This window comes from Hoplias malabaricus, chromosome 4 (genome assembly GCF_029633855.1).
Source record: "Hoplias malabaricus isolate fHopMal1 chromosome 4, fHopMal1.hap1, whole genome shotgun sequence".
NCBI classification, from domain to species: domain Eukaryota; kingdom Metazoa; phylum Chordata; class Actinopteri; order Characiformes; family Erythrinidae; genus Hoplias; species Hoplias malabaricus.
This window is the reverse complement of record NC_089803.1, coordinates 52,472,677-52,536,065: the sequence shown is the minus strand read 5'-3', so window position 1 is coordinate 52,536,065 and position 63,389 is coordinate 52,472,677. Positions and strand designations below refer to the sequence as shown.

Here is a 63,389-nt window from a genome sequence, read left to right as displayed (position 1 = left end):
GATCGCTGCGCAGTAAGATTCAGTCTGGTCCTAATTTAGCATCATTAAGAATCTAATAATGAACACTCACTGAGGCTCACAGTATATTATTAACATATTACAGTCTACAATACAATATTAATACTGTACTACAATAAAATATTGATCATTTCAGTCGGCTCCAAGTTGTTTATAATGTAATAATATTTCCCATAAAATCATGTGTCTATATGTGGAGAAGATATGTGGCTTTTATTTATTCATTCATTCATTTATTTATTTATTGATGTATTTATTTATTTATTTACAGTTGTAAAGAGTTTGGGAATCTGAACGCTTGCTTTGCCATCATTTTGGGATTGGGAAATTCAGCGGTGCGTCGACTCAGTCAGACGTGGGAGGTGAGGTTTTACCCGACACATTCAGTGTGTGTTAATTAAAGTCAGTTAGTGTTTAATGCAGAAGCCAAAGAGTAGCTATTTCTGCCTTTCAATGTACTCCACTTCTTTCTTTAAGTGAGTTCTGACAATTCTTGATAAAGTCGTATGGAAATGTAAAGCTGTATTTTTATCAAAAGCTGCCATTTTGAGCAAAGTGTGTCATATAGAGGAACAAATGCCATACTTCTTTCACCTTTTCTGATTGTGTTTTTACACACTTTCTAAAACAGTCAGATTGTATCCAACATTAAGGCAGTATTTTATGTCACTCACAAGTCACAAGGGACAGATTTTAATGAGTTAAAGGACAATGGCAAAGTTTCTAAATTCACAGTGACAATAAAGTCACAGGCTGCTGAATAAAGTAAATAATAACATTTTATTCCTCGTGTCGTGCAGAAACTGCCCAGCAAGTTTCAGAAGATGTACAGGGAGTTTGAAAATGTATTGGTGAGCTAGTGTTTAATTTCTCTTTAAAAACGTGTTTTGTCGCTCTGGTTATTATTATTATTTAATGCCTTTTGACACTGATGCCTTCTGCTTTCTCTCTCTCTCTCAGGACCCTTCAAGAAATCACAGAGCGTACCGCCTCACTAATAAAAGGTGTGTGCAGAGGAGCTGTGGTTCATTTAAACCCAGGAAGTGTAGAGTTAGTTATGCCTTGTTCGGCTCAGTTTACATTACAAAATTATTTGTTTAGTTATATATTTATTACATAGTTAATTAGATTTTATTGTATTTCTCTTTTCCCAAGTTCAGTCTGCACTTCTGACTCTTTCTGTTTGTTTCAGTTTGAGTATCATTGTAGGATTATTGCACAGGGTGTTTCTGCCCTAAACAAAACAACCCCATCACAAACAAATACAGCTATATCTCCTCTTCTGCTTAAGAACACAAATGCTATGAAATGTTAGAGGATGGTATTGTAAAAGTGTTAGAAACAAGGCATATGAAGCCCACATGTACTTTACACATGTTTGATTTACGTATCTAATGCCTGATGTTACTTTTCCTAACAGATATGACTTTTATTCATGAAGGCAACAAGACCTACATCAACAGTTTGGTCAACTTTGAGAAAATGGTGAGTCTTCAGTTAATTTATGGATCAGTTCCTGAGAAGAGGTTTTGATTATCACGAACAGCTTTTGTTGATTTGTGTTTTTCTTTCAGCAAATGATTGCAAACACAGTCAGAACAATGACACGCTACAGAAGTCAGTCATTCAGTAAGTACATTTCTGCTGTAACTCTATATTCAGCATTTTGTGCAGTGAATTAAATGTGGCACATTACAGGTTAAAATGGCGCCCCCTGTGTTTCCTGCTTTCAGATTCTTCTCTGTGTAACTTAGGTTTGTAGTGTAGTGAGTTTACACTGTGAGGGGATTCTGAATGTTCCCAAAATTAGTTTTATTGGATGTCAGCAAAGTTATTCCAACAATAGATTAATTCATATTTTAATAATGTCATTATTCATTGTTTGATTTCTTTTACTGTCTCATGATCTTTTGCCCTTAACAGTTATTAAACTGTATGATCTCTCTCTCTCTCTCTCTCTCTCTCTCTCTCTCTCTCTCTCTCTCTCAGATAAAGTCCACAATGCACCTCAGACTACTAAGAACCACTTTGATGTTCAGAGTTATGTTCGTAAACTTAGTGTGATTGATAATCAGCGTGTCCTGACACAGCTTTCTCTTAAGCTGCAGCCCTGGAGATCCTGACCTCTGTTCCACCTAAAAACTACAATTTCCTTTTCTTTTTTATTTTTTTATTTGAGTAATTCAAATTAAATCTTTCTAGTTTGTTGTTAACTTGTCCTCAGAAAGTCATTTGTCTTTGAGTTAGTCTTTAATCGAACCTACACTGCACACTGTCAGAACAGAACAGAAAGATGACAGTCGCGGAACACAGTAAATAGTTCTTTTAATGACGTTATCCAAAAGAGTAATCACAAGGCAGGCAAAGTTCAAAAACAGGAGCAAACAGAAATGGAGTTCTGAGATGTAGGCGTGCCAGTACACCCCCCGAAGGCACCGGAGGAGGCCTGGAACGAGGACGGCCACGACGACGACCACCCAGCGGAACAGAGTTACCGGAGCTAGGGACGACTGCACATGCGGAGGGCTGAGATTGACGTGGGTTTCTGGATCGAGACACAGAAAGGGATGGAGCGGGATTGGAGATTGATCCTCGAGGGCGACCTCTGGGACGGGGAGCCAGCTTCTCCGGATGGCGAGAGTGAAACGCCAACACGAGACCCAGATCGTAGATGTCATTTGCAGGTACCCATGAACGCTCCTCTGGACCGTACCCTTCCCAATCAATTAGATACTGAAGAATTCCTCCACGTCTACGTGAATCCAGCACCTCTCGCACGGCATATGTGGAAGAGTCCCCAAAATCCACGGCCGCGGGCGGAACGTCGTCGGGCTGCAGCTCATTCAAAGGACCTTGAACCACCGGTTTGAGGAGAGACACATGAAAGGAATTAGCAATACGATATTGTGCAGGTAACTCCAACTTATAAGTAACTTCATTAATATTACCAGAAATACGAAAAGGACCAATGTACTTGGGCAGGAGCTTCCTGCACCTCCCCTCAAACCTGATATCCTTAGTAGCCAACCACACCCTCTCCCCAATCTGGAATGACGGAGAATTCGATCTGTTCTTATCAGCCTGTTCCTTATATCGGGAAAGGGCCTCTGTGATGTGTTGATTGGTCTCTTCCCACACCTCCTCACTGCGTCTCATCCATGAGTCAACTGATGGAATTCCTGATGTTGCTGCAGTCCAGGGTGCCAACGGGGGTTGATAACCTAAAATACACGGGAAGGGGGTGAGGCCTGTAGTCGAGTTCACCAAGGAGTTTTGTGCTATTTCAGCCCACACCAAGTACTGGGACCAGTCTTGTGGATTCTCATGACAATACATACGTAAGAATTTTCCCAGTTCCTGATTGACCCTTTCACACTGGCCATTGCTCTGGGGATGATATCCAGAGGTGAGACTAACATTTACTCCTAAATGTTCAAAGAAGGCTTTCCAGACATGTGACGTAAACTGGGGACCTCGATCGGATAAAATATCTTCCAGAATTCCATAGTGACGGAAAATATGTGTATAAATAGCTTTAGCTGTATCCAGGGCCATGGGTAATGAGGGAAACGGTATGAACTTAACTCCTCTAGAGAATCAATCAATTACGGTCAGTACTGTAGTACTTCCTTCAGATTGGGGTAAGTCCGTGACAAAATCAAGTGCTAAGTGCGACCAGGGACGTTCTGGAACTGGTAGAGGCATTAATTTACCTGCCGGAAGAGTTTTGGGTGTCTTAGACTGGGCACAGACTGAACAAGATGCTACAAACTCATGCACATCTGCTCTTAATGTCCCCCACCAATAACGTGCTAGAATAAGCTGTGTAATGCGTCTCTCTCCGGGGTGACCTGATGACAGTGACGAATGGGCCCAGGTAATCAACCCATTTCGAAATTCAGGTGGTACATATGTTTTACCTTCAGGACAGGCTTCAGATACCCCTTTAGACCTATTTTCCTGTGCAATAAGTTCGTCTAATTCCCATCTAATGACAGACACCGAAACGGAAGGAGGTAGTATAAAATCAGTTGCTTCTTCACCTTTCTCCCTTAGTTCATTCTGATTTAAACGAGAGAGCGCATCAGCTTTAAGGTTACGACTACCTGGATGAAACGTGATGGAAAACCGGAACCGAGAGAAAAACAGTGACCACCTGGCTTGCCGAGAATTCATTCGTTTTGCAGTGCGGAGATATTCTAGATTCTTGTGGTCTGTTAGAACTGTGAAAGGATGTAGAGAACCCTCTAGCCAGTGCCTCCATTCCTCCAGAGCTAATTTTACCGCTAGAAGTTCTCTATCTCCGATGCCATAGTTTCGTTCAGCAGGTGATAACTTATGTGAAAAAAAGGCAATAGGGTGTAACTTAGGAAGTTCCCCACTACGTCGAGATAATACCGCCCCTACACGCGTCTCCGATGCGTCGACCTCTACCACGAAGGGGAGTTCGGGATTTGGATGTTTTAATATGGGAGCATTAGTGAAAGCTGTCTTGAGACGTTCAAAAGCACCTTGGGCCTGAGCAGACCAACACAACCGATGGGGACTACCCTTCAGTAAAGCAGTAAGTGGGGCTGCAATAGAACTAAAGTTCCTAATAAATCGTCTGTAGAAATTTGCAAATCTTAAAAAGCGTTGAAGATCTTTAACGTTAGTCGGGACTGGCCAGTTCACAACCGCCTCAACCTTTCGGTCGTCCATGACTATACCCGACACACTGATAACATATCCCAAAAACGAAATGGTCTGCTGGTGGAATTCACATTTTTCCCCCTTGACATAAAGGTTATTCTCCTTTAAACGCTGAAGCACCTGACTGACTTGTTTTATGTGTGTTTGGACATCTGGGGAGTAAATCAAAATGTCATCAATGTATGCAATTACAAATTTTCCCAACATATCCCTGAAAATGTCATTAATGAACTCTTGGAACACTGATGGAGCGTTTGCCAGCCCATAGTTCATCACTAAATACTCATAGTGACCCTTGGTAGTGCTAAAAGCAGTTTTCCACTCGTCCCCCTCCTTAATTCGAACAAGATTGTAGGCACTACGAAGGTCCAACTTGGAGAAAATTGTAGCACCTCTAAGTTGCTCTGATGCGACCGGAATAAGGGGTAGGGGGTATACAAATTTTTGTTATATCGTTCAGGGCACGATAGTCTATACAAGGCCTTAACCCACCATCCTTCTTCTTGACAAAGAAGAACCCTGAAGCTATCGGAGACTTTGATGGACGTATAAACCCTTGTGTTAGAGCTTCTTCTACATACTCCTCCATGACTCTCTCCTCTTCCAAATTCAAAGGATAAATACGTTATTTAGGTAAGGTGGCACCCTCTACAAGTTCAATCGCACAGTCATATGGCCTGTGTGGAGGTAATTTTGTAGCTTTAGTTTTACTGAAGACTTCTAAGTATTGGGAATATACGGGAGGAATATTCACTGATATAGTTGATTCTGGGCTCTCCACGGAAGTGGAATGTATAGAAATGTGATTAAGGGCTAAACAGTTTGTTTGACAGAAGGAGGACCAGGACGTGATTTCGCGTTGACTCCATGAGATAATTGGGTTATGAGTTTCTAACCATGGTAGTCCCAAAATAATCTGAAAATCCGCCTTGGGTAATACCAGTAACGAAAGCCACTCGTGATGCAGGAAACTTGTTTGGAACCAAACAGGAACTGTCTCTTGTGAAATAGTATCTCCTCCAATGGGAAGGCCATCAAAAGCTCGGACTTGGATTTGTTTGCACAACTGTTTCGTCTTGATATTCAGCCGGGTAACGAGGGATTGTTGAATGAAGTTTCCTTCGGCTCCAGAATCTATTAACGCTGGAACGACAAGAGAAGTTCCTTGGCAGTACACTTTGACAGGTATGAGAAAGGATTTTGATATTAACCCTTTTGTGGGTACACTCACCAAGTTAGCATGTGAAGTCCTTCCCAGGTCTTGAGTCAGGACTCACGGAGGACGGCGTGTACAATCACGACGAATATGATCAGATCCTCCACAGTATAACATAGTCCACCGTGGAGACGACGAAGGCGTTCCTCTAGAGAAAGCCGAATAGTATCACTTTGCATAGGATCCGAAGGAAGACTAGGACTGGGTGCTTGACTTTGTACCGAGCGGAAAGGAAAACCAGGAACGGATTGACGCTTGACAACGTCTTGTCTTTTACACGGTGTCCGGGGACGTTTCTGCAGGAGTTGGTCTAGGCGGATGGATAAAGAAATTAACTGATCCAATGTTAATCCGTCATCTCGACAAGCCAGTTCTGTGAGTATTTCTGGATTAAGACCATTCCAAAAAACATTAACGAGTGCAGGTTCATTCCAACCACTCCCAGCAGCAATAGTCCGAAACTCTAATGCATAAGCGGCTGCCGTTCGAGCTCCTTGCTTAAGTGTGAGAAGGATCTCACCACAAGAACGCCCCTCCGTAGCATGGTCAAATACTTCACGGAAAGTAGTGACAAATTCGGGATATGTGTTATTGACTATATTGTCCCAAATAGCGGTGGCCCACTCAAGTGCTTTACCAGACAGACGGGAGACCAAAAAAGCGATTTTTGCCTGATCGTTACTGGGAGGAGAATTCTCAAAAAATATTGAACATTGCAATAAAAATCCGCTACATTTAGCCGGATCACCTTCAAAAATCTCCGGTTTACTGACAGGATAACGAGAATTCGAACTGACAGACGCTGTAGGAGGACTGGGGTTAGGGCTAGGAGCAGGAATACGAGCTATAAGGGCGTTCACACTCTCCAACACTTGTTTCAGTTGGAGCTGTTGACTCTGTTGTTGTTGAGCGAGAGAGTCAACAGATTGAGTCACACTAGCCAACATTTGCTGGTGTTGACCTAGAATCTGGCCCTGACTAATTATAGCCGTTCGAACGGCATCTGTGTCCGCTGTCTGCATGTTGGCCGAGTATTCTGTCAGGACAGAACAGAAAGCTGACAGTCGCGGAACACAGAAAATAGTTCTTTTAATGACGTTATCCAAAAGAGTAATCACAAGGCAGGCAAAGTTCAAAAACAGGAGCAAACAGTACCTCAGAGGATGGGCAAAAACCGTAGTCAAAAAACAGACAGAGTTCAAAAACCAAAGAATACAAACAGGACCAAAAGGGACAAGGCAGGAGACGTAAACCGGGAAAACAAGCAGGAAGTAGGCAACAAGAAATCGTCAGACAGATTACAAGAGAACGCATTGTATACTGGGGTGAACCAAAGCAATACTCGGCAGAGAACAGTTCACTGAAATGGGTTTAAATAGGGAGACAAACAGGTATGTGTAATTAGAATTCTGGCGAGGGAGACCGGTGGGTAGTCATGTGACTGACGGGTGCATTCTGGGAATTGGAGTCCTGAGATGTAGGCGTGACACACACACACACACACACAAACACACAAAATCAAAAATACCCTTAGTCCACCATGATATTTATTAGAGGAATACACAATCAGGGGATACATCAGTGAATCTGCTTGTGTATTTATCAGTATTTAATATTTAAATATTAGTTTTCTACATTTATTTTATTTACCCAAACACTTTATTTGACAGATGCATCATATACTTGAGAGGTTGTGGAGACTGAAGACTTGTCTTTATTAGTTTAACATACACATCCATTGTAACTTCCATCATTAAAGCAGTCAGATGCAGGAGAAGAGCACTGATCATGTGCTTGTTGAAGATGATAAGAATGACATATACTCATGCTCCGGCAAGTGGCGGAATCTATAAATAACAGCATATATTTATTTTTAATGTTTCTTTTATTTCCCAAATTCTGTATTTCACAGATACATCAGAGTTCAAACTCTAGAACAAACCTAAAGCAGTAAAAAGACCAAAGACTGTCTGAGCAGGTTCGCCCAGGTCTGAATATTGTGACTGCATTCATCAAACCAACAGATTTATTGAGTAAATTGTGCTTGCCACAGGCTTCTTGAGAAATACAGCCCTGTACTAAACCCAGTGTTATTGAGAAATTCAGTTTTGCCACTTTACTGACCCACGAACAGCAAAAAATATAAATAAATATATAATAATAAATTAAATAATATATAATAAATGTATATATTTAATATTAATATATTAATGTAGTTTAGTTGTATAAATGTTAAATAAAACTCTTTGAAGCATTAGAACTACCTTAATATCTGCACTAAACTCACTAAAATATCACTGTAAAATATAGGTAAAATATAGCAGACACTTTATTAATACATTATTATTCTGGACACATTGATATTTATTAAAAGTGGGATTTTCTGACAAAATATAGGTCTTTGGTGACACAGATGTTTTCCAGTAGCCAAAGCTTATTTCTAGTGATTACTGTCTACACTAAAAGAAGTGGTTCTGAAAAAGGTCAGAGACAGCAGCTCATTTGTTGCTGCGCAGTTTGTGTTGGTCACCCTCTTGTGGTCAATGGGTGCCACCCACAGGACACTGCTGGCTGGATATTTTTGGTTGGTGGACTATTCTCAGTCCAGCAGTGACTCTGAGGGCATTAATAACTCAAGCAACACTGCTGTGTCTGATCCACTCATACCAGCAGAACACACACCAGCACACAACCTCCAACACATCAATTAATGTGACGCTGAGAATGGCCTACCACTCAAATCGTACCTGTTTTGTAGGGGTCTTGTGGGGGTCCTGATCACTGAAGAACACGGGGAAAAGTATGCTGAGCGTGTAAATGAGAGATGCTGAGAGTGTGTAAATGTAAAAATACAGTATTCCTCCGTGGTCAGCGGATCTGAGAAAATGGACAGTGAGTGAAGAAACAAAGAGGTGGACCTAATGTTATGGCTGATTGGTGTATACCACATTCATAGTAAAGGTTTATACCACCCACATGGCCCACCTATTATTTTTACGAACCTACCCTACCCTACCCTACCCTAATATAACAGGCTAATATAATACTGTACTATCACTTTACAGAATGGTTTAAATCTGAAACAATGTCTCAATACTAACAAATATTAATTGAATGTTAGAAACTATGGCAAATCCAGTTTAATGTCTTAATGTAAGAAAAGGCTTCTGGAACAAAAAAATCTTGCTCCAGTCTGATTACTAATGTAATTACATGTGTTATTACATGTGTGAGAAATTACATGAGAGAGAATATGCTGTTACTATGTAACTATGAAGATACACTTGTATAAGTACAAAAGTCAATACTGAAATTGATACACATGTTTGATTACTTAAACATTAGTACTGTAGTCCATCTGTAACAGGTACTAATTCATCAGTAGTTACATTGTTGGTGCATATGTTGTTCATGTGTAAATACACAGTTATTAGAGACACTTAATGTAAAGTATCACCCATTGCATTATTATAAAAATGTGCTTTCTTTCTATATTCAAACAAGAAAAGCAATATTTTTTAACTTTGTTTATTCATGAACACTATTTACTGCATACTGTTTACTAGCTCAGATCATGCGTATGAAATGTTTATGTGTGTGTGTGTGAGTGTGTGTGTGTGTGTTTGTGTGTGTTTATCAGTGAGTAAATCAGTTGTGTGCAGGTGCAGCATTAAAGCTTTTCTCCACTGGAGTGATTCCTCTCTCTGAAGTCAATCTCCTACTTGTTGGTGACTTTCTTACCAAACTGCTCTGAGCGTCACACACACACACACACACACACACACACACACACACACACACACGCACACACACACGCACGCACGCACACACACACACACTCTCTCTCTCTCTCTCTCTCTCTCTCTGTCTCCTCTAGAGATGGAGTCCTGTTTGTCAATGTCACACACTTTTGATAAATATGGAGAAAGAAGAAAATACCTCCTCTGATTTGTCACTGACCGTGTTTGATGATTTCCTCTTCTCTTTCTAATAAGGTCATAGCGAGTGTGATTGGCGGCTGTGAGGAGCACTCCCTCAGTCTCTCTCTCTCCTTCTCCCTCTCTGAGTTTCTTCAGTCTCTGGGGGAGAGGAGGTGAAGTTTGTTCTGTTGCTGAGTTGAGTGGACTGTGTGCAGGTCAGAGGGAGATGGACAGCTGTGTGACTCTCATTCTGCTGCTCTCCACATTCACACCCACCACAGCTGGTGAGTACACATCATTAAACATTAAAAAGAGCATTTTTAAAACTGTTACTAGATTGTTATTTTGTAGGATACAAGAAATGAATATTATTTGTTATAGTGTCATGTTATATCTGATTTTGTGCCTTGCAATGGATATCCTTAATTGTATCTCAGTTTAAGTCATATTTCAAAATCAATTTCCTCATTATTTTGTGTTTAAATTTAATAGTGCCCAGAAAAAAAGGAAACCAAAGACATGTTCTGGACATCCTTAAAACATTCTTTGAAGTTGCCAGTTGTTTTGTAGTGTCTCAGAAACCATTCTGTGGACGGCTTTCCTTAAGAAGTTACGCTTTAACCAAACCATGAACACATATTTGTGTTGCTATATAAAAGAGCAACACAGTGATGCAACAGGTAATGTCTCTGTCACACAGCTCCAGGGTTGTGGGTTCAAACTCCAGGTTGGGTCACTGTCTGTGAGGATTTTTATGTGTTTTCCCTGTATCTGCATGGGTTTCCTCTGGGTTGTCCAGTTTCCTCACACAGTCCAACAAACACATACTGGTAAATGTGAAACTTGCATTTTTTTGTTTCTTATTGTACAATGTACAACACAATGTGTCTTCTAAATTTAACCCATCCCTGGCAGTGAGCTCAAATACATCCAAGTTGCCAACAGCCATTCCTGGTGACTGTGCAGTTGGAGGTGCTTTGCTCTTCAAGGAGGAGGGCAGTGCTGTTCCTTCCCTCCCTATCCCTAATTCTCTTGCCAGTAGTGGAGATTGAACCAGTCCCTATCCCTTAACAGGACTGTAGGATCTGCTTTATATCTGAATTGTTGCTTCCTGTCAATACATTTAAAAAATTAATTGTAATAGTTTTTTTCTCCATTAAAAAGCAAGACAAATACATCTAGGCTGCGTAATTGCTAAAGTGGCACAATGACTGAAAACATGCAAAAAACCTCTGTTATTCATCCTTCGGCCCAGTGTTTCATTTTGTTTGATATCGGCTGGAGTGGTTTAGAACAGCAATGTTGTAGTGAAAACATTCTCTGGACTGATGAATCTTGCTACAACATCTGTAAATATGACAAATAAATTTGGTTCTTTATGACAGTAGGGCATTAAAAGCTGTGGCTATTTTTCATTATTTAGATGGAAAAATTGGAAATGTAAATGTTAAAGCATTGATATTATAGAATCATGTGGCAATATCTATGGATTTTGACAAGGTAAAACATGTTTTCTCTAACCTTAAATCTCTCTCTCTCTTCTGTGTAGACATGGTAAAGCTAGTGAATGGAAGCAGTCGCTGTGCTGGGAGAGTGGAGGTTTTGGTCAGAGGACAGTGGGGAACAGTGTGTGATAATGACTGGGATATGAGTGATGCTGCAGTGGTGTGTAGAGAGCTGAACTGTGGGGAGGCTGTAGATGCACTGAGTGATGCTCACTTTGGAGCAGGATCAGGACCAATCTGGATGGGTGGTGTGGACTGTAGAGGATCTGAAACTACAGTGAGGACATGCATAAATGGAGTGTATGGACAGCAGATCTGTGATCATCATAAAGACGCTGGAGTCATTTGTTCAGGTAAACTTCACTACAGTTCTTACAGATATAATCTATTGTGGTGCAGGCCTAATAACTATTTAGTATGGCAGAAGGGCTGCCACAATGTTCCTAAATAGAGAAAATACATACAAAATCCAGTACAAAAAATAGTCCAACTACAACACCTGGGGAATTTTATCCCAGGAAAACCATGCTGAATAATTACAAACCTTAAGATTGAGGCACCCAGGCTCGTTTGTTGGAAAAGAAAATCTCAAAACAAAAGCTATTACAATATGCAATAAATGTCCAGATGCCCCTGCTTGCTCCAGCAAAAAAGACAACAAAAGAACAGTAAATCAAATAAAAATATATATTTAAAATCAAAAATTCAATCTTAACAACAAAATACTAAAATAAATGAATTCCTAAAACTAAAAACGAATAAACCAACTCAAAGAGAAACCAAACAACCAAAAATATGACAAAGAAATAAATGGCGCCAAGTGACAGACAAAAAGAAGCTACACTACACAGAAATATAAAGGCAATAAATTGGTAAAACAAAAGTGATCCAAAATGGAATAAATAAATGGAATTAATACCAACAGTGGCTCAAAGTGGCCGAAGCCACAATACTGAAAATTGGCAATAGTCACAAAGCAGCAGCACCGCCAAGGAAGAGTGGTAGAGCTCACCCAGTTATCCCCCAATATTAAGTAAACCTTCCCTTGCCAGTTCAAGGGAATAAAAAACATTCTGCCACATTATCACTACATAATTTAACCGAATTTAGAATCCTGTACAGAAAACTACAGAGGCCCTGATGGGTGAAGGCAACATTCCACTTATTTGTCTTTATTTCTTTTAGTCCTATTTGTGTAACATAGGTTTTGAAAGACTGGGGATGAAGGACTTACTGACTCCTAAAATTGAAATGTGCATGCGCAAGTAGGAACTGTTACCTCAGGCATATTTCACAGAGTAAACAACAAAATGTTATTGATCGTGTTTGTTCTTTGATGATAGATTGTATTTTTAATAAAATGAAAAAAACACTGATGCTGTTATTATGAAAAAAACTTTTCCTCTTTTTTTTCCTTTCTGCATCTATTAGTCCTGCCCTCCATATTTTCTGTACAACACACTCACATAATAAAAACCACATGTAAACAAAGTCCTTTATATGAAGCACCAAAGCCTCTCCAGACTTTCCAATGACAAGGGTATATATTTTGGGCTTTCCTGTGTTTGAAATGCCAGCAACACCTCTACATGGTGGTCCGGCAAAACTAGGCCTGCGTAATTTCTCTTTGCTCTTGTTTTTGGTGTTTGCCCATTTTTATTCCTTATGTGCTTTTGAAATTGTATGTTTGCCTTTGGAAATTTTGACACGTTTGCTTTAGACACCTTTTTGGATTTTCATACTGGATTGTGCTTCATGTCTCTGTCTCTGCATTTATCCTCACCTGCATATGATCCTTATAATCCAACAAAGCAGGCGATGTTACACAATAACATTTTTACTGCCACACTTCTCAATTTTATTGGTTTAAAGAATATGGTGAACAGAATTTTCAGGCCATGAGGAGTGAATGCAGAGAGAAATTTTAGAAAATGCATGAACACAAAATGGTTCACAAGAAAACAACAGAAAGAAAATAGTGTGAGCAATAATAGTTTGAGACATGGAGTTTAAATCTGAGCGAGTGCATATTTATTCTGCACAATAGCACCCAAGAGCATGTGAAAGCTCTAAATAACACCTTTAAATCTAGGACTCACACAGATATGTGGATGGAAAAGGAACAGAATCTTCAGGGTTATTTTGACAAGTTTGTCTTCACTTTATTTCAGGAAATATGGAAATATATAGCAGTACTCATATTAATAATCACATATAATTTCTTTAAGTGTTTTAATTGAAATGGTCTTTTGGAAAATACTATATTTGTATTATTATTTATTATTTAACTCAAAATTTGGAGTTAATAACTGGTCATTTCAAGCCACTATCTCATCATTTTGTCGAATTATCTAATTATTTGCTCATTATAACTCATTATTAACCTTTGCTCTTTTCATATTGGGTTAAAACCTCAGTGAATGTAAAATATAAACATTTATTCAATAATAGCCTCATTTCACATCTCTTTTAAAGCAATAAGTTTGCCTAAGTGAATTAAAAGCTACTTTAATGCCACTGTTATATCTGGGTTTTTAATCACTACAATGTGTAATACTATGGTTTCTTAAGTGCATTATTGGATGTATTTCCCTCTGTGATGATGTGTGCAGATTGGATTTACAGTTCAAATCAGTACACATGCTCAGTCAGTACAACTGATGTCCAAAGAGCATCGCAAAAAGCTAAACTCAACTACAAGACCACATTTAAAATGGTTTATGAATCATTTTAAAAATCTGTTTACTTCACTTATTAATTAGGTTGTAAAAATCTTAAAAATCATTAATAATCATTAAAACAAAGATAATAGGGATTCAGATCTTTTCTTTTTTTTTTTTTTTTTTTTTTTTTTTTTTTTTTTTTTTTGTCAAATAGAGAAAGTGTCAGAGAAGTTGCTGAAAATATTGAGGTAAAGAAAAAGCTCAGACCCGAGAATGTGATGTTCACATAATTTCACGTTAAGGTACATACCGCATCATCATCAATGTCTAAAAAACATTATCAGTGGTTAAATGGTTAAACATAATAAGAAATATGTGCTGAAGCTGACAGATATACCGTATGATCAGGGGCTGCATCCTTTTATGTATCATTTGAAGGCTGGTTACATCACAGCCGCACATGGGAGGCATGACAAGCATCAGTGTGGTTGTGGAGCCATCCAGGCCTGTCCGCCCCTTTACTCTTAAAGTGCTGCAATGCCTATTTGTGTATCATTCTTTTTTTTTTTTATGTTCAATTGAGAGTCCAAAACAATTTTTTATTTCATTATCTGTTTTTGAATCTGATTCCAAAAAAAGCAAATAATGGTTTGTGTTTTGTATTTCTGATTTTATGCTTCAGTCAAAACTTGGAAATGAAAAACATTTGTGTTTTTGCTTTATTCACACTTAACACTCGCACCCGCTAGCTGTGATGTAATGTGCATACCATCTATAGGTTTTGGAAACACGGAATTTTAAACTTTAATAGGGGGACAGTGACTTTAATTTTTAGGACTTGGGTGTATATGTCAAAAACAAAAGAGGGGAGGGGAATACTCAACGAAGCCCACCTGTGGACATGTCCCTGAATTTCTAATTCTCATTTACAATAACTTTATGCAGATGGAGGATTCTGCCAGTGTTGATGTATTGTTATTGGGCTGCAAATATTAGAGCTCTTATGTTTCGGACATCAGGCCCCCCATTCAAAGAAGCCTCAAAGCATAAGCCCCCTGGGTAAATCAGTAGTAGAGCTGTGTCATATTGTATTGTTTGCGATAATATTGTCATAATTTTTAAAATGATATAAACAACTGTATCATGGTAATAGTGATATTCTGACTTGTTTATGAAATGACATCATGCAGCTACCCATAATATGGCTTACATTCTTTACATAAGTGATTTTGCCACAGTGAGGTACAGTGGAAAGTGTCTCTGAGGCAGAGGAATTTGCTCCAAAAAAATGGGAGTGACTTCTATCATATGGAGGTGGTTTGGTTACAAAATAACCAATGCAAAATAAACCATGATATTGTGTAAAAATGTATTTTATTGAATAGAATTCATAATAATATAATTTTTTTTTTTTTTTTTTTTTTTTTTGGCGATAGTATACTTTTGAAGTTAATAAAAGTGTTTTTAGTGTTTTGTTCATATCGCCAAGCATAACACTATTGCCAAAATACCCTGAAATATTGTGATTGTGTCCACTCCTAATCTCCAAGCTATATCAACCTCAGGATCTCTCTGTTTCCCTTTTTTCAAAGGTGAAAGTTGCTGGTGAAGTGTTCAGCAATACTTTTGTAGTTAATCTTAAAACAAATTAAGATCTTTCTTAAATTTACTGAATCAGTACACCACTTTTTCTTATTCGCCTTTTTCCACCAGATAAGGCCTACTCTACCTGGGCTGATAAAATGTTATGCTGTATTGGTGACTTGTATGAGCCCTACATTCGTGAATGTGGATAAATTCCCTCTGCTGAGTCAGAGAATGCAGCACAATTTAGTCTCAATAAAAATAGGCAGCATCTCAGAGATATAAGAGTACTTTGGTTTTGAGACAATATATATATATATATATATATATATATACAACAAAAGACGGTATAGTGCGAATCTTATCACAGAACAGTCTCCAAACCACAATCACCAAATGTATATAGTAGTTATCAGATTAGAAACGTATTAAATGTGGGCATTAATCTCTGTCTGTTCATAGCAGCTGATATGAAAATGATCAATGAAAAGCTGAAAAATCACAGTTTCTTAAACAAGTATCTCCATTGGCTGCTAGACCTGTCAATCAAAATCGCCTATTTCCCGCCTCCCCGTTCTCCCGGTACTGATTGAGACTACAACTGAATGCACATTTACTCATGTGAAATATTAGAGCAGCGTGGCTATAATGAATCACAATAAGGAATAAATACGCTGATTTCGATCAAGTATAGTAATGAGAGACTCTGCTTTTGTTAAGACACTGATTCTTAGTGTCAGCTTTTAGGAGAATACGCTGCATGCTTTAGTTACAGAAAGTTGGACGTGACTCGTTGGAATCCACTAAAAGAAATCCGCGTTGTTCAATATTTCTGTCTACAATACACACAAGTCCATTTTACATGTGAAAGTTTTGGACACACCGCGAACCTGAACTGGATAAGCGGTTACAGATAATGAATGAACTTTTGGACATGTGTCCAAATGAAGATTTTTAATTTCTGATCTGTAATGTGTATAATCACGTTATCTGTGGGTTATTTTTACTGTCACCATCACAGAAATACAGTATTTTCCTGTTGCTGAAAAGTTCGCTTTTTGGAGATACATGTTTTTAATCAGACAGTGATGATATGTACAATTATTTATCAATTGTTTATGTCATTTTTTGGTCCTCCATTTTCGGCTACACCCTTGTGGTCAAAACTGATACAGAACGCTAGTCCTTAGGTCCTCAGCAATGTTTTATTACCCTGAAGCTTTGAAGGATAAGACAAATGTAAATCTGCTATCCCTTGTTGTCAGCGCTGGTACAGAACGTATAAGGTAAGTACTTTAAGTTGTTTTAAAGAAATATGTGAATGTACCAAAGTGTTAAAACTACTGAAATTATACATGTCAATGTTTCCTGTAAAATATAAACATACAGTACAAAAAATAATTGTTGTGTTATAATAATGTGTTTTTTTTTCTGAAAATGTTATTTATGTTGACATGGTCAATAAAAATATCAGGATATGTCAAAGAATTAAATTATTATTGTAAAGCAGGTTGTGTTAGGTGCAAATTTTTTTAGGTGCATCCAATTTTTTTTATGACACAATCTTTGAATATCAGATACACAAGATATGATTGTGTGTCCACCAGATAATTGTAGTTTCTGCTGCTCACCAAATTGTAGATGGTCTTCTCTTACTTGTAAATGGTGCTAGTTATTTTTTCTTTATGTTAACTCTTCCTAAAATTAAAAGATTAAACATGAAATACAGAATGTTCTGAAATCTTTGCATAGGCTAGAATAAGTAATTGTTATAATTGCTTTCAATTCTGTAAATAAACAATGATTTTGCATTTAAATATTCAGAGAGTGAAGGTAGTGTGTTTTTTTCTTAGAAAGACAACAAAACCTGTAATGTCTTTGGGGTGCTCAAACTTCTGTATACTGTGTATGCACTTGTGTTTATTAAAAAGTGCATTTTGTAATCTTTATTGTTGCATACTAATATTTCAGGTGTCAGAGTGGTTGGTGGTTCTCGCTGCTCTGGGAGAGTGGAGGCGTTTAATGGAGAGACCTGGTCCACAGTGTGTGATGCTGGATTTGATCAGCAGGATGCAGAGGTTGTGTGCAGAGAGCTGGGCTGTGGGCGTCCTGTGGAGGTGCTGGGAGCAGCTGCTTTTGGCAGAGGGGACGACCAGGTGTGGTCAGAGGAGCTTCAGTGTAGAGGAAATGAATCTCAGATTTCCTTCTGTCAAACATCATCTTCACTCAAACACAACTGTTCACATGACAGTGATGTGGGAGTGGTGTGTGCTGGTAAGAGGGGTTTAAATTAAACTTACAATCTCTTGGTGATGTGCTGTAAATTATGTTAAATATTGCCACTGTTCATTTAAACATGTATCTCCATTTTTGTGAATGTTTTTGTTTACTACATCATTTGAATAAACAACTGTCCATCACCCTTCCTGGATTGGGGCCTTGCAGTGATAGAAGGGCTTGTGTGGTCTGTTGACTTCCAAGGCTATGTCGTTGGGAGCTGTTAGCTCCCAGTAGGGTCTCCCATGGTGAATGGGTCTGGAGTGAAAATCCAGACAACACAATCCAAGAAGCATCCCTATGAACACAACAATTAGAACTAAGTGTACCCTTCCCAGGTGAGGGTTACCGGGACGACAAGGGTTACATGTCCGACGGCAAGTGCCTGGTGGCCTGGCAGCCCACGTGACCTGGCTGGGCTCATCCTGAAATGGCAACGTGGAAAGGTCATGTAGGCCCACCACACGCAATGTCCAGAGTAGGGGTGCGGTGCAATGCCCATTGGGCACAAACCGGTGGTGAAGGAGCCCCTGGCGACATGGAGCTTGGCAGCAGAAATTGGTTCTTGGCATGTGGAACGTAACCTCATTGTGGGGGAAGGAGCCGGAGTTGGTATAGGAGGTTGAGAGATACCATCTAGAATTGGGCTCATCTCTACACACAGAGTGTGTTCTGGAACCAAACTCTTTGATAGGGGTTGGTCTCTCTCCTACTTGAATTGTACAGGGTGAGAGGTGCCTGGTGGGTGTGGGGATACTCACAAGTCCCCGGCTGGTGACTGTACAGTTGGAGTTTGTCCTGGTAAACAAAAGTGTTGCCGCAATGCAGCTTCAGCTTGCAGAGAGGACCATTTTGACTTTTGTGTATGCATATGCACCGAAAAGCAGCTCAGAGTATTCTGCCCTCTTGGAGGTAGTGAGTGGAGTGCTAGAGAGGATTCCATGCACTGACTCTATTGTTTTGCTAGGGGACTTCAATGCTTACACTCACAATAACTGGGAAACTTGGAGAGGAGTGATTGGGAGGAACGGCCTGCCTGATCTGAACCCCAGTGGTGTGATGTTATTGGACTTTTGTGCTAGTCATGGTTTGTCCATAACAAACACCATGTTCGAACATATGGTTGCTCATAAGTGTACTTGGTACCAGAGCACCCTGGGCCAAAGGTCAATGATCGACCTTGTGGTCGTGTCTTCTGATCTGAGACCATGTGTTTAGGACACTAACAAGAGGGCAACCCAAGAACCCGTTTGTGAACACCAAGGGTGAGGGAAGCTGTCAATAGGAAGAAGGAAGCTTTTTGAGCTTGGTGGGATCTGGGAATTCCCGATTCCGCATTTAAGTACTGGCCTGCAGCATTCACTTGAGCAGTTTGCAGCCAAGTGTGAAGCGGTCAGTATGCGGATCAGACCCTCCAAGGTCATGGTTATCTCCCAGAAACAGATGGCATGCTCCCTTCAGGTAGGGGGTGAGAACTTACCCCAAGTGAAGTAGTTTAAGTATTTCCGGGTCTTGTTCACGAGTGACGGGAAAAGGGATTGTGAGAATGACCATAGGTTAGGTGCAGCGTCTGCAGTAATGCAGTCACTGTACCACACCGTTGTGGTGAAAAGAGAGCTGAGGCATAAAGCAAAGCTCTCAGTTTACCTCTCAGTGTACGCCTCCACTCTCACCTACGATCATGAGCTCTGGGTAATGACTGAAAGAATGAGATTGCGGATGAAAGCGGCCGAAATTAATTTTCTCCGACGGGTTTCTGGGCGCACTCTCCGTGATTGAGCGTGGAGCTCAGTGATTAAGGAGGAGCTAGGAGTAGAGTCACTGCTCCTTCGCACTGAGAGGAGTCATTGAGGTGGTTTGGGCATGTGATGAGTATGCCTCCTGGACGCCTCCTACTGGAGGTACACCAGGCACGACCAACTGGAAGGAGGCCCCCGGGTAGACCCAGGACATGCTGGAGGGATTATATCTCCCGGCTTGCCTGGGAATGCCTGGGGATCCTTCAGGAAGAGCTGCTGGAAATTGCATGGGACAGAAATGTCTGGGCTTCTTTACTCACCCTTTTGCCACCGTGACCCTGAAATGGATTAAGCGGAAAAGATGATGATGATGATGAACTGTTCATCATGTTGTGTGAAAATATTATGATAAACGGATCATATGAATGCTCCTAGATTACCTGGAATAAAATCTTTTCACAATGACTTCCATTGAATGTTAAATAGTTTTCTTTAATTATCATGTACAGTTACTATTTTAGGAAATGTATCTTTTTCACTGGACAGTGACGATATACACCAACCATCCATTATCTTCCACTTATTCGGGTGCAACAGTTCAAGCAAAGATGCCCAGACCCTCAACTTCCATCTCAAGACATACAATCTTGCCTGCCTGTTTTGGGTTTTTCCTGTGGTCCTTCTTATCTATTGGATATGCCCAGAACACCTCACCAGGGTACCTCTAATGGAGAGTCCAGACACTCTGCAGAGGTAATAACTGCTTGTACCTGTGATCTCATTCTTTCAGTCATCAGACAAAGCTCATGTCCAGAGGTGAGGGTTGAGGCATAGATAGAACTGTAAATTGAGGGTTTTGGTTTGTTGTTCAGCTTTCTTCACCAAAATGGAGTCCACACGGATCCGCCTGTCAACCTTCTGCTCCATCTTTCCCCTACTCGCGACCAGGACCCCAATGTGAACAAGAACAGGTTGGAGAGGTGTGTGCCTGCGTGATCCTAGGAACTATGTTGTCAGGGGCAGTAGGGTCTTCCAAGGCAAATTGGTTCTAGGTGATGGACCAGACAAGGAGTGATCCAAGAGATTCCATGAATAAGAAAACAAGAATACAGATTCCCTCGCACTGAGTTGGGATACTGGGGCCTCACTCTGAGGCCAGGCTTGGGGAAGGGGCTCCTCTGTGACCTCCGGGTTGCCAGATTTTCACTCACGGGGCCTGGCCGGGCCTAGCCCAAAGGAGCAGCATAGTTCTACTTTCCTGTGGGCTCAACACCAGTGGGAGAGGTAATAATCAGGGTCTGATGCCATGTGGATCAGGTACCAGCCAAGGGTGGGGGCCATGGCATTCCAGTCATCGGTTACTTAAACTGTCTCTAGGAACATGGAATGTGTGTGTGTGTGTGTGTGTGTGTGTGTGTGTGTATCTCTCTTTTGTTCAGGCAGTATGAGGTTGATGAATGGAAGCAGTCGCTGTGCTGGGAGAGTGGAGGTTCTTCACAGAGGACAGTGGGGAACAGTGTGTGGTGATGACTGGGATATGAGAGATGCTGCGGTGGTGTGTAGAGAGCTGAACTGTGGGGAGGCTGTAGATGCACTGAGTGATGCTCACTTTGGAGCAGGATCAGGTTTAATCTGGACGAATAATGTGGACTATAATGGATCAGAGTCTACACTGAGGAACTGTAAATCACAAGGATGGGGTAAACATAACTGTGGTCATGATAAAGATGCTGGAATTATATGCTCAGGTAAGCTTTGATTTCATTTTTGTGTTTTATTCAAAGAATAACCCATTTATTACAGATTCAAAAAATCTCAATCTAGTCAGTTTGCATTTCTTAGACATTTTTTTCTCTATAGACAGATACATGTTCTCATGGTCTAATATCTACTTTCATATAGTTCTGCTAAAAATAACTTGTAAGTTGTAGCAGGACGTTACAAATCAATATATGTCAACAATATTATTTCAGGAGTTTGGCTGGTTGGTGGATCTCGCTGCTCTGGGAGATTGGAGGTGCTTCATGGAGAGACCTGGTCCACAGTGTGTGATGCTGGATTTGATCAGCAGGATGCAGAGGTTGTGTGTAGAGAGCTGGGCTGTGGGTGTCCTGTGGAGGTGCTGGGAGCAGCTGCTTTTGGCCGAGGGGAGGACCAGGTGTGGTCAGAGGAGCTTCAGTGTAGAGGACATGAATCTCAGATTTCCTTCTGTCCAAGATCATCTTCACACAAACACGGCTGCTCCCATGACAATGATGTGGGCCTGGTCTGTGCTCGTAAGAACCGTTTTCACATATGAAACACATTTTTCTTACTTCAAAACAAGTCATGGTGATTTTATCTAATCAAGTAAATAATTATTTTTCTAACTTCTTTTCATTTCAGACAGTGTGAGGTTGGTGAATGGAAGCAGTCGCTGTGCTGGGAGAGTCGAGGTTCTTCACAGAGCACAATGGGGAACAGTGTGTGGAGATGACTGGGATATGAAAGATGCTGCAGTGGTGTGTAGAGAGCTGAACTGTGGGGAGGCTGTAAATGCTCTAAATAATGCTCAGTTTGGAGCAGGATCAGGAACAATCTGGATGAATTATGTCGACTGTCAAGGTTCAGAGTCTACACTGAAGAGCTGTAGATCAAAAGGGTGGGGAAAACACAACTGTGATCATAGTTCTGATGCTGGTGTAATCTGCTCAGGTAAACTAAACAAAAATTTAGAAAATTATTTGATTCCAGAGTTCCCTTGTTTTCTACCTGTATAACTTTGATAAAAATTATTTACATGCATCTTAATATATCATAAAAGTTTAATATAATAATGGTAAAAATATGTTTTGTCATTACTTTAATAATGTTATTTCAGGAGTTCGGCTGTTTGGAGGTTCTCACTGCTCTGGGAGAGTGGAGGTGTTTAATGGAGAGACCTGGTCCACAGTGTGTGATGCTGGATTTGATCAGCAGGATGCAGAGGTTGTGTGTAGAGAGTTGGACTGTGGGCGTCCTGTGGAGGTGCTGGGAGCAGCTGCTTTTGGCAGAGGGGAGGACCAGGTGTGGTCAGAGGAGCTTCAGTGCAGAGGAAATGAATCTCAGATTTCCTTCTGTCCAAGATCATCTTCACTCAAGCACAGCTGCTCACATGATGGAGATGTTGGTGTGGTGTGTCGTGGTGAGAGCTATATCACATCATCACTATATCATCACTGAATTTAATCTGTCATAGTTAGTCATGGGGCAGCACGGTGGCGCAGCAGGTAGTGTCGCAGTCACACAGCTCCAGGGACCTGGAGGATGTCGGTTCAAGTCCTGCTCCAGGTGACTGTCTGCGAGGAGTTTGGTGTGTTCTCCCCATGTACGTGTGGGTTTCCTATGGGCTTTTGTTACACACTATATAACATTTGTTGTGTTGTCTGGTTAAATATTTTCTTGAGCATGTCAGTATGTGGAAAGTAAACAGAAATATGGTGTTTCTTATCTGTAGCATCCTACAAACATCTGCCATTATTTGGGACATGAAGAGGAGACCCTGGTTTGTGAAGATGTGTTTCAGGATGTTGAATTTCCTTAACAGTAAACCAGCTTTCTTACGGTAGCTCAAGAGATGACTCAGGTTTTATGGAGAGGACTTCCCTGTGATTGTGTGTAGCGTAGTCTATAAATAACTGCTTATGCCTTTGTGACTTCTTGGACGTGTTTCTGAGATGGTGAAAATATTTTCACTCTCTCTCTCTCTCTCTCTCTCTCTCTCTCTCTCTCAGTTCTACAGAGAGTGTGAGATTGGTGGATGGTGGAAGTCACTGTGCTGGGAGAGTGGAGGTTCTTCACAGAGGACAGTGGGGAACAGTGTGCAGTAATAACTGGGATATGAGAGACGCTGCAGTGGTGTGTAGAGAGCTGAAGTGTGGGGAGGCTGTCGATGCACTGAGTGATGCTCACTTTGGAGCAGGATCAGGACCAATCTGGATGGATGGTGTTGACTGTAGAGGATCTGAGTCTTCACTGAGAAACTGTAGATCAAAAGGGTGGGGAAAACACAACTGTGGTCATAGTTCTGATGCTGGTGTCATTTGCTCAGGTAAAATAAACAAAAAATGTGAAAATGGTTTGATTCCAGAGTTCCTTTGTTTTCTACCTGTATAACTTTGTTAAAATTATTTACATGCATTCACATTTAATCAGGTTTAACATGGATCAGATTTTTTTATTTGAAAAATATTATTATTATTATTTTATTTAAAAAAATAAATAAATAAAAAATAAAATATCCGCATGCAGCCTCAGCCCCTCAGATCTGCCTTGGTCTCTGGTGCACAGCTTCTAACCTCCTCTTATCTCCATCTCTTGCTAAACTAGTTTTCTTTGTATATAAATGCAGTATGATCCAACATTATATGACATTTTGCTATATATGTATGTTTCTGAATGGATGTGTAATAAGCTCCATATGGTGAAATGTACATTGTATTTGAGCACATTAGAGCTGCAATTTATGTTCATTTTGATAACTATTAGTCTATTGGTATTTTTTTATAGTCACTTAAAAATGGTGTTCTGCAGTATGTGTTAAATTATGTTGGGATGGTTGTTGAAACTGACAGTGTGGCACAAACAGCCCTGAATTACCAGCCACTGCTGATTGCACATTACTTTACATTTATAATAAACACATACCTAAAATATGTAGTTACTGATTATATAAAATGTTTAATCAAACAAATTATATATATATGGGCAGCATGGTGGCACAGCAGGTACTGTAATATATTATTACCACTAGGGAGAGTGACATCTTACCTTTATTGGCCAACTGCAACTGAATTTGGTAGTGATATATATATATAAATATATATATATATATATATATATATATAAATATATATATATATATATATATAAATATATATATATATATATATATATATATATATATATATATATATATATATATATATATATATAAATTCCTATGTGTTGACAACCTTAAAACATCTTTCTTTCTTTATGTCTAAACTTCAGGAGTGCGGCTGGTTGGTAGCTCTCGCTGCTCTGGGAGATTGGAGGTGCTTCAGGGAGAGACCTGGTCCACAGTGTGTGATACTGGATTTGATCAGCAGGATGCAGAGGTTGTGTGTAGAGAGCTGGGCTGTGGGCGTCTTGTGAAGGTGCTGGGAGCAGCTGCTTTTGGCAGAGGGGAGGACCAGGTGTGGTCAGAGGAGCTTCAGTGTAGAGGAAATGAATCTCAGATTTCCTTCTGTCCAAAATCATCTTCACTCAAACGCAACTGTTCAAATGACAATGACGTGGGCCTGGTCTGTGCTCGTAAGAACTTTTTTTTTACATTTTAAAGAATGAAACACATTTGACTTCAAAACAAGTTATGGTGATTTTATTTATCTCATCAATAACATGTTTTTCACTTCATTTTTTTTGGTGTGCAGACAGTGTGAGGTTGGTGGATGGTGGCAGTCGCTGTGGTGGGAGAGTGGAAGTTTTTCACAGAGGACAGTGGGGAACAGTCTGTGTTTTGGGTGGAAATGAGGTAGCTGGTGCAGTGGTGTGTAGAGAGTTGGACTGTGGGAAGCCACTGAGTTTAGATCTGGATAAACTTGGAACTGGGCCAATCTGGATGAGTTTTGTGGACTGCGACGGATCAGAGTCTTCCCTTAAAAACTGTGGATCATTGGGGTGGGGCAAGCACAGTTGTAATCATGAATTTGATGCTCAACTGATCTGTTCAGGTATGGGTTTTAACAACATTTAATCTATGAACAGTTTTATGAAACTGCTTGTGTGTTTTAGAGTGTACTCCCCACACTTTAACTATAATTTCAGACATTCACACATTACTGAGCAGTTCCTACTTGAACTGAGGTTTATGCACAGTCAGCAACAAGAGTGCAACAAGTGAGGACTTCCATTTTCCAGAACTTACAATGTAAAAACGTATACCTCCCAAAATAGCAACTTTAAAGGAGAAGGAAAAAGTCTCCTTAACTTTCAATGGAGCATGAATTTTTACCATATTGTGAAGGACAGCTGCTGTGTTCAAAAGATGTAGTAAACTGAAACATGAATATACATATATATACAGGGTGAGTCAAAAGTCTAATGAGTTTTATTTCAGAAACGAAAGAGAAAATTACATATCTGACCACTCCATCAAATAATGGTGAGGGGGCGTATCTTTTAAACTATGTCTGGAACATGGCTGCCATCTTGAAAGCCGCCATATTGGATCAAGGACACGTTTTTCCAATAGGAAGTTGGTCATGTAGCATATCAAAAAGACTAGAACTTTCTCACAAATCGATTGGTGCAATCAGAATTGCAATAACAGTCAAATTTCTGTTCCTGCAGTAGTACTTGGTTCTTGGCCACACTAAGTAGCGAATTATGAGAGACTAATATTTCTACCGTATTACTTGGTCACATAGAGCAGATCAGGAGCTGAGAGTGGCAAAGCGTTTGTTGTTTTGTTTGTTTGTTTGTTTGTGTTTTTTTAAACACTCGAGTGCAAACTGTGACTTTGTGGCCAAGTATGCTGTTGTAGTGAAGTAATTGAACATAATATTTTCAGTATTACTGAAATAAGAATTATTAAACATGAAACAGTCTGGTCAAACAATGATTTTATCCATTTTACAATATTTTTAATCATCAGACAAAATAGATGTTTTCCCATGTCTCTGGTGGACATGAACATAATGGGGTAGTAAAATATATCTACTTTAAACGTGAAGATTCCTATAACAATAGTCCCTTTAATTCATAAAATAACATTTCCAGATATTTCAGATATTCCAGATATTCACAATGATGTTGTAAGCTAATTGCAGGCAAAAGCAAGACTGAAACCCTTACTATTTCCTTTCTAAGGTGATATTTAATTTCTATGATCATGTAAATGTTTCCTCTTCAACTCTACATTTTCTTCCCAAATTCTTAATACTATCTCAGTGTCTTATCTTGTATAATGTAGTCTTCATAAAATAAATACTTCACCCAGAAATGCACTCATATTACAATACAGTGAAGGTGTGGACTGAATGTGAGTTTTGTGAACTGCCATTTCATTTACAGGATCCTAACAAAGTACATTTTAATTAACTTACTATTTTTATACATCTTGGCTTTTGTAACGTTCCAGTGGCTATATTTCAGGTCACACAAGGCCCAGACTTGCTAATGGTCCCCATATGTGCTCTGGGACAGTGGAGGTACTTCATGGGAAAATCTGGGCCACAGTGTCTGACCTTCACCAGCAGGATGCAGAGGTTGTGTGTAGAGAGCTGGGCTGTGGGCGTCCTGTAGAGGTGCTGGGAGCAGCTGCTTTTGGCAGAGGGGAGGACCAGGTGTGGTCAAAGCTTCAGTGCAGAGGAAACGAACCTCAGATTTCCTTTTGTCCGAAATCATCTTCAAGCAATCACAACCTCTCCCATGACAGTGACATCGGACTCATATGTTCTGGTTAAGTATATAATCTGAGTCATCCTTTATTAAATATTTTTTAATGATCATTATATAAAGGTGATCCCTGTGTTTGTATTCTGTTACAGACTGTTTTGATGAACTGTTAGTTTTGTGTTCAGGTCACACAGGAGCTCGTCTGGAGAACGGCTCTGACTCATGTTCTGGTCGAGTGGAGATCCAGTACCTCAGTGAGTGGGGCACAGTGTGTGATAGAAGCTGGGATATGAGAGCTGCCAGTGTCCTCTGTGGTCAGCTGAAGTGTGGGACTGCTGTGGCTGTGTTGGGGTCAGACTGGTTTGGGGAGGGGAGTGGTCAGATCTGGGCTGATGTGTTTGATTGTCAGGGGAATGAAACACACTTGTCACAGTGTCCCATTTCATCATGGAGTCGAACTGCAGTCTCTCACAAACAGGACGCTGGAGTCATCTGCAGCAGTGAGTTCTTCGAATCAAATACCACGTGTACAGTGTTTTTGATCTAAATGTGTGAAGTTCTTAAAACTGAAACATGCTGTTAATTTGTACAAATATAAATACGTGTTTGATATTTGTTCCCTTCAGATTCTTCTCTGGTGTTGAATGAGGGGCGAGTGCAGTTGTCTGGAGGAAGAGAGTGTGAGGGGGAGGTGGAGGTGTACTTCATGCAGGACTGGAGAAGAGTTGTGTTTGAGTCCTGGAGTGTGTCTGAGGCCTCTGTGGTCTGCAGACAGCTGGGCTGTGGCTCTGTGCTCAACTTCTCCAGATACACTCCATCCAGACCTCAACAAACAGACATGTGTGTGAGAGGATTTAAATGTTCTGGGAGTGAAACTCATCTGGGGAACTGCAGCAGTGCAAAGGTAGTAAACTGCAGCTCCAGAGAACAGCTCTCCATCACATGTTTGGGTAAGTGTAGGTATAAATAAGTAAACAAAGGTGCATTTTCCTCGCCAGTTCTGATACAATTTAAGAAATTTTGAAATGTGAAATCTATTTTAGGAGCATATTTCACCTTTACACAAAGTATGTGAGTCTTTTGCATCACAGTCGCTCCCTCTAATGCAGCCTTTATGTTTTTAATCCCCACTGTTTCACATACGGACCTCTCTGATGAACAGGACAGTGTGAAGCAAAAGGTGTCTCGCATAATAACATAAGTGTCACTATGTAACATCTAAAGTTCATATCATAGATATTTGTGTGTGATTTTATCATGGCCATTCAAGTCAATCCTAGTCAGGCTCTAGGGCTGGTGTCCACGTAGTGTTTATATGTGCTGTATACTGTGATTACACTATTAAACAATGCTACAATATGGTGACAGTATTACCACATACTGTACATACCACCAATAATTTTGTTTTGGGCTGATGCGATAATTGGAGTAGCCGATAACAATATTAATAACCAATAATTTAATATTTTTGTAATTAAAGCAAATTCACATTAGATTAAAGCAAAACACATTCTATTCAATAAGCATGTTAGTTGTAGTTCAAGTTTTACTGCTGGTTCCACATGGATGTTTTCTAGAGGGGTGCTAATTAGTGCAGGGTTTGTTTTGGAGAGCAAAGGAGAGAGAGTTTGAGCGAGTGTTTGAAATTGTTTATCCTCATTTCTCCGTAATTAATTAACATACTGGATGACGTTATATCTATTTTCATGTGTTTTGTATAAGAAGGGCTCCTGAACTAGTGTCTACGCCCTTGTAGTACACCTTCTTTGACTGAGAGCAGGATTTTTCAGCATAAAATATACACTATATATTATTGTACGGAACAGAAAATGACTAAACTACAAGTCAGCCACAGATTAATAATGCTTTAATATCGCACAAAATGAGAAAGGTTTTGGTAAAGAATTTGGGGGAAATCATTTAAAAATGACATAAACAGTACAGATCCTACAGAAACTGTGTTGCGGCAGCTGCAAACTTTTAACACAAATTGTTACCTGGACACACACCTCAGACAATAACTAAGTTTAACTAAGGTTAGGTGGGTCTAGATTTAGTTCTACAATTACTCTATCTGTTGATCATGTTGATATGTTCGTTAGTCCTTTTCGCTCTGCACTGCTGTGTCTGATCCACTCATACCACTACAGCACAGGCTAACATCCCACCACCTTACAGTGTCACTGTATTTTGAGAGTTGTACACCACCCAAATAATACGCATCCCTGACCATTGAAGAACAATATGAAAGGGGTTAGAAAGTATCCAGATCAACAGTTTGTTTACAGTCTGTAATTTTAAAAGTGTTAAGTGCAACTGAATGGTCAGTGGAGCTGATAAAGTGGACAAAGAGTGTAAAACATTAGAGTCTGTCTTTTTTTTTTGGCTTGGCAGTGTCTTTAGTACTTGATATTTTTTCTTTGCATGTGGTCTTTGTTTTAACTCGGTCCATAACTCAAACAGACAGTCGTGGAGTAATATAATGTTATCAGCCTTTAACGGTTTAAAAACATTCTACCATTTATATATATATATATATATATATATATATATATATATATATATATATATATATATATATATATATATATATGTATGTATGTATGTATGTATGTATGTATGTATGTATGTATGTGTGTATGTGTGTATGTGTGTGTGTGTGTGTGTGTGTGTGTGTGTGTGCGAAGATAAGTTTAACTCCATCAGACTGTTTGGTTCTGGAGGAGACTGTGCAGGAAGGCTGGAGGTTTTTCACAGTGGATCATGGGGGACAGTGTGTGGTGACTTGTGGGATATTGAGGATGCGCAGGTGGTGTGCAGACAGCTGCAGTGTGGAGTGGCCCTCAGTGCCCCGGTACCAGCCCGGTTTGGACCTGGAACTGGACCCATATGGCTGAATGAGGTGCAGTGTGAGGGGAATGAGACGTCCCTGTGGAACTGCAGATATCAGCTGTGTGAAGAGGATGAATGTGGACACAAGGAGGACGTAGGGGTCATTTGCTCAGGTTAAGTTTCCTGCATTCCATTTCTGCAAATGTAGAGTATTTAATTCCTTTACATTTGACATTCACTTTAAATGTACAAATGGCTGCACATTGAACAGCAGTTTAAATTTAGTGGGAAACAAAACTGGTTAAACAGTAGTCAATTATTACTATAGACATGTAATATTACTGTGCCCCCCTGAGTCACAGCAACATTTACAAAGCAAACGAAAGGTCAGAACACAACAGTATTAAGGAGAACACAAATACATTTTAAAAATTGTTTTTAATGCCGCATTTTGGAAGTATATTTATGTTCTCCTTAATGCTGTTGTGTTCTGACATTTTGTTTGCTTTGTAAATTTTGCTGTGATGTGACTCAGTGGGCCACCATATAATAGTTATTATATCACATTCACAAACAATCAGACACATTTAAAAAATCACAATGTTATTAATCTCAACAGACTTTAAGGAGATCAGACTCACTGAGGGCTGTGAGGGGAGTCTAGAAGTGTACTACAATGGAACCTGGGGGAATGTGTGTGTAAATGAAATGGATGAAAAAACAGCGAGTTTGATCTGTCAGGAGCTGAACTGTGGAAGAACTGGCAGTGAGTCCTGGGGCAGTGCAAGAGTGGGATCAGCTCCTAACTGGCTGGATAATCTGAAATGTAGGAAACATGACTCCGCTCTGTGGAACTGTCCATCTTCCCCCTGGGGACAGAACAAATGTGATAACAGCAATGAGGTGGCTCACATCACCTGCTCAGGTAGTCTGTTCTTTCTACATGTTGTGTTTATTGACAACAGCATCAATATTTCACAGTGAACAGTGTGTAATTTTGTTGAAAATAATAAGATAAACATTCACATTAATCCAAACTGGTGTCTGAGGAATATTCAATGTATTTTCTTATTACAGATGCTCAAAATACACAAAGTATTCAGCATAAATCTCCAGACCAAACTCAGCACTCAGGTAAGATCAGTTCAAACACATAAATGCCTTTTTGTTTACAGAAGTGCACTGTCACTGTGCTTTTTAAAGCTTGATTAAGAATTCAATCACTGTATAACTGTCTGTGCTCTGTCTTGTCAAATTCATCTAGAAAAATAAGTAAGAGGCAGTAAGTATTTATATAAACCATGGTCTAAAATAGCAGTCTATGAAAGCCAGACAGGACTCTTATGTAAACTGTTGAAGAGTTTGATAATGACACTATAGAGTAATCAGTTATAATTATTTATTTGATTAATTGAATTATAATTTATATGATTGACTCTGGAGGGTTTGATTAATTTTATTATAATTGATAATGTGAAGGGTTCTTGGCCCCAGAAAAGAATTTGATCAGAAAGTATGAATTCCATGCAAAACCAGCACACACACAAATAAATAACCAAGGCATGGTTTTATTAACACAGCTAGTTAGTCCTTTCTGAGTGGTAGCCTGATCAGCAGAATTTCTGAAGATTTCTCTTATGAGAGAAAATAAACCCTATTCACCCTGTGTTACAAGGGAAGCACAAATGGATACAATAAATCAATAAATCCAAAAACTAGTCTAAATTATTTAAATATGTTTTCTTAAGCAGCCAGTGTACTTTGTAAAACTGACTCTGAGCTCATGTGTTCTGTGTGTGAATAGAGCACCTGCCTCTCAGACTGAGGGGAGGAGAGAGAAGCTGCTCTGGGAGACTGGAGGTGTATCATAACTCTCAGTGGGGTACAGTCTGTGATAATCTGTGGGACATCAGGGACGCTCGGGTGGTCTGCAGACAGCTGGGCTGTGGTCCGGCGCTGAGGGCTAATGGGAGTGCTGTCTTTGGAGCTGGTAATGGGACTATCTGGCTGAACAGAGTGAAGTGTAGAGGGAATGAGATTCACCTGTGGGACTGTCCTCATTCCCTGAAGAACCACACTGACTGCTCCCACAGACAGGACGCTGGAGTCACCTGTGAAGGTCAGAGGAGACGACTGGACACTGGAGATTCAACAAGATTTAAACATCAAAACTGTTTAATATATTTCAGTGTTTCTAATTCACATGACTTTGTTTAAAGTAGAATTGACAGGTAACATTTAAACTTCACTTTCACAACTACTGTATATGATTTTGTTCTCTGTATTTACAGATATAACTGTGCCTTCTACCACTGCACTCGCAACGACATTCACCACCAGAACAGGTACTGTTTTCAAACATTAGGATTTTAGTTTTGAATATGAGATTCAGTGTTTTATGAAGTTTTTTATTATTATTGTTATTTTCAGCAAGTCACACAGAGAACAGGACATTTTTTACTTTATCAGATGTTCCGTCCATCTATCCAGTGTCTCTCCTGGTGCTGGGAGTCATTCTCTTCCTGTCCTTAGTGCTTCTGTTTGTGCTGTTTTATCAGAATAGAGTGCTCAGGAAAGGTATAACCATCTGCATTTCCTTTACATTCTCTAAACAAGATTAGTCCTGTAACCCATCATCTGTCTTCTCTTCTGATGAACTGCCTCCATGTTCCTCTCTGTCTCACAGTGCTCTTTAAGAGGAGACATAAGACTCAGACTGAGGCAGTGTATGAGGAGATTGACCACAGACACATCACTAAAAGAAATGACTTAACCCAAAATGGTGAGTGACATACAGAGTTTTTCTAACTGTACAGATGTAACACTAATGTCATTCCCAACATTCTAAGTGCATGGGGGCACCAGCCTCAGCCCTTATCTGAGAGTTTTATTTTGTGTTTTTATTATTATTTTTCGTTTGCTTGTTTGTTTGTTTGTTTGTTGTGTGTAGAAGTGATGTGTGGACTAAATGGTGTAAGGAGGATTTCTGTCTTTCTATTATTCTTAATTTTTCCCTTCACGTCTCCAGGAAGATTATTTTAACTAATGTATCTTCCAGACCAGTAACTATTTTAAGAATATCCCTCTATTGGCTAAAGTGATATTAATTGTGGGTGATATTGATTGGGAGCATGTTTCATAACATAACGGTACTTCTCTCCTCTAAAAGAAAACATCCTCTCTGAAGCACAACATTCAGGATACGAGGATGTGGATGAGAAGCTTCTTTCAGGTAAAAAATTCCTTACACTGAGAAATTTTGCAGTTTGTATTTAGAAAATAGTAGTTATGCATTTGCCAGATTTCCCACCGATTCTGTGTGAATTTGGTTGATTTGTCAGTTTGATTTGTGTAGAGAAATGACTCAGGACTGTCTCATTCTTAATAAAGGGTTTCCATTTTTCCAGAAACGTCAGCAACTGATAAAAAAACAGAATATTATGATGATGCTGTCACCAGCGGTCTGACAGGTGTGTTACAGTATTAAATAATAACATGTGTTTTGTTACTTTTACATTAAATCACAAGGTAAAAACATAATTTCACTGTTTGTAAAATCAGTTTGTGTTTATTTTATTTTGGTGAAACAGGAGAGAACTATGATGATGTCATCACTGCTGGACTCATCTCTTACAGTGCAGCAGGTGTGTTTGTGTTTTGTTTTTTAGTTTTAAAAGAAAAGCAAGTATGAAAAGTGATCATTGGAGAACAAAGTAAAAGGGAGCTAAACCATTGTAATTGTAGAACTACAAAATGCATACACATGGCAAACACCACTTTTAAAAGTAATTCTGGAGTGTGAGAGGAAACCGGAGCACCCGGAGGAAACCTACGCAGACACAAGGAGAACACACCAAACTCCTCACAGACAGTCACCCGGAGCGGGACTCGAACCCACAATCTCCAGGAGTTGTGTGACTGCGACATTACCTGCTGTGTCACCATGCCGCCCAATTCTGCTTTTAGTCACCTTTAATATATTCAGCAGACCAACTGGGCTGTGCAGAGATGAAGTGCAACAATTACAATAATGTTAATAATTATATAAAAAGAATGATTAATTACATTTTAGTTAATAAAATGCTTACATTGGTATCAGTTAGCACAGTAACTTTACCATATTTAACCGACTGTCAAATATATTACGTAAAAATATAAAAAGCTTTTTATCTGTGAAATGTTACTCAGTTTCTTAGTTTTACACTTTAATATAACATCTAAAGAGGCATACAAGTCTTGCATTTCTTCTATTTTAAAGGGTCAGAATAAAACTTTTTACTACTCAGTAAAACTGTATTAACATTCAAATTAACCAGAGATCTACCTCAAGGGTTCTGACCTTAGCCAGCGAGCTAACCACAGCTAACATTTGTTTATTAAATCTGCCAATTCCCACACTCACTGGTGGGGACTCACCTGAAATTTCTTTCTGCTGATTCACTCCTCTTCAAAAACATTGTCTATATTTACTATCCAACACTGCTTGCTTAAGCTTGTTTACTGAGGTGAATGACTGACAGGGTTTCCAAATCTAGTGTCAGGAGTTCGGCAACAATTAAAAGATCTTTGACGATTGTTTTTAAATCTTTCATTATAGATCTTATGTGTAGCATTACTATATTCTACAACTTTAAAAATAGCCACTATTGTTCTTTAAATGTGTGTGTGTTTTGGTGAAGAGGACCTAAGGGAGATGACATATGATGACATCATCAGTGCTGATCTGAACTCAGCTGAAGGAGCAGGTAGGACTTGTAATGGAGCAACACTGTAATCTCCAACATGAACACAGTCCCTGATGATACTGAGACTGATTTAATGACATTTATCTCTACATTTGGACAGAAGATGTAACAGAGAACTATGATGACGCTGTTCCCACTGAACCGAGCTCCAACATCGACACAAGTAACGTTTCCTTCATGTTCATAAATAATGTTAAAGTGAAGATTCAATACATTTAATATGTCACCTTTGTTTCTAATCGTTATCATTGATCTCTATGTTGTAGTGAACACAGCAAAGGACTACGATGATGTGATCACTGCTGGACAGGCTGTAGGAGAGGTTAAAGGTGAGAGTCTGATACTGTTGTGGAGTCAGCTATATTGCAGATGGGAGTGGAGTAAATGTTTCAAAATGGTGCAAAGCAGTAAAATGAAAACATTGCATTTTCTTTATACAATGGGGAAAATACAATTGCCTCCACTATGTGGTGCTTTCATCCTTCGTTTAGAATTGTGCAGTTGAATAAACTGATCCTGAAAAAGCTAATTATTATTTTGCTGCTCATTTTTTTGACTGAGAATAACTGAAAATCTAAATATACATTTTGGGTCACTAGGGTCAAAACATTAATACATTTTAACTCTCTTTAGCTCTGTACACTTCAGTGCAGTTCAGCAAACAATGACTCCATTAAATGTAGATGTCAGAGAAGCTGCAAAACTTAAAGTAACAGAAAAAAATAAAACTCAACTCAGGTTCACATGCCAGTGTAGTTACAAACAAGAAGTTTCTCACTCCAACCATCAGAGGCCTCGCCTCAATAAATGTTTGTGTGTATATTGTAAAAAATTGGGTCTAGTTACAGCAACAACACAAATACTTACTATCATTAATCATAAACAAGCATCTTACACACATTAGAATAATATTAGTGTAAATATTCAATATAAAATATATAATGTAAAATAAATGTGTTAAAAGATAAATATTGAAAACAAATCTTCAAATAAATAGGATTTTACAAAATGAAACTTTATAATAATAATAATTCATTCATTCATTATCTGTAACCCCTTATCCAGTTCAGGGTCGCGGTGGGTCCAGAGCCTACCTGGAATCATTGGGCGCAAGGCGGGAATACACCTTGGAGGGGGCGTCAGTGCAACACAGACACACATACATACAGACACTTTGGAGTCATCAATCAACCTACCAACGTGTGTTTTTGGACTGTGGGAGGAAACCGGAGCACCCGGAAGAAACCCATGCAGACACGGGGAGAACACACCAACTCCTCACAGACAGTCACCTGGAGCAGGAATCGAACCCACAACCTCCAGGTCCCTGGAGCTGTGTGACTGCGACACTACCTGCTGCGCCACCGTGCCGCCGTATAATAATAAAAATAATACTAATAATAATAATAAATGAAATTTTAAAGCACTTTTCAGTAACCCAATGGTGCTGTTTACAATCAGATCACACGTAAATACGATCACATCCACAATCAAAGAGAACAAGAAGAACAAATAATGCTACATAATAACACACAATGCTACAAAATAGGAACAAGGGTAAAAACAACATGTGTTAGCCAAGATTGTTTTAAGTGTTTTAAGATTAGATTTGAATAGCGATAGAGATGTTGACTGTTGAATTTCTGGAGGGAGGGAGTTCCAGAGGCGTGGGGCATGTCTGGAGAATGCTCGGTCTCCAAGACTATGCTGCTTGGAATAGGGACTGCTGAGTAAACCAGGTGAAGAAGATCTGAGAATGCGATTAGGTGTGTATGGTTGAAGAAGGTCCGATAAGTAAGAGGGAGCTAGGTTATTGAGAGCTTTGTAGGTGAGAAGGAGGATTTTGAACTGAATATGATATTTAACAGGAAGCCAGTGGAGGTTTTAGAGAACTGGGGTGATGTGGTGGCGGGACTGGGTGTGGGTGAGGAGACGGGCAGCAGAGTTCTAGACCATTTGGAGTTTATGTAGTAGTGAGGATCTAATGCCAGAAAGAAGAGAGTTAGTCAAGACAATAGTCCAGACGGCTGGAGATGAATGCATGGATGAGGCGTTCAGTAGCAGACTGGGAAAGAGAAGGACGGATTTTAGCAATGTTGCGAACGTGGAAGAATGAGGTTTTTATGATGGAACTAACATGGGAATGAAATGTGCAGTGTTTTCTGTTTAATAAGCTGATGGACTACATTTATTGTCCCAGAAAAAAATGTATAATTTACGTTTATTCATTTACAGGCTAAGACATAGAGGAAGAACTAAGATGGATCATGTGACTGAGTCTCTTCGGGAAATTACATTCACACTTCTTCAGATTGTATTGTAAGGTGTCTTGTGACTTGTTAAACTCTTTGTTTGATCTTTATGTAACACAATATGAGGAGTTTCAAATAATACAAAAAATATTTAAAAAATTATTTCATTTCTGCAAAAGTGAGTTTTCTGAATTGTTGCATTTTATTGTTATGTCTCATTTATGTTCTGTTCACATTATGGCTTTTGAACATTTTTGCTTTATTTTTTAACTTTCTGAATAAGTTTTATGTGATGTAGTTAAAATTGGAAAATATTAGAAGGAATGATCCATTTCAGAATCTACAGGGTTTTTTTTTTTAAGAAATGTGTTTTTGTTTTATGGGGTGGGCCGGAAAATGTAAATTAAACTTTAGAGAATTTCATTGTACATTATTTAACAGTACAGTACCAACAATATCTAAAATTTAAACTGAAGCAGTGAGGAATGTGCTGTACATTCATAAATGTGTATGATCTGCTCAGTAAACCCAATGATTGTTTTAGAGAGAGGTGTTTTGTTGTTGCCAATTAAAATTAAGCAGCTTTTTATTTACTGTTAATGAACAAGCCCGTCTGTGTTGATATGATTAGTATGTTTATATCATGCTTATTTTTCTTAGGAATTAAATGTATAATATAGAATTTCATACTTTAGTGACAATTCTGCTTTTAATTTTGTTTTTTTTGTGTTTAGTTTTCAGTATTTTTATTTTTTTATTTTGTATCACTCATATAACCATACTTCTTGGAAATGCACTCAATAAATGTGATAATAAATGTTGTGCATTGTGTATCTTTATCACAAAATGTGCACCCACTTTACACTAAGCCTGTGCTGCAGATCATACTTTGCCAGGCAGTTGCTTTCTCTTTACAGGGTCCTGACACTCCTCCAGAGGCAGCTAGTTGGTAAGAGTTTGAGGCTTGTGATCCTCTGGTGTGGATGGTGTTGATGATGTGGGAGCAGCAGCAGCAGCAGAGGCTTTAGAGCAGAAGGAGCATGGATGGGTCTGTGAGTTTTTTTCTTGTTTTGTGATGTACATAATATGTTGCTGTCTAATAAAACATGTATCTTTAAAAACAGGAACTTTACAAGGAAAATCTTAATTTTCAATGTAAAAAATATCTTCATGAAATTCACAATGTGAAGGACAGCTGCTGTGTTGTAATAAACTGATGTAGTAAACTAGCAAATGAAAAGAATGGAGGTACATATTTTTCATTGTACAACAAAAATGGAAGGCGGCATGGTGCAGCAGATAGTGTTACAGTCACACAGCTGCAGGGTCGGTATGTGAGGAATTTGGTGTGTTCTCCCTGTGTCCACATGGGTTTCCTCCGGGTGCTCCGGTTTCCTGCCACAGTCCCAAAACACACGTTGGGAGATAGATTGGTGATTCAAAAGTGTGTGTGTGTGTGTGTGTGTGTGTGAATGTGTTGCCCTGTGAAGGACTGGCGCCCCCTCCAGGATGTATTCCCGCCTTGCGCCCAATGATTCCAGGTAGGCTCTGGACCCAGTGTGACCCTGAACTGGATAAGGGCTACAGGTAATGAATGACTCTTCAAAGAAGGTGTTAATGTAAAATAAAAATAAATCTCTTTAATGTAAATGGACAAAAGTGGTAGATTTCTGACACTTGGTCCACTGTGTCCAAACCTAACGTTATATCATTGTCTGTAAACACCTGTGAAGTTCAGGGTCACGGTGGGTCTGGATCCTACCCCAAATCACTGGGCACAGGGTAGGAACGCACCCTGGAGGTGGCGCCAGTCCTTCACAGGGTCTCTCTTTCACACACACACACACGAGCCATAGGAGGAAACCGGAGCACCTGGAGGAAACTCACACGGACACAGGGAGAACTCCTCACAGTCACCCAGAGCGGGACTTCAACCCACAACCTTCAGGTCCCTGGGTGTGTGTGACTGCGACACTCCCTGCTGCGCCACCATGCCGCCCTGAATCTAGTGTTAGATTTCATAAAATAATCTTATCAAAAAACTCAATAAGCATTTTATTGTAAAATATAGGTATTTGTACCTCAGGCACTGCAGTTTGTAACAGACAAACAGACACATTCAGTGCAGTTTGGCCTCCAATCTCTGTAGATGTTTTATAGAGCACCTTTCATACACAATGGCAATTCAAAGTGCTTTACAGAGCGATACAGGAAAATTACAGAAGAAGAATTAAAAAAGTAAAAGATAATAAAAACTATTTAAAAATGTATTGAAATAGAATTAAAACAAGTAGAATTTAAACTAAATTTAAATGTAAAAGACAGAGTAATAAAAGAAGGGACAGTTATTTAAATTGTACTAAAAATAAAATAAAAAGATCTACATCTCATCTAACAGCACAAAAAGTAAGGAAATGTGTGTTTGGTAGATTATTTCTTTGTTGTAACAATGCTTCTTGGCAATAAATCTTATACCACTGGAAGCCTGTTAATTTCCCTTTTAAATGGTGCCACGTTTGTGGGATGAGCTGTAGAGTTGAGTACGTGGGTTGTGCCCATGAAAAATTTGCAAAATCCTTTCTGCCCATGCCTGGTGACAGCGCTAAATAGATCCGAGTGTCATCTGCATAACTATAATAGGCTACTTTATTATTTTCAAGGATTTGTCCAAGTAGTAACAGGTAAAGGTTAAACTGTAGAGCGCAGACAACACGTCTAACATGCATGTGGATGGTTTTAGATGCTGGAGAGTTTCCTCTAGAGTTTTCTGATAAATAGCAGTGAATTCAAACAGGGTACATTTCAGATTTTGAGGCTGTATCAGAACAACTCTGCTGTCAAGAGATGTATTGAAGATCGTTTGTCGAATGTCGAAAAAACAAAGTAAAGAGCAGTGACAGAAAGATTTTATGAATTATGGAGCAGTATTTTCAGCACAGAAAGCCCTAAAGCAGTCAAAGTGTTTTGAAAATAAAGTTTTATTGTTCTGCATGACTACACCAAGTTTTCTTTCTTGGGTATTTTCTTCTTATTTTTCATGTATTTCTCAGTTCACTCCATCTATTACCTTTTGGAAGAGTTGAAGTTGTTTTTCTGATTCAGATCTAATCAGTCAGCTTCAGTACATGACCTCATTAGCATTTTTGTTGCTGAATGTAATTAACCTTAACAAAATGTTACATCCAGTGTGAAGGGGACAGGGTAAAAGTGTTCAAACTGTCTATTGATACCTAATTTAAGAAGGAATGACAATGTCCACAAACCTTTGCCCATATTATGTAGCTGTCGCTGGATTTCACTGACATCAGAAGTAGTCTGCTGCCATCTTGTGGAGAAAACTATTCAATGCAGAGCTGGATTTACTGCTTCTACAAGACTTCACTCATCAATAGTCAGAGAGATAGATCCCAGAGGGACAAAGTGTTACAGCAGCGCAGTAAAGAAGAGCAAAGATGTTACAGATGTGTACAGTGTATCAATGTGAACACAATGCAGAATATTAATGTCAATAACAACCTTCATTTCAGACTTCATTTCAGTAAAGTACAATGTATTTGACCTAAGCATTTAATATGAACCTGAATTTTATTTTTAATTTTAATTCAGTGTGTGTGTGTGTGTTTATCAGTGAGTAGATTGTTGTGTGCAGGTGCAGCATTAATACTCTTCTCCACCAGAGTATTTTCTCTCTCTGAAATCAGTATCCAGTTTGTCAGTGACTTACTCACAAAACTGCTCCAAACCTCCCTCCCTCTCTCTATCATTCTCTCTCTCTCTCTCTCTCTCATTCTCTCTCACTCAGACACATACACACACATATACACACAAACATACACACACACACACACACACACACACACACACACACACACACACACATAGAAACAAACTCATTCGTCTTGAGACAGAGGTGGAGTTCTGTTCATCAGCGTCATTATTTTTGATAAATATGGAGAAAGAAGGAAATGTTGCCTCTGATTTGTCACTGTCAGTGTTTGATGATTTCCTCTTCTCTTTCTAATAAGGTCATAGTGAGAGTGATTGGCGGCTGCAGTGATCTCTCTCTCTCTGTTTGTTTCTTCAGTCTCTGGGGGGTGAAGAGGTAAACTTGGTTCTGCTGTTCAGTTGAATGGGCTGTGTGCTGGTCAGAGGGAGATGGACAGCTGTGTGACCCTCATTCTTCTTTTCTCTTCGATCACACTCACCACGGCTGGTAAGTTCATTCCATGGCATTTCAATGTAGAAGTATATTTGCGTATATTTTGTGGATTTTCTTACTGAAAACAAGTTGATACCTAGCACAATGAGAGCAGTTTTATGTGTTAAGTTTTTGCACGTGCTGCATACAGTTTCTATTTAGAGTTTTTACATTTTGTGAAATCATAAAATATAAACTGCACTACAGTTATGTTACGTTTTTAATATAAAAGTTTGTAATAAATTAATAAGTAAATAAATCATTTAAACATCAGTTAAATTGCTGAAATGTTTTTCTCTGTTGAGAATATACAGTTATTTAGAAATTCAACAAAAAACATGTCGCCTGATGGAGAAGCTCTACATCTTCTGTAACATTCTACCTGTGAAACTCTGAATATCATATTTCTTAGTCTATTATTATATTAAAACTGTTCACATTATTTATTGTCATAGAAAATCATTTTACATAAAAACATCTGCTTTAAAGTGCTTTACTTTTTAACAATCTGTAATTATATTTATTACAAAATATAAATAAATAAACTTATTAAACTGGCTTCTCTCTCTCTCTCTCTGTCTCTCCCCATCTCTCTCTCTCTCTCTCTCTCCTTCAGACAGTGTGAGGTTGATGGAAGGTAGTCGCTGTGCTGGGAGAGTGGAGATTTATTATCGTGGAAAGTGGACAAAAGTGTGTATTTATCGGTGGGATATGAATGGTGCTGCAGTGGTGTGCAGAGAGCTGGGCTGTATGAATGCCCTGAACATTTTTAGTACTAGAATGAATACAGAATCATCAATGAGATATGTGATGTGTAGAGGTTCAGAGGCGTCACTGCTGAGCTGTTCAGAGGGAGGGATATCTTCTTCAGAAAATGCTGGAGTGACCTGCTCAGGTAACTTGTCATTGATATAAATGAACATATTGATATTCGTGACACTGTGTGAGGACTGAAATTGAGAAATGTTTTGCTTTAATATTTATCATTCCTGAACGTGATTACAGTTAATTCAAGAAACTGCATTAAACAGAAAATCAATGTATTAACACTAACATTCATTTCATTTTTTTCTCTCTCACACAATTCAGAATTGTTTAGATTTATTCAATGTTTGTGGTGTTTGTAATATTTATATACTTAGGTGACAGACCCAGACTTACAGCTGGTCCTCACCAATGCTCTGGAAGAGTGGAAGTGGCCAGTGGTAATAAATGGTCCACAGTGTGTGATGCTGGATTTGATCAGCAGGATGCAGAGGTTGTGTGTAGAGAGCTGGGCTGTGGGCGTCCTGTGGAGGTGCTGGGAGCAGCTGCTTTTGGCCGAGGGGAGGACCAGGTGTGGTCAGAGGAGTTTCGGTGTAGAGGAGATGAGTCTCAGATTTCCTCCTGTACAAAAACCTCAAGGAGCAAACGTGACTGCACCCATGCCAAAGACGTGGGACTGAAATGCACTGGTTAAGTATCAGAATTAACCTTGTAATAAACCTTATATTCAAATCAATAAAATTGTTTTTGTGTATTAAAGATTATATGAAAGATGAATTGTATTTGTCCAGTCTCAAAGAGATCATGAGTAGCTAATCTCTCCGCTCTGTGTTCAGGTCACACAGGAGCTCGTCTGGAGAACGGCTCTGACTCATGTTCTGGTCGAGTGGAGATCCAGTACCTCAGTGAGTGGGGCACAGTGTGTGATGGAAGCTGGGATATGAGAGCTGCCAGTGTCCTCTGTGGTCAGCTGAAGTGTGGGACTGCTGTGGCTGTGTTGGGGTCAGACTGGTTTGGGGAGGGGAGTGGTCAGATCTGGGCTGATTTGTTTGATTGTCAGGGGAATGAAACACACCTGTCACAGTGTTCCATTTCATCATGGAGTCGAACTGCAGTCTCTCACAAACAGGACGCTGGAGTCATCTGCAGCAGTGAGTTCTCTGAATCGTGTACAGAATGTACATCTGAACATGTGAAGCTCTTAAAATTGAAGCAAAAAATATAAAAACATTTTGATATTGATCCCCTTCAGATTCTTCTCTGGCGTTGTATGAGGGGCGAGTGCGGTTGTCTGGAGGAAGAGAGTGTGAGGGGGAGGTGGAGGTGTACTTCATGCAGGACTGGAGAAGAGTTGTGTTTGAGTCCTGGAGTGTGTCTGAGGCCTCTGTGGTCTGCAGAAAGCTGGGCTGTGGCTCTGTGCTCAACTTCTCCAGTGTCTCTCCGTCCAGACCTCAACAAACAGACGTGTGTGTGACAGACTTTAATTGTTCTGGGAGTGAAACTCATCTGGGGAACTGCAGCAGTGCAAAGGCAGTAAACTGCAGCTCCAGGGAACAGCTCTCCATCACATGCTCTGGTAAAATCACTGACATGTATCTGATATACAATAATCTAGTGATCGACTGATATATCGGCCGATTTTTGGCATTTTTTATATAATCGGCATCGGCCGATATATTAGCGCAAGAGGCCGATATTTACACAATGCACACAGACAATGCTGTGGGCAGATCCATCATTCTGGCTGTTAGACCGCCCCTTGCGTCCATTTTGCCATCTTACAGACAGACATCATTGAGCACAAGTACAGGAGTACAAGCCTCCAACCTGTAGCTGCATGTCGTCTCATCAGAGAAAGTGATATGAATTATTTTCTCTTCTTCAGCTCTCACTATTTGTTACTGGCTGCCCTTTGTAACTTACACTCAATAATCTGCATCATAAACGACTGAGTGGATAGTTGTAACCTAGAGACCCAGTGTTATTTAGCCTCTTATTTCCCTCATTGGTCGGCGGCGCCTATAAAAAAATCACTCAGTGTTTTATCCGTCAGTATATCTCAAGTACTACAGGTCCAAAGTCGACAGTCAATGAACCAAATTAAAGCTTAAAGTCACTGCTTTTCGTTGATTTAATCATTTTATATAGGATCTCACGTGATAAATAAGTATTTTTGCTGTTACTGAAATTGTTATGAAATAATATTAGTGACAGTAAAGATTTTCAGATTTTTCACGGCGCCATATTTGAGTAATGTGTAAATATCATACACCAATCAAACGGCCAGACTCTCAGGATCACGAAGATATACACTAAAATGTAGGACTAAGGAATTAAAGCCAAAAACATAAGATATTCAAAACATCCTCATCGATGACAAAACCGCTGCTGCTCGAAGCCTGAAGAGCAACACAAGTGGCTCACACACAAAGTTAGCACAGCAGCGCTTTCCTTAGATAGCCCCCTTCAAAACGAGACTAAATCTGAGTCAAACTTCTCCGTCAAACCTTTCGTGAGTAATCTTCATGTTTGTGTCAAAAGTACTGTCCGAAAAAAAAATAGTACACATTTTCAAATTAAGATATGATCCCCGTGGAGCCATGTCACTGCAGCGTAGTTTAGGCGCTCAGCTTTCCAACGACATGTCAATCAAATCTGTAGACCAATCAGGGGCAGAGTTATGGCAGCGTGCACCCAAGGAGGCGGGACAAACACGCAGCAGAGCGCATATGTTTTCACCTGCCTCTCAGACTGAGGGGAGGAGAGGGAAGCTGCTCTGGGAGACTGGAGGTGTATCATAACTCTCAGTGGGGGACAGTCTGTGATGATCTGTGGGACATCAGGGACGCTCAGGTGGTCTGCAGGCAGCTGGGCTGTGGTCCGGCGCTGAGGGCTGATGGGAGTGCTGTCTTTGGTGCTGATGAAGGGACTATCTGGCTGAACAGAGTGAAGTGTAGAGGGAATGAGATTCACCTGTGGGACTGTCCTCATTCCCTGAGGAACCACACTGACTGCTCCCACAGACAGGACGCTGGAGTCACCTGTGAAGGTCAGAGGAGACGACTGGAGTTTGGAGTTTCTGAATTTATTCACAACTTTTTTACTCCTGTTTTAATAAAGCTGCACCTAAAAGTGATTATATACACTTTAGTTACAAATATCTAATAATATGCAGTGCTTAAATTGTAGAAAACAGAATGAGGATTGTCAGGAAAAGCTTTATTTTGATGAGTTTATATTTGAATTTCATGTTTTGTTTTTGTATTTACAGACAGATCAATACCTGCCACCACTGCATTCACCACAACAATCATCACCTCCATCACCTCCATCACCACAGGTACGGCTTTTGTATCTTAGGTCATTTTTAAATGTTTCTGAATAAGCTTGTTATTGTTGAATCTTTTCTGTATCTTTATTTCCAGTTGGTCATTCAGGGACAACAAACAGCCCTTTGAAAGCTTCTTCACCTGATGTTCCGTTAATTTATCCAGTGTCTCTCCTGGTGCTGGGAGTCGTTCTCTTCCTGGCCTTAGTGCTTCTGTTTGTGCTGTTTTATCAGAACAGAGTGCTCAGGAGAGGTATAGAGATAAATCTACAGTCCACTTTCTCTACAATCTCTAAACACCCTTCAGTCTGTCATCAGTCTTCTCTTCTACTGAACTGGCTCCATGTTTCTCTCTCTCTCTCTCTCTCTGTCTCACAGTGCTCTCTAAGAGGAGGCGTAAGACTCTGACTGAGGCAGTGTATGAGGAGATCGACCGCAGATACATCACTAAAAGAATCGACTCCACTCAAAGAGGTCAGTGATATGCTTTATTTTTATTATTTTATTGTCTAATATAGCTTCCTTTAGTATATTAATGATAAAAAATGTAGTTAATGAAATTAATGTACAGTTAGAGTAGATGTACTCAGCTCAAATCTGCTGATAAGCATCTAATAAGAGCTTTAGTTAAACTGTGTAATTCCTGTAAAGCTTCCGTTTCAAACAGAAACCACACAGCTGCAGGTGTTTGACAGAGAGAGCAGGAAAGGGGTGTAATACTGTGTGTGTGTGTGTGTGTGTATGTGTGTGTGAGCTTGCCAGTCATTGAGTGAGCATGTGAAGCAATAGAGTTAGTAAGGGAACAATGAGGGACAGAGAGAGAGAGAGAGAGAGATAGAGAGAGAGCGTTCTAAACCTTGATTTGGCGAGTGAATGAATGAGTGAACAATTGACGGTACAGGTGAGTGGCTGACTACATTATCAAGTGAGAGACAGAGAGTGATAACAGAGTGAAAACTGACCCAGAGAACAAGTGGCTGAATGAATGAGTGACTGCTTGAGGAATGAGGTGCAAAGTGTGTTTAGTGGCTGACTGTGGGAGTAACCCAAGTGCACAGAAAATTCACCAGTGTTAAATCAACACTATTAGTGTTAAATTAATATGGTTAAGGTAATTATTTAACACTCTCAGTGTTAAGTTAACACTAATAGAGTTGATGTAACACTGGAGAACTTTCTGTGTGAACAAATAAGCAACAAAGTGATAAAGTGTGGCCAGTTGACACTGATTGTGTTAGTGATTTGTAAAGACAAGTGAGTGACAGACATTTGAGAAATGACCGACTGAGATGACTGAGTTATCAAGTTAATGACCAAATTACCAAACAAGTGTCGAAGTGTAAACCAGAGCCTGACAATTATATATATACTGTGTTGGGTAGCTTCATTTAGTTTTAGAGACAAAGCAGCAGTGTAATCCTCTTTATTTCAACTTTTACCACAAACATGTTTTTACTCAAGTGTGAGCAAGTGTGTAAATGAGTGAATGAGTTAGTAAGTGAGACAGTGAATGAGTCTAAGGCTGTGTGTGTGAACAATGAAACTACTTCCTTTCCTTGATTTTGTCAGATATGAGGCTATTATTCAGTGAAAAGTACTGATAGAGCTGAAAGGCATGTGGACCCTTAATGGAACTAGATCAGAAAAACCCATTAAAAGTGTGTAGTAAAATACATTGTCTGACAGAGAACATTATTAAGTCATTTAGAGAGTGAGTGTGTGAATCAGTGAATGTAAATAAAAAAGTTTAAAGGATAATGTTTATGACCCTCAGAACACGCATTGAACAACAGAGCTACTGGAGACCTTCACAGTAGGGGATCCGTGTAATGGTCTTTGATGAAAGTAATATCTTCAATTAGGTTTTTACCGCAGAGAAAATGTAAACAGATATTTCAATCACAATATAGAAATGATGACTTTATTAGTGTTTAAGCCATGGTTTTAAAAAGGACTACAGTATTCTCAAATCCATTAGAGGACACACATTTGTTTTATGAGTTTCTGTTCTGCTGGTGTTTGTGATTTTAATAACTGTTACAGTTTGTGTATAAACACAGTGTAAGAAACAGTGAAACAACATTAAACTGACCACTAAATGAACAATACTTCCATATTTTAGAATATCAAAATAATTCCTAATGGTGTGTATTTATTGAATGTCTAAATTGTACAGAATCATGAGTAAATTCATTCTTTTCAATTAATGTCTCTTTACAGTTCTGCAGAGTTCAGTTCAGTGTGAATTTGAAGGACATTGTACAAACCTCAGAACTAAACATCATCACTGGTAGAGATTAGACTGTGAGGCAGGTGTTGTGGCTATAATTTTAACACTGAGCAGTTTTTAGAAAACCTTTTTAAAAACACTCAAGTAAACAATCCCAGTTCTCAGAGGCTTGATTCTGGAAGGTGATTCTGAACGTGTTTCATAGCTGCTCTGCCTTCTCTAAACAGGAAGTATCAACTCTGAAACACAGCATTCAGGATATGAGGATGTGGATGGGGAGCATCTCTCAGGTGAGAGAACAAGAGCGTGTGAGTTTCAGGCATCTCTTTTTAAATTATAAATAAATATAAAAAGAGAGAGAAAATAACACTGAACAAACTTGATTTTTTAGCTATAAAGTTGTGCTTTAAAGGCTCTCTAAATTAGTATTTTTTTAATGAAATAAAAATTGATCTTTTTTGCAGCAAAGTCTGTGACTGGAGTAAAGACAGAATATTATGATGATGTCACCACCTCCAGCGGTCTGATAGGTGGGTTCCTTTATTAATGAGTCCTCTGAATTTATCTTTACATTAAACAACAGTGTAAAACTAGAAATGCACTCTTAGTAAAGTTCGTTTTATTTTATTTTCATGTAACAGCTAAAGAGGACACAGCAGACAACTATGATGATGTCATCACTGCTGGACAAATCAATAGTGCAGCAGGTGTGTTTGTGAATCTGTTTTTAGTTTAAAATGCAGTAGAAATAAAGAGGTTAAAAAGTCATAACAAGAAAAACGAGACATTTCTGTGGCATAAATATATACTAAGTTCTTGATTTTAAATTTATTTAAATAAGGAAACCCAACATATAATGAATTGCTAATGGTGCTAAGTGCTAACACTAGCAACTTTATTCCATAAAAATACAGTGTTCTGTGATTGAGTGAAAATGCCTGTGTAAATACTTATGTCAGAAATCTCCTGAGGTTCACAATGTGATTTTCCACTCTTTTAATGTGTTTTGGTGCAGAGGACGTATCAGAGGGTTATGATGACATCATCAGTGCTGATCTGAACTCAGTTGAAGGAGCAGGTAGGACTTGTAATGGAGCAACATGGTAATCTCCATGAACACAGTCCCTGATGATACTGAGACTGATTTAATGACATTTATCTCTACATTTGGACAGAAGATGTAACAGAGAACTATGATGACGCTGTTCCCACTGAACCGAGCTCCAACATCGACACAAGTAATGTTTCCTTCATGTTCATAAATAATGTTAAAGTGAAGCTTCAATACAGTTAAAAAATCGGGTTCGTTTCTTATTGTTATCATCGATCTCTTTGTTGTTGTAGTGGACACAGCCGATAACTATGACAGTGTGATCACTGCTGGACATGATGTAGGAGAGGAGAAAGGTGAGTGATGTATCTTACTGACTTTCATGCTCTAAGCACAATCTGTGTGAATCTTTCTGAGTGAGAAGCGTGCACTTCTGTAATTCTTCAGTAGAGTTGTGTTCATCTAAACAAGAGCAACAATGAAACTAGGCAAGCCTAGTTTAGCTGGACCTCCATTAGCCACTTAGCCATTGTCACAGAGGTTTTTCTGGCATTTCAAAAGCAGGAAAGCCCAAAATACATACCCTTGTCACTGGAAGGTCTAGAGAGACTTTGGTGCTTCATATCAATGTCTTTGTTTAAAATAATAACAAACTATAACAATAGATTATCTTGTCAGTTGCTGACAGTGTGTGATCATGGAAAGCCTGTTATTTTCTGTTCAACAAAGCTACAAAACTGAAGCAGAGTGTTGTGATGACATTAAAGCAACTCGTTTACCAGAAAGCAACAAGATAACGTTTTAACATTTAAGTTTTTGAACATTTATAAAACCAAGCACATTAACATTTGATCAACCAAGTAATCTACACTTGATAAAGGAACAGTGCATCACTGGGAACTAGATATTTATTACTGACTTACATTTCTTTAAGGGTCCGACTGATAAAACAGTGCTGTAACTAATTCACAGCCTCGTTTATTTTGAGTAACACCTCGCTCTGGTGTTCTGACTTTAATAATCCGGAGATTCCCTCATTTTAGTGTAAAGTTTAACAAAAAGCTGTGCAGATGTAATTTAATCACAGGGGGGATGTGTCCATGTATTCGTGGCGTTATAGGGACGGATAAGATGACTTTCTGTTTGTTAAACATACAGTAGAAAACAAAAGGCTGGGTCACAGAAACATCTCCAAACATAAAAAAGAGACTATGATAAATATTATCTCAACAACGTTCAACGCATTTCTGTTTGAGGCTCCAGTAAAACACTGAGCTGCACCACGGTGGATGGTGGACCTACAGATCTGAAGCAGTGTGGCCATGTCCCAATTTAGCTCTCAACACTCTGTCCCCTTGAACATGCATTTTTTAGGTCCCAAAAAGAGTACTTGTCCAGGGAAAAGAGGACCCCTTGTCACCACCGAACGGTTCCATTTATAGATCACGAACTGGAATGTGAAATATGGCTGAACTAACAACAGACGGTGTAGTAAAATACAGCCGAATTAACAGTTCCTACTCACGCCTGCACGTTTCATCATTAGGAGTCAGTCAGTCAGTCAGTAAGAGTATATACCTCTTCTAGGCCGGCCCCGCAAAAATCATTAATGCAGCACAGCTGTTTTATTAGAACTGGAAATAATTAAACCTCTCTACATCTGTCCGTGTTCTAAACATGATGAACCTGGTTTCACAGACTGTACAAAAGTTTAAGAAGGAAATAATAGAAGTCATTTGTCATACGTTTATAGAACATGCAGTTCCATGTGAGGATAATATTTTTAGGTTAAAATTAACACTCATCACTGCAGCATCTTATACACAATAAAACAGCTTTAAATATATTTAATGAATAAACAGATGCTAACCACAGAAATATAAAGAGAAGCTTTTTCTTTTTGTATTATGGTTTAAACACAGTATCGGTGTCTGAGCGAGTTGTGTGTTTTCACTCAGTGATGGGTGGAGTTGTTGGAGTGGGAGGAGAAACTTCATGTTCATTGTTAAAAGCAATGAGCAAAAGTCACTAATTTGTAACAAAGATTACAGGAAATTATTCATTATATATTTTTAAATATAAAACTAATCATGTCTGTTGTGACCAGAAATATGGAATAAAAAAGTTAAAAGGTCCATTTTGGTTTCAGTTTGACTTTAATAAACATCCTGAGCTGCAGGCTGCAGGACTAAACAGAAGCTACACTGTGCTGTATCACTGTGTCTGGACTTTGCTGGAAGACAACACACTACTGAATGATGAGTTACAGGAGATAAATGTATTGATTTTACAGACTATGAAGATGTGGGGGAGGAGCCTCAGACAGAGATGAATCATGTGACTGAGAGACCACACCCAGTGTCTTTCCTCAGGAAACTGCAGTTAAACCTTTTCAGACGCAACAAATGATTTTATTTTATTATGATTTTGAGAATTCTCTGCTCTACTCTTCTCTATGTGCTGAGCAGCAGTGGACAACTGGACACTTGATATCTGTAAATCTGTCTATCTGACCCTGTGTCTCAGAAATGATGTGTTACAGAGGATTTAAAGGATGCCACTGCGCTTTAGTTTGCTTTACTATCTCTGTCAGAACAGAAAATACACAATAAAAATGTCATTTTATCATTTTATGTTTCCTCTTTTATTTTTAAAGAATTTATTGTGATTTTTTGTGAACCCTAAAGCATCAACAACAGTTTGCCATCACTGTGAAGGAGGTCCCATCCATTTGTGTAAATTAAAAGTGCAACAAACAAAAGGGAATAACTGAATAAATGAGAAACCCACTGTTTTCTGACACATGTAATTTATTACTAAACTAAATAATAAACAGTGGTGCAGCAGGGAGTGTCGCAGTCACACAGCTCCAGGGACCTGCAGGTTGTGGGTTCAAGTCCCGCTCCGGGTGACTGTCTGTGAGGAGTTTGTTGTTTCTTCCCTGTGCTCCAGTTTCCTCCCACGGTCCAAAAGCACACACTGGTAGGTGGATTGGTGATTCAGAAGTGTCCATAGGTGTGAATGTGTGTCATCAGAGGCAAACCTTGGCTGTTGTATGTGCATATGCACCCAACAACAGCTCTACACATAGTCTGTGGATCTAAGGAAGGCATATTACCATGTTCCTCGATATATTCTATGCAGGGTTGAAAAAATAAAAAGGGCACCTAGTCCACGACACAGGCCCCCACTAGTTCACCAACACCTATGATGCACCATGTACTATAAAAAAGTTTTCATATTTGATTTGTTTAAGTTTAACATTGCATTATTAGGAAATGGCACCAACTTTGGGAAAGCCTGCCCCAGGAGGGGTGTTACAAGGCCACTGCATCAGGTTTTCTCACTTGGAAAGGCATCTGAGAGGCCACTTCAGAAGTTTTTTTAATTACAAAGTGTATGTCAAACTTATCCCATTGTGGATGCAGCTATAGGGCAATATTTAACATTTTAACCACTGACGAAGCTTTCATTAGGACACTTACCCACGTTCTCTTTGATGTAGTTGCACCCTTTGCATGACATTTTCTTTATTGGAAAAGGCACTGTCAAGGAGGGGCACAACAGAGGACACTTAATAATGCACACTCGTCTATTGAAGGGTATCCATATAAAGGCACTTCTTAAAGACACATTATGGAATTTTCTTACTCTAGAGGGCACTGAGTTATTCATTTGCCATAGGAGCGGCAGTCAATAGGGCACTTTGTCTCGTTTCTAGAGGGCGCTTTAGCGACGTTTTATCAAACATGGGAGATACTTCTGGAGTATGTGGTGACAGGAGATGTTCAGAAATGTCGTTCGGTCCTTGTACTCTCACAGTTGTATTTCAGTGATTTCAGCGGTGTAAAAACCATAGACACTGATCTGGAGAAATGTGGAAGATATGAATGACAGAGTCTTTTAAAGGAAGTAAGGGCATGTAATGGTTTCACTAAGAAAAAGACAGGGTTACTGTGAGGATGAGGATGTACCCACAACATTTTTGCCAAATCTTGTAGCCGATGTAATTTCACAGACATTAAAATCCCCTGCTGCCCTCTTGTGGAGAAAGCTAATTAATGCAGGGATTGAAACAGTGCTTCTGAAAGATTATGCATTTAGGCATTTATTTTTGTTGCAAACTAGAGTTAACATTTACCACAACAATATTCCTTTAAGTTTCATTTTAGGGACTGTTAACTATTAAGAACCTAGTCCTAGAACCCCCGGGATCACTGTATGCTGCCCCTTGTATTTGAGTTAGTTGCCTGTATTCTGAACCTTTTTATAGTGATAATTAAATACTCATTTACTATAACGTCTCATTTTGTGTTTTATGTGTTCTTGTTATGGCTTTGGACAGTCTTTTACCTTGTATTTTTATTTACATCAGAAATGTTTTATGCGATTTAGTTAAACTTAGACGTTTAAGGAGAAATCATCTGTTTGTTTCAAAGACTGTAATTATTTAATTTTGAGCTAAAAACTGTAAATTAAACTCTTCATATTTTCATTGTTAATTATGAGTTCAGTCCCAAAAAATATCAAATTTAAACTGACACCTGACAGAGTTGTACTGTGGTAAACGTGTATGAGCTGCTCAGTGAGCTCACTGTATTAGAGATGCATTTTTGTCATTGCCAATTAAAATAAAGCAGCCACTTATTACTGTTAATGAACCTTCGCAGCCTGTGGTGATGATTCATACGTTAATATAATGCTTTTTTTAATTATGAATTCAATATGTAATGTATAGAACTTCATACTTTTTTTTCTTCTGTTAAAATCACTCATTCTGGTGTGGATGGTGGTGGTGATGTGGGAGCAGAAGCAGCAGCACAGACGTTAGAGCAGAAGCAGCATGTCTCTGTGAGTTTAACACATGAAGAGTTGGGACAGTACAACTGTCTTTGTTCATGTGCTGATTATGTCTGTGGAGAACAGAAAAACACAGCTTTTCCTCTGAACTGCACACAGTCCACACCGACTTCATCAGAGAGTGAGAAAGAGACTAAAATCAAATCTGTGAAATACACTTGTCCACCTATTGTATTTTTTACAAGTGATTAATTTTGTATTATAATAAGTTAAAGCAGTAAAAACCATCATCTCTGTAAACATGAAGATTAAATTATATATTTTATATACTTATAAAATAAATATTCATTTTCAGGATCAGTGTAATGAGGAGTAATGTAAAGACTGACTTTACACTGCTGTATATAGAAATATATGAATACACACATTTATCTAGAGCTGTATCTTTATTAAAACCCTCATCTCCCATTCTGACCTGTTCTTGTGTCCACATTCATTCTGAAGCAGATCTGTGTTGGACATTGAGAGGATTCAGTACCTTGGAGAGCGTCTGTTTTCTCTGAGTCACAGTAGGTGTACAGATTACACCCACAGCTACATCAGTAGAGGAGACATCCACAGTTGTAAGACACCTCCATACACTTTGAACCACACTGAACACTCACACAAACACACACAAATTAGAGTAACGAAATGTGAAAACTCAGAGTAAATGAGTCTGATTCGGGTAAATGTAGAAACACTGCACTGATCTGGTCTGAGGAAGAAGTTCTGTTCCCTTCATTTATTATGGGACACAGAGCACAGTGTGAGAATGAGAAAAGATAAAAACTGAACACTGTAGGGTAGAGTCAGTGATGAGATGAGGGCAAACAGCTCATGGCAGTGGATCAGAGAAACTGACCAGAGTCCTGACCATACAAACTTGTTCTGCCCTTGTGGCCCCAGTATTAGACCTAGACCCCACTCCATCTGTTATTCTTCATCAAGTTTGTTTTGTAAAAGAACACACAGAAAAGTGAACTATAGGCTTGTTGAGCCAAAGCTAACACATCCACACCTAATGTGACATTATTAACCACAAGATAAACCAGAGATTGTCCATTTATCACTGATTAAAGGATTAAAATCAGATCACACTGATCACATCCGCTTAATGCACAGATTTGATCATATTTCCTTTCCCTTCCAGTGTTTTATATTCTATTAATATATTCAAAGTACACAGTCTTTCTATTCATCTCCTCTTATTGACCAAAGTAATCGGGACATACTTCACATTTCAGCTGGGTTCAGGCTCAGAGCAGGGCTCAACATTATAGAGTTTTACTGGATGCTCCGGCAGAAATCCCTGAGAGAACCTGAGTAACAGATTCCTGGGATCAGAAAGAGTCGTGACCATCCAAACGTGTCCTGCCCTTGTGGCCAACTCTTAGAAGCCTCCAGTGTTTTGAAGCAGGATACACATGCATTCCCCTGTATTCCTGTAATCAATAAGTGAGCCTCCTGTCTGTGTGGATATTTATTTATTTTACCATATTTATGTATTTGTTTAAACATTTCAATTTAATTATATTACAAATAATATCCCAATAAATGTAAACAAAGTTCTTTCATTACATTACATTTACATTCATAGCATTTAGCTGTCACCTTCTTATCCTCAGTGTCAGGAGCGAGGGGCAGACTGACTGAGGGCGGACACATTCTCTAAAACACAGTAAACATTTATTAACGGAAAATAACACAACAGAGACTTTTAACATAAGGAAAACAGAATAAACTGGACACTACGAAATACACAGGGCAAACGGGACAGACAGAAAACAAAGTGACACAACGACCAAGGAAATGAAACAACGACGAGGAAAACTTTGGCGACAGACAGATAACACGACCGACTTGACATATGACAAAGGTACAATGTTCGACAAACAGGACGTGAGACAAGAGGGTTTAAATGCTTGACACAAACGAGACACGCCTGGACAGATAACGAGGGGACAGGTTAACAAATGACAGACGAGGAGGTGGGACAAAGGCGGGGACTAGAACATAAACAAAACATAGCCATGTGCAAATAAAGCACATGGCGGGGACAACAGACTTGACAGGAGGAAGGCGTGACACTCAGAAAGACTGAGTGACTGGGCAGAGCTGGACTGAGTGAATGTAATTTAATGCTCACTGTACAATGACTGCAGGACTCTTCTAAATAAATCACATGCAGTTTCTATCTGATGGGTATTAGGATTATTTTATGCTGCAATACTGACAGGTCATTTTCACATTCTGTAACTGAGAGTGATATTACTGTCTTGTCCTGAACAGTCATGATCCAGCGAGGAGATAATGGCATCCTTTTTGTGTTACAGTCTTCTACAAAATAATTCAGTAATTCAGTTTATTCACATTTTATTTTCCGTACAAATATATTGTTTACCATCAAGAAAGTGTCAGATACTCCCCAGCTCCTCCTTTCTGTCACTTAGCCTGTCCACATGTTTGTGTGTGTGTGTGTGTGTGTGGGTGTGTGTGGTTCAGGCCATGGGTGTGTGGCAGGTGCTGCTGGAGGAGGGAGTGTTCAACCAGGGTCAGTTACACAGTCTTCAACTTCAGTAAAATACCATTTATGACTTTACATTGTTAACAAGACGTTGCACACACCACTAGGTTGGGATTTACACTATTGTATAACTAGTCCTGCTCTTTCCAATTTACATTTGAAAATGTGGTAATGTACATTTACAGCTGCTGTCATTATAGACTTATTTTAGTTTTCATGTAGCCTTATGAATAACCTACAGTAAAGTGTTACACAATCTATTATCTATTACATGATTGTGTGTGTGTGTGTGTGTGTGAACATCTAAATGTTTGAGGTGATGAACAGGAGGATGTGCTACTCCCCATCGAGGAAGAGAAGAAAGTGATCGTCAGAGATTTACAGATGAGTTCGAGGGTTTATTTTTTTCTTTTCTTTTTCTTTCTTTCCTTCACTTTACATTGTCTTGTCTCTGTTGGTGATGTGTGACTGATTTTTTCCAGAAATGAATAGGATGTCTTTGGGGCAGGTGTACCCAAACTTTTGCAGGTGAGTGGTGACTGTGAGTGGAGGAACTGTGACACGCATCACAATGAATAGCCCTTACAACTGTGATGTCACAGAACTGGAATGGAGTTCAAGTTCAAAAACTAACAGGTGGGTCATATTCACTGCTGATCATTGAAGCAAACACCAGGCAAAATGCTGCTCTGCTGTTTTCAGCCGCAAAACGTCAGCGATGATGATGAGAATCAACAACTTAACAAAACCAAACAAGAAGAGAACAGAAAGAGGAGAAGAAGAGGCCGAAGGAGGAGGAGTGGGCTGGGAAGCTTGTGGAAGGAAAAGAGTGAGAAGGAAGGGAAACATCAGGAGATGAAGGAGGTAGATGTCAAAGAAGAGGTGGTGAGGACTGAGGTCAAGGAGGAGCAGAAGGAGGGGGAGAAAGAGAAGAAGGAGGAGGAGGCTGTAGATATTCAGGAGGAAGTGAAGACTGGAGGAATTCAAGAGAAGGTGAAAGTTTAGGATTAAAATAGGATAAAGAAGGTGATACATAATGCTTTATTTATTGTAGTTGTGCAGATTGACACTACAGTATTTTCCACTCCTTTCCTTGACGCAGAGGTTTGGACTCCATCATTTTCTGGATGTAGTTCTGATTACTCAGAGTCTTCCTGCTGGAGACTCTGTAAATGATGGTTTAGTGAAAAAATTAAGTGTAGTTCCCTCTTTGCCCAAATGTCACTGAAAAGCCAAGATATTTATTATGTGAGTCTCTATATATCTTTATATTATAATTTCTATTAACCCTGCCTTACATTTCCTCTCAGTAGAAGCACTGTACTCTCTGTGTGTGGGACATAGGTGGGTTAGGGGTCAGCAAGTGTGTGTTAGGGATGGATAATAGATGGTGCAGTGCTAATATTTCTGTTGTGTTCATCCTCCTGTAAAATAGACTTCCCTCAGAGATATGATCAGTCTCTTTTCAGATGTCTTTAAAGATCTATCTCAGTACTGAACTATTTGTTGACAATAGTTTCTCTACATCTCTCACACTCAGGGCAGTGCAAAAGTAAAGAGTGTGTTTGCATTGTTCCCCACCTCAGCATCAGTTAATCTTCTGAATACATTTCACACTCACTGTTACTTTCCAAACAGTATCATTCTCCCAGGCTGAGACCCCATTCAGCTTTAGTAATTATTTATATTGTTATTGATTTGCTGTATTAATCAACACACGTGATAAGTCTTTTCTAGGTATGGATGTCTCTCACACTGGTTTTTCTTTGATGTCTCTGATGCAGGAACTGTATAAGGCAATTTCTGAAGATGCCAGACTTTTTCCTGCACTGAAAGAGCAGCTCCCTGAGCTGGAGAAAGTTCTCAAACTCAAGTGAGATCTCATTCTTCTAGGCTTTATTCATATAGATTCCTATGAGCATTTCATGTAGATTTCTAATAGAGCATAGTACCTCACAGCTACTTCACTACCTTAGTGCTCTCAGTTACTGAGTCTAAATCCCTTTTGTCTTTATTTTCAGCTCTGAAGATGGGAAACCACCTCAGGTGAGAGGAAATAGTTCATCTAAAATAATGGAGCATTTTCACTGCATTTGCTGCTGTTCCTGCAGCCATTTGTTATTTCTCTAACTCTCTCTTGCTCCCTCTGCTTTTAGCACAAAGTGCTGCTCCATCAGTTCAGCATGGGAGATGAGAAACTGCAGAAGCTCCAGCCAATCAAGAGCACAGATGAGAGTGAGGATTCCTTTACATTAATCACACGGTCAATAGTTTTGAATAGATCCACCATGTGGTTAAAAGTTTGAGGACACCTGTCCATCCATCGTTCTCCTGAATTTAGTTTGTTTATGTTTGGAGACTAAACATTGGAACATTGATGTAAGGCTTTGATTGCATTCCCATATATATAATATAAAATATATTAAATAGAATGTAGCTCAGGAGTTATGAGTTAGAACATAAGACCTTTCTTTTCTTGAACCGTGCATTAAAATGTATCTCTGTTTTGTTTCTGTAGTTCTGTTGAAGGTTTACTCCAGTGACCACAGCTACATTACCATTCGAGTGTCTGTGTGTGCCTCTGTCAGAGAGGTCCTGTCTGCTGTGGCTGAAAAACTCAACTCACGACACGAACTCATGCTGGTCCACCTCAACTCAGCGGGAGGTAGTTGAAGGATAAAGAAAGGGCAAAAGCACACTCCCTATAATGGCTCTTAACTGAGCATCAGATACTGTGTGATGTACTTTACAGCACTTAATCACACAACACAAGTTTGATATTATCTGGTGCTCACCAGCTGTTTTCATTAATAAAATGCTGAGTTTAGTAAATTGCAGTTGCTTGTTCTGGGTGAACTGTAGGATATATTCAACCTGTGAAGGGGTTATTCTTAATAATATCTTATTTAAATGGGGTAAGCACACTGATTAATATTATATTTTCTTATAAGTTATTTTCTGCTCTGGATGTGATTACTCTGACCCTCAAGTGCTTTATTCTCAGCAGTGTATCACTGTCTGTGCCGTATGAAATTCAGCACTGCGCTGTAGTGGCTGGAGCTCTGTTTCCTGAGTGCCATAGTACCTCAGTATATCATTGTTAATTGTGACCTATTAGAGCCCTGTAGAGTTTCTCTGTCTTCCCTTTTTTCCATGTTGTTGATAGATTGTAGACTAGAATTCAAGGATCCCCTCACTTTGTCCATTGTGTGTCATGTATTACTTGTGATAATCAGAAAGCTTTCATTTCAAACATCTGCACTGTTTTTTTTTCAGATAAAATTGTGCTGAAGCCGACTGAGGTGTCCTTCTTCTCATCTCTCAGTGTTAATGGCAGACTCTTTGCCTGTACACAGGAGCAGCTTGACTCTTTGGTGAATAATGATCAGAAACACACAAACACACACCAGTACAGACTTTGGTCATCAGTTGAGGTCTTGAAAGGCCACAGTTTGGTTATTTCACCACTCAAAGTCTCTTACTGAAGCTGGTGATCGGCTGCAAGATTAAATCTGATCTTAAGTCAAACCTCACACATATTCGAACAAAAACACACATATTCATGCAAACACAAGCCTTGTGAACCCTGTGACAATAGAGCGTACCCTCAGTGATATGCTCTTGTACTGTATAATCATAGTAGTGCTGGCATATGTTAGAATGGGTGTTTACATGTCCTCAGTGACTGTAGTTGACTGTGTTTGTAGGTTCTGATTAATTGTTGTTGTCTGTGAATTTTAGACTCCTCTGCCAGAGCAGGAGGGGCCATCGGCTGGATCCATGTCCAGCTTTGAGAAGATGAGCTCCAAAGACCTGGCCTACCAGATGACCCTGTATGATTGGGAACTCTTCAACTGTGTGCATGAGGTACTCACACAAACATATGTGTAGAGGCTCTTATCCATTGTAGGACATTTGTACTGTGGGAGACTGCAGGTCTTTCATTAGAACTTCTTAATGTTCTAATGTAATGTGCTCTTCTTCAGCACGAGTTGATCTACCACACGTTTGGTCGGCAGCACTTTAAGGAGACGACGGCTAATCTGGATCTTTTCCTCCGCCGCTTTAACGAGATCCAGCTGTGGGTGGTGACAGAGGTTTGCCTCTGCTCAGACCTTAGGAAACGCGTCCAGCTGCTGAAGAAATTCATCAAGATCGCTGCGCAGTAAGATTCAGTCTGGTCCTAATTTATCATCATTAAGAATCTAATAATGAACACTCACTGAGGCTCACAGTATAATATTAACATATTACAGTCTACAATACAATATTAATACTGTACTACAATAAAACTGGTAAAATATTGATCATTTCAGTCGGCTCCAAGTTGTTTATAATGTAATAATATTTCCCATAAAATCATGTGTCTATATGTGGTGAATTAATGTGGCTTTTGTTTATTTATTTATTTATTTATTTACAGCTGTAAAGAGTTTGGGAATCTGAACGCTTGCTTTGCCATCATTTTGGGATTGGGAAATTCAGCGGTGTGTCGACTCAGTCAGACGTGGGAGGTGAGGTTTTACCCGACACATTCAGTGTGTGTTAATTAAAGTCAGTTAGTGTTTAATGCAGAAGCCAAAGAGTAGCTATTTCTGCCTTTCAATGTACTCCACTTCTTTCTTTAAGTGAGTTCTGATTATTCTTGATAAAGTCGTATGGAAATGTAAAGCTGTATTTTTATCAAAAGCTGCCATTTTGAGCAAAGGGTGTCATAAAGAGAAACAAATGCCATACTTCTTTCACCTTTTCTGATTGTGTTTTTACACACTTTCTAAAACAGTCAGATTGTATCCAACATTAAGGCAGTATTTTATGTCACTCACAAGTCCCAAGGGACAGATTTTAATGAGTTAAAGGACAATGGCAAAGTTTCTAAATTCACAGTGACAATAAAGTCACAGGCTGCTGAATAAAGTAAATAATAACATTTTATTCCTCGTCTCGTGCAGAAACTGCCCAGCAAGTTTCAGAAGATGTACAGGGAGTTTGAAAATGTATTGGTGAGCTAGTGTTTAATTTCTCTTTAAAAACATGTTTTGTTGCTCTGGTTATTATTTAATGCCTTTTGACACTGATGCCTTCTGCTTTCTCTCTGTCTCTCAGGACCCTTCAAGAAATCACAGAGCGTACCGCCTCACTGTGGCTGAGCTGGACCCTCCCATCATCCCTTTCATGCCTTTACTAATAAAAGGTGTGTGCAGAGGAGCTGTGGTTCATTTAAACCCAGGAAGTGTAGAGTTAGTTATGTCTTGTTCGGTTCAGTTTACATTACAAAATTATTTGTTTAGTTATATATTTATTACATAGTTAATTAGATTTTATATTTCTGTTTTCCCAACTTCATTCTGCACTTCTGACTCTTTCTGTTTGTTTCAGTTTGAGTATCATTGTAGGATTAATGCACAGGGTGTTTCTGCCCTAAACAAAACAACCCCATCACAAACAAATACAGCTACATCTCCTCTTCTGCTTAAGAACACAAATGTTATGAAATGTTAGAGGATAGTATTGTAAAAGTGTTAGAAACAAGGCATATGAAGCCCACATGTACTTTACACACGTTTGATTTACGTATCTAATGCCTGATGTTACTATTCCTAACAGATATGACTTTTATTCATGAAGGCAACAAGACCTACATCAACAGTTTGGTCAACTTTGAGAAAACGGTGAGTCTTCAGTTAATTTATGGATCAGTTCCTGAGAAGAGTTTTTGATTATCACTAACAGCTTTTGTTGATTTGTGTTTTTCTTTCAGCAAATGATTGCAAACACAGTCAGAACAATGACACGCTACAGAAGTCAGTCATTCAGTAAGTACATTTCTGCTGTAACTCTATATTCAGCATTCTGTGCAGTGAATTAAATGTGGCACATTACAGGTTAAAATGGCGCCCCCTGTGTTCCCTGCTTTCAGATTCTTCTCTGTGTAATTTAGGTTTGTAGTGTAGTGAGTTTACACTGTTAGGGGATTCTGAATGTTCCCAAAATTTGTTTTATTGGATGTCAGTAAAGTTTTTCCAACAATAGATGAATTCATATTTTAATAATGTCATTATTCATTGTTTGATTTCATTTACTGTCTCATGATCTTTTGCCCTTAACAGTTATTAAACTGTATGATCTCTCTCTCTCTCTCTCTCTCTCTCTCTCTCTCTCTCTCTCTCTCAGATAAAGTCCACAATGCACCTCAGACTACTAAGAACCACTTTGATGTTCAGAGTTATGTTCGTAAACTTAGTGTGATTGATAATCAGCGTGTCCTGACACAGCTTTCTCTTAAACTGCAGCCCCGGAGATCCTGACCTCTGTTCCACCTGAAAACTACAATTTCCTTTTGTTTTCTTTCCTTTTTTTAAGTAATTCAAATTAAATCTTTCTAGTTTGTTGTTAACTTGTCCTCAGAAAGTCATTTGTCTTTGAGTTAGTCTTCAAACCATCATCAAACCTATACTGCACACACACACACACACACACACACACACACAAACACTCACACAAAATAAAAAATACCCTTAGTCCACCATGATATTTATTAGAGGAATACACAATCAGGGGATACTTCAGTGAATCTGCTTGTGTATTTATCAGTATTTAATATTTAAATATTAGTTTTCTACATTTATTTTATTTACCCAAACACTTTATTTGACAGATGCATCATATACTTGAGAGGTTGTGGAGACTGAAGACTCTGAAGAGTCTCTGGAAGACTCTTTATTAGTTTAACATACACATCCATTGTAACTTCCATCATTAAAGCAGTCAGATGCAGGAGTAGAGCGCTGATCATGTGCTTGTTGAAGATGATAAGAATGACATTACTCACGCTCCGGCAAGTGGCAGAATCTATAAATAACAGCATATAATTATTTTTAATGTTTCTTTTATTTCCCAAATGCTGTATTTCACAGATACATCAGAGTTCAAACTCTAGAACAAACCTAAAGCAGTAAAAAGACCAAACACTGTCTGAACAGGTTCGCCCAGGTCTGAATATTGTGACTGCATTCATCAAACCAACAGATTTATTGAGTAAATTGTGCTTGCCACAGGCTTCTTGAGAAATACAGCTCTGTACTAAACCTAGTGTTATTGAGAAATTCAGTTTTTGCCACTTTACTGACCCACAAACAGCAAAAAATATAAATAAATAAATAATAATAAATTAAATAATATATAATAAATTTATATATTTAATATTAATATATTAATGTAGTTTAGTTGTATAAATGTTAAATATAACTCTTTGAAGCATTAGAACTACCTTAATATCTGCACTAAACATATAAAATATCACTGTAAAATATAGGTAAAATATAGCAGACACTTTATTAATACATTATTATTCTGGACACATGAATATTTAATAAAAGTGGGATTTTCTGACAAAATATAGGTCTTTGGTGACACAAATGTTTTCCAGTAGCCAAAGCTTATTTCTAGTGGTTACTGTCTACACTAAAAGAAGTGGTTCTGAAAAAGGTTTTTTCCTTCACAGAAATGTTAATAAAATCAGAAAAAAAGCACATGTCCACAAACTTCTGGCCATATTTATCAGTCACTACACAGTCATTGCTAATCCTTTGCTGCCCTCTTGTGGAGAA

At 39.1% G+C, this 63,389-nt stretch overlaps 4 protein-coding genes and 1 pseudogene across 6 annotated transcripts; all 5 read left to right on the top strand.

Annotated features, from left to right (window-relative positions):
• LOC136695047 (rap guanine nucleotide exchange factor 4-like) overlaps nucleotides 1-2,141 on the top strand; it is a 5,014-nt pseudogene extending 2,873 nt beyond the window's left edge.
• Nucleotides 2,142-10,072: 7,931 nt separating this feature from the next.
• On the top strand, nucleotides 10,073-36,925 carry LOC136695046 (scavenger receptor cysteine-rich type 1 protein M130-like). The gene is made up of 28 exons (XM_066668861.1): nucleotides 10,073-10,130; nucleotides 11,396-11,704; nucleotides 15,329-15,331; nucleotides 17,570-17,872; nucleotides 21,054-21,362; nucleotides 21,549-21,551; nucleotides 21,588-21,890; nucleotides 22,000-22,308; nucleotides 22,475-22,783; nucleotides 24,628-24,927; nucleotides 25,047-25,346; nucleotides 26,770-27,075; nucleotides 27,198-27,512; nucleotides 27,639-27,962; nucleotides 29,700-30,017; nucleotides 30,464-30,769; nucleotides 30,922-30,978; nucleotides 31,649-31,963; nucleotides 32,136-32,189; nucleotides 32,275-32,421; nucleotides 32,531-32,626; nucleotides 33,014-33,076; nucleotides 33,252-33,314; nucleotides 33,435-33,488; nucleotides 34,524-34,589; nucleotides 34,690-34,752; nucleotides 34,856-34,918; nucleotides 36,825-36,925. Exons 1-28 carry the CDS (start codon nucleotides 10,073-10,075, stop codon nucleotides 36,827-36,829), a joined length of 5,121 nt encoding a protein of 1,706 aa, XP_066524958.1. The 3' UTR covers nucleotides 36,830-36,925.
• Nucleotides 36,926-40,996: 4,071 nt separating this feature from the next.
• Nucleotides 40,997-43,430, top strand: LOC136695045 (scavenger receptor cysteine-rich type 1 protein M130-like). The gene is made up of 5 exons (XM_066668860.1): nucleotides 40,997-41,054; nucleotides 41,656-41,950; nucleotides 42,201-42,487; nucleotides 42,641-42,955; nucleotides 43,057-43,430. Exons 1-5 carry the CDS (start codon nucleotides 40,997-40,999, stop codon nucleotides 43,428-43,430), a joined length of 1,329 nt encoding a protein of 442 aa, XP_066524957.1.
• Nucleotides 43,431-45,277: 1,847 nt separating this feature from the next.
• LOC136695043 (uncharacterized) lies at nucleotides 45,278-51,019 on the top strand. The gene is made up of 9 exons (XM_066668859.1): nucleotides 45,278-45,284; nucleotides 45,511-45,606; nucleotides 47,590-47,652; nucleotides 47,827-47,892; nucleotides 48,004-48,069; nucleotides 48,378-48,440; nucleotides 48,538-48,600; nucleotides 48,707-48,769; nucleotides 50,707-51,019. The coding sequence occupies exons 1-9, from the start codon at nucleotides 45,278-45,280 to the stop codon at nucleotides 50,820-50,822; spliced, it is 603 nt and encodes a 200-aa protein (XP_066524956.1). The 3' UTR covers nucleotides 50,823-51,019.
• A 1,824-nt stretch (nucleotides 51,020-52,843) lies between these two features.
• Nucleotides 52,844-62,139, top strand: LOC136694739 (rap guanine nucleotide exchange factor 4-like). Of its 3 annotated transcripts, none has more exons than XM_066668519.1 (17): nucleotides 52,846-53,264; nucleotides 53,721-53,782; nucleotides 55,758-56,307; nucleotides 56,482-56,772; nucleotides 57,564-57,652; nucleotides 57,801-57,825; nucleotides 57,936-58,014; nucleotides 58,298-58,444; nucleotides 59,056-59,153; nucleotides 59,521-59,646; nucleotides 59,766-59,944; nucleotides 60,203-60,293; nucleotides 60,732-60,782; nucleotides 60,886-60,973; nucleotides 61,387-61,451; nucleotides 61,541-61,595; nucleotides 61,954-62,139. In XM_066668519.1, the coding sequence occupies exons 4-17, from the start codon at nucleotides 56,635-56,637 to the stop codon at nucleotides 62,085-62,087; spliced, it is 1,365 nt and encodes a 454-aa protein (XP_066524616.1). In that variant the 5' UTR covers nucleotides 52,846-53,264; nucleotides 53,721-53,782; nucleotides 55,758-56,307; nucleotides 56,482-56,634; the 3' UTR covers nucleotides 62,088-62,139. The 3 variants fall into 3 exon arrangements, with proteins under 3 accessions (XP_066524614.1, XP_066524616.1, XP_066524615.1); XM_066668518.1 differs by having other exon boundaries at nucleotides 55,758-56,415; XM_066668517.1 differs by having other exon boundaries at nucleotides 52,844-53,264; nucleotides 55,758-56,772.
• The last annotated feature ends 1,250 nt before the right edge of the window (nucleotides 62,140-63,389 follow it).

Excerpts from the sequence above, each read along its gene's own strand:
- LOC136695046 (XM_066668861.1), top strand. The coding sequence starts at position 10,073 with ATGGACAGCTGTGTGACTCTCATTCTGCTGCTCTCCACATTCACACCC. Across the intron at positions 21,891-21,999 it reads TGTGGGCCTGGTCTGTGCTC|ACAGTGTGAGGTTGGTGAAT; the intron begins GTAAGAACCGTT and ends TTTTCATTTCAG. Across the intron at positions 32,422-32,530 it reads GAATAGAGTGCTCAGGAAAG|TGCTCTTTAAGAGGAGACAT; the intron begins GTATAACCATCT and ends TCTGTCTCACAG.
- LOC136695045 (XM_066668860.1), top strand. The coding sequence starts at position 40,997 with ATGGACAGCTGTGTGACCCTCATTCTTCTTTTCTCTTCGATCACACTC. Across the intron at positions 41,951-42,200 it reads TCAGGTAACTTGTCATTGAT|AGCTGGTCCTCACCAATGCT; the intron begins ATAAATGAACAT and ends ACCCAGACTTAC. Across the intron at positions 42,956-43,056 it reads CGCTGGAGTCATCTGCAGCA|ATTCTTCTCTGGCGTTGTAT; the intron begins GTGAGTTCTCTG and ends GATCCCCTTCAG.
- LOC136695043 (XM_066668859.1), top strand. Across the intron at positions 47,893-48,003 it reads CACCTCCAGCGGTCTGATAG|CTAAAGAGGACACAGCAGAC; the intron begins GTGGGTTCCTTT and ends TTCATGTAACAG. Across the intron at positions 48,770-50,706 it reads TGATGTAGGAGAGGAGAAAG|ACTATGAAGATGTGGGGGAG; the intron begins GTGAGTGATGTA and ends TTGATTTTACAG.
- LOC136694739 (XM_066668517.1), top strand. The coding sequence starts at position 56,461 with ATGCTGCTCTGCTGTTTTCAGCCGCAAAACGTCAGCGATGATGATGAG. Across the intron at positions 58,015-58,297 it reads AATCAAGAGCACAGATGAGA|TTCTGTTGAAGGTTTACTCC; the intron begins GTGAGGATTCCT and ends TTGTTTCTGTAG. Across the intron at positions 59,154-59,520 it reads AGGAGCAGCTTGACTCTTTG|ACTCCTCTGCCAGAGCAGGA; the intron begins GTGAATAATGAT and ends TGTGAATTTTAG.